The sequence below is a fragment of the Anguilla anguilla genome, chromosome 17 (assembly GCF_013347855.1).
Source record: "Anguilla anguilla isolate fAngAng1 chromosome 17, fAngAng1.pri, whole genome shotgun sequence".
NCBI classification, from domain to species: Eukaryota; Metazoa; Chordata; class Actinopteri; order Anguilliformes; family Anguillidae; genus Anguilla; species Anguilla anguilla.
Genome location: NC_049217.1, coordinates 4,399,421 through 4,450,099, shown reverse-complemented (window position 1 = coordinate 4,450,099; position 50,679 = coordinate 4,399,421). Strand labels below are relative to the sequence as shown.

The following is a 50,679-nucleotide window of genomic DNA, read 5'->3' as shown; positions in this document are numbered from 1 at the left end:
CAAGTAGTGCTATTCAATAAAGCAATGTTAATTGGGCGTGTGGTACCCTAGAGTAGCTGTTATCTTCAGTGTGCTTAATTCACATGGTAAACATGGTAGAACTGTTTGGTAGTGCAGCATTGGTAGAAATCTCAGACATCTCTACTCCATTAGCAGCATGGTACAGGTGTGTGAGATGCTTTAGGATCCACAGAATGGGTGGAGCTCACACGGTTTCCCTGTGACTCACTGGCCTGAATAAATTATGATGTCACAGAGCATTGACCAGTGAAATCGTTTGGTTAGTGTGAGACAGTGATTGACACCACCTGACCCATGGGGCTCTTTAAAACTCATTTTCCCATCACCACACCCAAAGGTTTGTAGTCCTCCAGCACTGGCAGATGTAAGTCACTGAAGACATAGGCCCCGGGTCGGCAAAGTGAACAGCCAGCAAGATCCCGGCAAACACAAGAATGTTTCAGCTGAAACTGTCATCCACATTCAGACATTGAACCCTTCTGCTGTGGAATGGTTGGACAGAAGGAGATCATAATAGGATTATGATGAGGTCATAATGAGATTGTGATGAAATCAGTGACCTGCTTATTGTGGTTATTTATGGCATGGAGCCTGCATAAATAAATGAAATTGTGAACTTTTTTCAGGCTACAGGACACAGTCACAATAAATGTAACAGCAGTGAAATCCCTTATTTATGTGTAAATATTCCTTTGGTGGAACATTGTGTTCTGTGTATTTAAAAAAATCATTCACATTAAAGGGAAGTACTGACAACATCTTTGTCATTATATGGTAGGTTTATTAGTCAAGAAAAAGAGCTCATAAAAATCCTGTATATATCATTCCATATTAGAATAAATCGTATTTTTAAATTATTTAACTAAGTACCACCCTTTAAGTATTTAACTGTAGCTTATAAAGTGTCTGAAGTTCATGTTTTTAATTTACATGTGAAAATGACATTGGGACATGCATATTGAATGTTCGAAGACAGACCCTTCCAAACAGATTTATACAGTCTCAATAAACCCGATTCTATTGAAAACGTTCAAAAGCTGTCTCTAGCATTAAATAAATACTATAATAAATAACATTCATCCATTGGAAAAAGAGGTACTAGCTGTCTTTGGTTTCTCGTGTAGAACCAGGGAAAGGCACCGTTGTTACATATTCATATTGAGCGGCAATATAATGTGATGACCACTAGATGGGAGCATTGGCTTCTTTAATTGACTTTGAAGCTTTTGTTTACAAAACTCCGCTCTGAAAGGTTTTCCAACTTCATTACAAAATCTGGTGTGGACCATGATCAGAAATATGATGTTCTTATAAACTTAAGTCTGTGATAGGCAATTGTAAACATTGATGGTAACACTAAGCCATGTGTAAGCTCATCACCGACAGGAATACAAAAATAACAAAATAAAACATTACAGCAATCAGTTGGAGAGGACACAATAAACCATTTTTCAGCACCCGGGAGAGACAACATCATCCTTAATTTAGATATGATCTTTAGGTGGAAGAAGGCCACTCATATGATATCTTTAATGTGGGCCTGAAAGAACAAATCTGAATCAAAAGTTATGCCAAGGGTTTTAACAACTGCTTTGGTGGAGATATATATTTAAAGAAAACTGTAGGAATTTATCCCGAAGAGAGTTTGGACCTACTATTAGTATCTCAGTACTATCAGAATTTGACAAGTGGAAATTAGGGGTCCCGTTATGGATGTACGTCCCCTCAAATTAAAGCAGACAGTCCGCACTTTAAGTTCATATTCATTGTTTAATGTAAAATCCAATGTGTTGGAGTAGAGAGCCAAAACAATAAAAATTGTGTCACTGTATATTATTTTCTCTATTATTTTCTCTTTTCTCAAGTTATACTTGAGTGTGACTTTATTTTTCTTAATGATGAACTAACTCCGTCATGTGCTTGCGGTCAGGAGATTAATATAAGACTGCTGCCACAACTGCTTTTTTTTTTTAGATTCTCACCACCACCTCCACCCCTCCTTGGTGATTTTTGTTAATGGTGAGCTACAGTACAGTATATACATGTCTATAACTATATCATATTCTAATTATGAACTCATTAAATACCGCATGCAACTGCATACAGGGTTTCCTGCCAAACAAAGGTATCACCTTGCTTATCCGTTTGTAATGTCAGAAATTTCCAGTCATTTTCTACTCTAAAAAAGGATAAATGGTGATATGAAATCGTAAAACACAGCTTCATATTACTGGTAAATAATATCAAAAGACGACAAGTACAAGTACTTCTGTGGGAGTTCTGCCCCCAGTTTGTCATAGCGACAGCACAGCAACAGGAAGAAGTCCCAAATGAGCAGGACACTCTGCTCAAGGAATAAAAAAGCAACAATATTTCTCTCTCTATGTCACGCTCTACTCTCAAAAGGATCACAAGAACCACAGAACACAACTTTTTTATCACGGGCATATAATAACAAAATTCAAAATGTCCGAATATTTCTCCATATGTTCAAAGACTCTCAAGCATGGCTTGGCAAGATGGCGGCGCAGTGAAATGTACCTTACTGAACCCGTGTTCAGCAATTGTCTACGATCATGAAATGCACTTTTTTTTGTACGTCGCTTTGGATAAAAGCGTCTGCCAAATGAATGTAATGTAATGTAAAATGGCTGCCCACTACAGGGATTGGATACACATCACTGTCAATCACTGAAAGCTACGACAAGGAACCTCGGGACAGTTTTCAGCAAGAAATTAAACAGCAAGCACTTTACAAACAAAGGTGATGTCTAAAAAGCTTTTTCAATGTTTACCCTTGTATGTTTTTGTATCTAGTTAAATTATTTCATTTGTTATTTTGAACAGAACTTTTCTATGATTGGTTTAACAGAGAAAGAGTTGGAAATATGGTAATTAATATTGAATATTGAAAAAAATGTAGTACTCTTATCTATAGGTCGATCAAAAGAACAGATTATTCAAAGTGAATGGTCCACCCCCTCGTGGGGTAGAGGAATATGTCTGCGCTCTTCATAAGTAGTTTATTAAAAATGAAACATTAATGCGGATGTTTTTGGGGATTTCTCCACAGGGTGTCCCTCCACAATCGAACCCCAGTGTGAGTACCGCACGCCGGACCCAGTCCATGCTGATCACCTCCACCTGTCCATCACCTGTGGTGCAGCCCCAGCAGGACCACACCCTCTGTGTCACCATTCCCGAAGTGTGGAACAGCAGCCACCAGCACTGGCTCTTCAGTACCCAGGTGCGTATGAAACCTTTAAGAGTGCTTTCTGAAGATGCAACTTTTCAACTGTTTGTGTTTGCCAGTTGTGAGGTGGCCTTTACAAAGCTAATTTATAAATCAGATATTGAAATTAAACTAATTGAATAATCTTAATGGAACATTACAGACATTTTCACTGTAAGAATTCAACTGCAATTAATGACTCTTGAGACTTTTGAATATATGCTAATTACATCCAGCACAACACCTTGCTGGATTGTCACTCAAAGAATAGCCACGTTAAGGCTTTTATTCTGCCTCAGTGCTCTCTGCTCTGTTCACAGGGAACACACACGCTTCCTGGGTGGATGATGCACCTGCATTTGTACTGTTGAGCCAAAAGGAACACGTTCACATCCGTGAGATCATTTGTTTTGTATTTTTGGAATAAACTTAGGTAACTCTTACAAGAATATATTTCAGGTCTTCATAGGAAAGTACTGTAGTTTAACTCTTAATTGTCTGGATTATTGGTTTGATCTTTTTTCCCCATAAGGAAAATGACTGAACTGCAACCATTACATTACATTACATTATAGGCATTTAGCAGACGCTCTTATCCAGAGCGACGTACAACAAGTGCATAGGTTCATGATGTAGAGGTGCAAAAGAAACACTAGAGTGAAGTAAGGATCGTAGTGCCAGAAGTGACCACATCGAATGCAACCACACGCTGCATTAAGGCTCTTATTCTGAAAAACAGAGCAGGCAGTGCCAGAGATATTTATACCAGACAGGATTGCCTTCGAGTGCCTCTGGGGTGTGAATTTGTTATTCAGTCATATACGTGGCGTTAAATATTTAGGAATTTCACTATGATGTGCTTGGACTGTTCTTCCTGAATCCCTGTGGATGACATGTTTTTATGTAATTATGAAAGAACATAGAGGAAAATGTAATATTGGATTGTTGCTTTGGCAATCTTTCATGCCTTCAAGACCATATCCTATGGCTTCTCTATCCTGTATATGAATTTACCGCCTACAGTCTAATCTACAGGTGCCTTAAGCTGTGTGTCGACTTCCTGCGGTGAACTGAAAGTATTGTATTGACAATGTCGATCCTCATGTGAGGTTTAAATCGCATTTCGGATCACAGAGCAGAAGATGAGTGCGCCGTGTCAGGTGTCTTGATCACAGCTTGAATGATCCAGTCCTGCGCCTCGATCCACATTTACTAAAGGGTTTTAGTCTTGTGCCTCGATCTGTATTTACTAAAGGAGTTCAGCACTGCACCTCGATCCACATTTGCTGAAGGGGTTCAGTCCTGTATCTCACATCTCTTACAACTGAGTGCAGTCTATACCATTCCTCCAGGACTGCATGCAGCCTATACAGTTCACCAGGGACTGTGGATTTCTTCACAGTATGAGAGGTTGACTGAACTCTTCAACCCCCACCACCATGTGCCAATGTCCATTTGGGTGTGCGCATAATTTTTGGTGTGCACATGCGAGTGTGCATGTGGGTGTGTGCACGGTTGTTGGTGTGCACATGGGAGTGTGCATGTGGGTGTGTGCACGGTTGCTGGTGTGCACATGGGAGTGTGCATGTGGGTGTGTGCACGGTTGTTGGTGTGCACATGGGAGTGTGCATGTGGGTGTGTGCATGGTTGCTGGTGTGCACATGGGAGTGTGCATGTGGGTGTGTGCACGGTTGTTGGTGTGCACATGGGAGTGTGCATGTGGGTGTGTGTATAGCTGTCGGTGTGCACATGGGAGTGTGCGTGTGGGTGTGTGCATGGTTGTTGGTGTGCACATAGGAGTGTGCATGTGCGTGTGTGCACAGTTGTTGGCGTGCACATGGGAGTGTGCATGTGGGTGTGTGCACGGTTGTTGGTGTGCACATGCGAGTGTGCATAGCTGTTGGTGTGCACATGGGAGTGTGCGTTTGGGTGTGTTGTGGTTGTTGCTGTGCACATGGGAGTGTGCCTGTGGGTGTGTGCATGGTTGTTGGTGTGCACATGGGAGTGTGCATGTGTATGTGCATGTGTGCATGGTTGTTGGTGTGCACATGGGAGTGTGCGTGTGGTTGTGTGCATGGTTGTTGACGTGCACATGCGAGTGTGCATAGCTGTTGGTGTGCACATGGGAGTGTGCATGTGGGTGTGTGCATGGTTGTTGATGTGCACATGGGAGTGTGCATGTGGGTGTGTGCATAATTGTTGGAGCGCACATGGGAGTGTGCATGTGGGTGTGTGCATGGTTGTTGGTGTGCACATGGGAGTGTGCATGTGGGTGTGTGCACAGTTGTTGGTGTGCACATGGGAGTGTGCAGGTGGTTGTGTGCATGGTTGTTGATGTGCACATGCGAGTGTGCATAGCTGTTGGTGTGCACATGGGAGTGTGCATGTGGGTGTGTGCACGGTTGTTGATGTGCACATGGGAGTGTGCATGTGGGTGTGTGCATAATTGTTGGAGCGCACATGGGAGTGTGCATGTGGGTGTGTGCATAATTGTTGGAGCGCACATGGGAGTGTGCATGTGGGTGTGTGCTTGGTTGTTGGTGTGCACATGGGAGTGTGCATGTGGGTGTGTGCACAGTTGCTGGTGTGCACATGGGAGTGTGCGCGTGGGTGTGTGCACGGTTGCTGGTGTGCACATGGGAGTGTGCATGTGGGTGTGTGTATAATTATTGGTGTGCACATGGGAGTGTGCATGTGGGTGCGTGCATGGTTGCTGGTGTGCACATGGGAGTGTGCATGTGGGTGTGTGCACGGTTGTTGGTGTGCACATGGGAGTGTGCATGTGGGGGTGTGCACGGTTGTTGGTGTGAAAGAATGAATTATAATCAATCATAAAGCATGACCAATTAAAAAAATGAGTGATTTTGAACTTCATTAGAAATAATGTTTACTGCAATTTATATTGGTGTTATCAGTACAATTTAATCAACAAAATGTGTATAATTTGAGAAAAAACCCGTTTGAAAATAAGACAATACTGCGATGACCATGGTGTCTTTTGAAAAGGCATGGGATGACAGTCAGTGTGGTTAGCTCTACCATGCTTTAAGGACTCTCGTAAGGTCATTAAAAAAAGCGATGCATGCTGGGTCAGCACTCATTTTGAAGCCAGAACTTTAATTTTGTCACGACTGAGGGAGTGTTGGAGGTTTAAACAGCCACTATCCGTCACTGAAATTTGGCTCACTCAGTTTTGGGACAACCTTTGTACAAGATGGCGACTCTCGTGAATGCCAAAATGAGCGTTAGTGTGCAGGCGGAGTGATTAGGAGGTGAATTGGGACCGGGCCTCAGACTGTATGAACACCAACGTCATGTGACACCGCTGACAAGCATTTTAGAACTGGCCTTTATTTTGACTGCCACCAGGGGCTCTGCCAAGTTGTTAATGGTAACGTAATTCCATTGGCAAGTGTGAATAATATAATCAAATAAACTGAATGCCGTATTGTCAATTTTTGTTTTCCAAAGAGAGATCTTGTCAGCAGCCTCTATTTCTGTTGGTTAAATTTCACATTGGATAGACTGTCCTACACTGGCCCACAATGGATGTTCTTTTCCAGCAGTTGGTCTGGTCATTTGCTAAAAACATTTCAGTTTTTACCCATATCAGAAAAAGAATAACTTGGGTAAACCTGATTTGTAGTTCAACAACCCTGCCAAATTTCCGAGCGGTATTACCAATAAGTATGGACAGAAAAGAAGGCTGTTGAATGTATTGAACGTAGTGAATCCAGCATCATCTATATTGGTGAGAAATGAACTGCTGAAGATTTGGTTTTTGTGGTTTCAAATTTCACAATAAAAAACAAATGTTTTTGTGGAGGAAGGATGAGATTGTTTTGGGGGAGGTGAGGGGCAAAGTGTGTTCTGAAAAGAGCTCATTGCTCCTGTGAAGGGGCTGGTGGGGGGGGGGGGGGGGGGGGGGCAGTGTGCCATGGGGGCCGATGGACAGACAGACAGACAGCCGTGCCGTGCTGCTGCTCTCTGTCCCTCAAACACGCAATCGATTGGGTACCGTTTGCAGTGGGTAAAGAAGAGCAGAAAGTTCTGGAAGTCATATGCCCCATTGAGGGCAGAGGAGTGCATTGCACTTCCTGCCTCTGCTTGTTTGTTTGTTTATGTACTTGGAGGTGAAACTTCTGTGGCCTTAAAGGGACAGTTTACTTTCTGGGATATTAAAGGCATCGCTCATTTTCTGGAGTTTTAAAGGTACGGTTCACTTTCTGGGGTATTAAATGCATATGTCACACACTTCAACACACCCCTGGGGTGCACAGAAGAGTTGGACCCAGGGAGATGTGGTAATTCCAGTTTCACCAGTGTTTATTGCGTAGTTGGCAGAGAGAGAGAGGTCACAAACACAAATAAACAAAAAGGGCTTCTTCCTTCACCCTTACGGGACCCGGATAAAAATAATAAACTAAAATAAGGAAGAGAATAAACAAACAAACCACGAGGAGGAAAGATTTAGCCAAGTAAGAGGGCCACCACACAAGCACACGTGTATTTTTAAAAACGCCGCCTGGCACTGCTCCGTCCACTGGACCGGATCAGGAGCTCCTTTTCTTGTGAGGTCGATCAAGGGACCCGCGAGGCTCGAAAAGTCCAGAATAAATCATTGGTAAAAATTTGCTAATCCCAAAAATGGCCTCACTTGCTTTTTAGACTTAAGTCGGGGACAAGCAGCTACAGCAGCTGTTTTTTCCACAAACAAGCTGACTCGTCCCCACCCCAATTGCATACTTCTGGGATTTGCCACAGTTTTTTTATTTAGTCATGGTCTTAATCTTTTGACTAAAAGGCGTTTAAAGATTTGGTCATATTTTAGTCATGCCTTTCATTAGTTTGTCATTTTGTCTTTATTAGTCAAGACAAAAATGACAAATCATATTTACTTAAAAACCAAGTATTTTAATCACATTTTAGTCCTAACTTAATTTTTTTACACATTTAATGACCTGCCTCCAGTAAATGCCATGACTATAAAATACTTTGTAGCATACAAAGTAAAAGACAATACATACGTTGTGACAATGCATGTCCCTTTTACATGTGCATACAGCAACGTCCAGCTGCAGTGTGAACGTCCCTGTCACAAAGCAGCTTTACTTTTTTTAAGACAATAAATTACACATTTGAACACGTTTTAAACCAGCAGTCAGTGGACCTGTTCTGTCGCTGCTGTTCTTGGGTTGTCATATGGTACGTGCGATAGGATTAGTCATGTGACCCATTACACTCTTTAACTCTTACCTTTCTCATTTGCCCTTTAGCTGCATTTTAAAATTTAAATTTAAAACAAAAATGAAATGCTAGAAGATACATACAAGTCAGGAACAAACACAAGGAACCAGCACCCGAGTCAAGCGGACAAAGAACTTAAATAGACAAGACACAGGTGAACTCAATACATAATCAAACGAGAGGGAAGGGAAAACGAGAGGCAGGTGGGGACGATGATGAAATAACGAGACAATAATGGAAAACAATAATACAATTAACACAAGGATGGAGAACGAACTGAAACACAAAACTTAAGTGCCGCCATCTGGCGGCCCAACAAGGAAAGACAGAGACAGAAACACAGAACCATGACAGTTCTGATAGATTAAAAAAAAAAATATATATATATAATAATATTTAATATATAACATATACATTTCTTAATATTATATAAAATATGAATGACAAAATCATAGCCTATACAGGACTGTGAGAAATAGGCCTAACGTGAAATTATTTGTTCGATACGTATGTGAGGGGGTCCTTGAAAAATCTTCGCCCATAAAAGGGGTCCTTGGTGAGAAAAGTTTTATAACCCCTGCATTAGAGTAAACAGGCCATTTGTAGATGCTGGAAGCTGAACTCTCAGAGGTCTCCGGAAGCTTCCGGAATCGGGCGGATCTCTACGGGGTTTCAGCCAGCTGAGCAATGTGCAGAGTTTGAGGTCCCAAACTGGGTCTAATGGAGAGCAGATGTTACAGGACCCGCGTTCGTCTGAACCCTCTGTCCCATTAAAGACCCAGAGTGCTCAGCGTTTCCCGCCTTTTTTTTTTTACCCCCGAGATGTCCTGGGAGCCAGAGCAATGCAGCCCCAATGATGGCAACGAAGTCTGAAGCTGCTTCCTGTATTATCTGAGGGCTCACTTGGTCTCCGTGGATCTTACGAGTGTGCCTCTGGAGACCAGGGCTCACATTGATTCAGAATAATAATTAATAATAACTAATATCTAACTAGTTAAATTTTGACAGCAGAATGTTCACCGAACCATGTCCACGAGAAAATACATAAAAATTATTTGCGCTCATCAGTCAAAATTGTGAAGTAGTCCTTGGGGGGCTTAACACCAGCCAGTAAGATCTGCCGCGGTGGACATTCTGGGGTGGATATCTGCTGCTTGCCATCTGAGGGGTCGGAACCTTGCATCTGGGCCTGGTGTTGTGTGGTGTTTGGTGTGTGCAGGAGTTGACGTTTTCGTCTTATAGCTCACCTAGTATTTTTATGTTTTCATCTTTTGGAATATTTGATCATAATAATCTTTTTTTTTGGACTTTGATCTTGGTCTGAGAGAAAGCTGTGGTTTGCTATTTTCTTTCATTCATTTCTTGTGTGACCGTGTCCGTATCTGAATCATTAGTTTTTTTGTAAGGTAGTTGAACCTCGTCTTTAGATTAGACGTGAATATCTGTTGCAATTTACACGAGTTTGACACCACTGCTCTAACTGGTTAAACCCACTGGATTCCGAAATGTATTATATTTGACATAATCCTCACTTTCCCAAAAAAATGTCGATTGAATCCAAACTAAAATTAAACATGAACTGCGCCCCCACCTCCCCAAAGCCAAACCGTCCTGAGCGCAGGCACCCCCTCCCTATCCTACCCGGCGGAGGAGGAATGGAAATGTATTTTCTTGCTGTTACGCAAAACTCTGCATCTGGAAACAGCGGAAAAATCGCTTATTTACATTCACCAGCATTTAGGCACGTGGGATTTTCCACTGACTTTATTAGGTATGAAACACTGACAGTTCAAAGAACTGAATCAGAACTTTCAACATTTGTTAAAAAAAACAAATAATAAAAAATGTCAATGGACATGTGAGGGTGATGTCAGTCTGTTGGATTTAAGCACGTTGTATTTTAATGCTTAACTCCTAGCCTCCGTTTGGATAAACAGGCAAGGACTGGGGTGGATTCTCTCCCATTGGTAAGTGGCATCGAATGGCAGTAGGAAACTTCATTAGCATTGTGCAGGGAATGCTCTCGACAGTTACATCTTAAATCTCCAACAGGGTCGTTAATTAAACATTCATTTTTAGAAGCCTAAATATTTTCCAAATATTTTTTGAAAATCTGAAAACCGCTACATTTATGGCAACTCCCCCCTACTCTAACACGCTGATGGTATCTCCTCTCATGATTGGCCACGTTGATCTTGTGCTGGAGAGAAGTTAACACCTGCTTTTCGAAGATAAAGAACAGACACAATTACCTTTGCCGCAACAGCCACCAGCCATGATAAATCACCTCTAGCAGGTCATATGCATACATTTCCATTCTCCTCTCCAATATTTTTGCGGTCTAGCATCAGAACGCCCTCAAATACATAGGCATTGTGTCCATGAAAGCCCCGCAAATCCTAAAAAAATATGGCCCTAAATCTGGCAACGGTTACGTATAACCCAGTGTGTTTATAACTACTTCTGGTCCAGTTCGCTGCAAGCCCCAAAGAGCTACAGATGTTTGTAAGAGCCCTGCTAGCTGTTTTTATACCGATGTTCACCTCTCAGTCATGTACATATGCTGCGTATGACCATCAGCTGTGTTCTCTGCCCAGCAAATGAACTGGTAACAGAGCCGGCTGACACGGACTGTGTGGTGTGGACGTGTGTGGGAGGAATATCTATGAGAACTCCCAAGAGAATTCATTGTACAGAATATTCAGTACACTAAGAGCTGCTTCAGAGCCTTTTAACAAGCCCGCCTGGAAAACTGTGAACTTGAAATCACGTGAAAGACTTCCTAAGCCCGAGAAAACAAGATTCCCTTTGAATTGGTAATTTTCTCAGCCAAGTACATGTTTCAAGAAGGGGTGAGTAGCTTTGGGGTCAAACTCATTCACCCTTTTGCTACAGCAGAGGTTCAGTATCACACTGTACATTTAATAATTTGTTTTCAAGAACAGGGAAGGTTCTGTTCTGATGGCATACTAATTCCTAACATTTTAAACACACTGAACATCATCCAACTGCATCAAACAAACTTTCTGGGTTGAGGAGTATCTCCTTATTAAGTTTATATCTAAATGTCTAATTATCTAATTAATCAGTTAAAATGATTAATATTGGTAATATTTCTAAGGATTCTTAGAACAACACAGCAAAAATGTCTGTGAAGTATTTTAGTCTTGTAATGAGACTTAAAATCTCATTTTCTTCTCTCAGTTAGAAAATTGTGTTGTGAAACGTTATTTGCCCCTTCATGATGTCCTCTATTTGTCACACTGAATCAGATCTTTGAACAAAATGTAATATTAGCCAGGAAAAATGAGGAAACCCAAAACGCATTTTTAAATTATAATTTCTTTATTTAATGAAAAAAGATTATCCATGGAATAAAATAATTGCCCCCTTAGTTACTCAATCAACCAGTTAACCAAATTTAATTAAATAAAATAAATTCTGCTGATTGAACACAGCCAGGCTTGATTGCAGCCAGCCCTGCTGAATCTGAACATCACTCATATTGAACTACCATTAGAGTGAAGCAGCCACCAAAGTTTCTACAAGCACACTATGCCACGATCAAAGTAAATTCCAGAAGAGGTGAGAAAAAATTGTTGAAATATATCCTTTTGGAAAGGGTTACAAAGCCATTTCTAAGGCTCTGAGACCGAACCACAGTAAGAGCCATTATCTCCAAATGGAGAACACTTGGAACAGTGGTGAATCTTCCCAGGAGTGGCCAGCCTGCCAAAAAGTTCTCCAAGGGCACAGCAACAACTCATCCAGGAAGTCACAAAACATACCAGAAGAACATTTTAAGAATTGTAGGGCCTCTCTGGCCTCAGCTAAGGTCAGTTTTCATGAAACAACAAGAAAGAAGCTAGACAAAAAAAGGAAACCACTGCTACCCAAAAGAAGCATCAATGCTCATCTTACATCTGTATAAAAAAACCACATGGATGACCCCCAAAACTTTTGGGATATGTTCTATGGTCAGATGAGTCAAAAGTGAAACTTTCTGGATGACACGGGTCGCCCTTATGTTATGCCTGGCATAAAGTAAATACAGCATTTCACAGTAAGAACATCACACAGTACCAACAGCCAAACATGGTGGTGTGCTGGTGTGGGAATGCTTTGCTGCCTCGGGACCTGAACGACCTGCTATTATTGAAGGAGCCATGAATTCTGCTCTGTACCAGAACATTCATAAGGAGAATGTCCAGGCATCTGTCTGTGAGCTGAAGCTAAAGAACAACTGGGTTACGCAGTGAAACAATGATCCAAATCACAAACGCAAGTCCACACCTGAATGGCTCAAAAGAAACAAAATTAAAGTTTTGGACTGGCCAGGTCAAAGTCCTGACTTGAACCCAGTAGAAATGCTGCGGCAGGACCTGAAACAAGCAGTTCATGCTCAAAAACGCACCAATTTTTCTCAAGTAAGCAGTTGTGCAATGCAGGGTGGGATAAAATTCCTCCACAGTGATGTGAAGGAATGATATCAGATCATAGGAAGAGTTTTGTTTCAGTTATTGCTGCAAAGGTGGTGAAACCAGTTATTAAGTTTAAGGGGGCAATTACTTTTTCACATGGGTGATATGTACAGGTATATGATTGTTCTTTTTCATTAAATAAATTAGATAATAATTTTCAGGTTAACTTTGTCTAATATTACATTTTGTATAAAGATCTGAGACTATTCAGTGTGACAAATTTGTAATAATTGAGGAAATCAGGAAGGGGGGAAATACTTTCTCACGTAATTGAATTAGCTTGTTTTAAGCTACTTTTTGCTTGTCAAGTGAAGCTGTCTTACGTCATTGGCAAATCTTGAAATGAGTCAAACAGTCTCACCTCAGTGGCAATCTTTTTGTCTTATTTGGCAAAAAAGTTATATAAATAAGATTCTGCATCTAAATATAAGGCTGAAATGCTTGTTAAATAAATGTAATGTAAAAATTGTTCATTTTATTTATTTATTTATTTTTTGCAGTGAATAGGGTAAAACTATGTAGTAGGAAAAGCATGGGTGATGATGTGCCCCATAACCCACAACCAAGCTTGAGGGGTCTCCCCCCAAACCCCTGGTTTGGTCACATGATAGGTGAGGGTGCACACTGGAGACGGGCGGAGCCGGAGGAACAGAATGCTGCAGTACAGAACATCATCCGGCCTGCCACTAATGACTTCACCAGCTGACACCCCTGAACTGCAGGCTGGGTTCACCCTAAACACAATGCGTTTCACCCTCAGCTCCGCTTACAGAGTTATAAGTGTTACGGTTTTCATTAAACAACACAGGCTTTTAGGTCTATTACATTCATGAAAATGTGCTTTGCATTACCTCCACCATCCCACTAAAGCTAAATGAACATTTAGTTACGTTCATTCAAAATGAAAATGTGATCTCAGTTGACCTTCATGGACAGATAAACATCAAATACAAATAATTTATTCTCTACATTTTTGGAAGCTTGTTTCCGACTTTGCAGACAGGCCCAACATGATTTAATCGAGTTCCTAAAAATAAACTTAAAGAAACAAAACAAAATAAAACTAATGAGCCCAAGACAGTGTATACATGGTAAATCTCACGAGTTTAAATGGCACCTACCTCAATACCAATATCAATGCTGAAGTCAGCGTAAGCTTCTGTAACAGCTGAACCACGTGTGTTTAGCACAGTTTGAATGTATGACTTTCAGTGAACTTCACCGCAGAGTACTATTTTGTGCAGTTTCTTTAGCAGTGATGCAGCCAACCGCTAAACACATTTAGCAGAGCTTGCGTCCTGTCATACGCTTTCAATACTAATATGTGTGACCAGGCACGCTTTACTAGAGATTTACTCATAAGGACTGGTGCGGATGAACTTATTGTGAACCACTCTGTTGATTTTTTGATTTTATTTTCTGTTTATAGGACATTTCTCTCGTAATGCCATTACAAAATGTTTTTATACATAATACACAAATCATTTTCATAAACATATGAAAGCGTTATCTAGTGATGACTCCAACACATGTTTCTTGGAAATAAATTTGCTATTTTATCATTTTAGCAGTATAAATTTAAGTAAGCTGTTCTGTCCTCCAAAATAATTTTACACAGGTTTATTTCAGTATTGATATGAGATGGTAATCCCACATGCTTACCAATGGTAGTAAAAAATAAATGTTTTAATCTTGAACACCAGTCTCGTTAAAGTATGACAATCGCACATTCTTACCCAGGTTAGTCATTTGTTTCGTATAATGTTAAACACCACTCTTATTAAAGTATGGTTATCACACGTTTGTGTTAGTGTTTGTACATCATATATGTATATGTTAAACACTGCTCTTGTTTAGTACGTTTGAAGAGTACATACCTAATGGTAACAGCCACAACAGCTAGACAGCTTTAGTCTTTAAAAATTACAAAACCTTACCGCACATCCTTGAGATATAATTGATAAATCATTTGCATGACATGCATTTCCCATAGATTATTTAGTTCTATATGCAAACGAGCAATGCAGTTTTGTAAAGATGTTTTAAATGAATTTATCTGCACTGTTACCTTCAAAAACCCAATTGAATGCGTCACAGGTCCGATGGCTGATCATTTAATCAACTGAGTCCAAATGGAAGAAGCATGGGAATACACTGCCTAACATTAGGGTGACAAGTGCAAGGGCAATAAGGATTTTTAGGGGCATTATGATGGTGAGACACAACTGCCCCCAAAAGCCCCTCATTTTCCCTGCGGTACTGCATTTGGGTACTGGCCTGGTATTTAAACAAAGGTGACAAATATGTCAAAGTTTTATAAATGTGCAAAGCAGGGGTTATAGCTATTATAGCTTCATGTAGTGTTTTTATTATCTACATAATAAGTAGTATTTTGTTATTAGTAATAGTATTTTATTATTTAGTAGTATTGGCAGTAGTAGGTCCTTTATAATAGTATCCATCCGTCACCTATACCTGCTTATCCTGGACAGGGTCACGGGGAGTGCTGGAGCCTATCCCAATGTGCATTGTACAGGCCATTACTAGGCTGTGAGGGTGGCTGTGTGACCTGCATTAGTTAATTCGTGCTGCTGCTAGTTAATGAGAAAGCAGATATGACAGCGATGTGCTTGCCTTGACAGTCACTCTGCAAAGCTAAGATTAGGCATGATGCTGGCATTTTGGCACAGATGTGTTATATCTGTAGGATTATTAACACGGACCCTTCTGGGGACCCATGAAAGCTGAGCGTTAGAAATTTTTTTAAATGTGTCATAGCTCTCTTCTAATGCAAAGCCATCTCTGTTCTGAAAGGCTGTGTAGGAAGCTGGGAAAGTCTGTGTTCTGATAGGCCGCTGTGTGTGAAGCTGAGAACGTATATGTTCTGATAGGCGACTACTGTACAAAGCTGAGAATGTCTCTGTTCTGACAGGCTACTGTGTATGAAGCTGGGAAAATCTTGTTTGAAGCTGAGAGCGTGAGTGTTGGTAGCGGGACTTTGAGGGCCAGTTGGATTTCAATTAAACTCACCTTGCCCCCAAGATCTCGCAACCCAAATCACAATCAAAACTAACCAACCTATGACTATGGTTTGAATTATCTTTGCGTTTCCAATGTAATGTTGCGAATTCATTCAACTAAATTAACTAATGTTATATATACTTAAGCAGAGTTTTACTGCCTAAAATGTGTCATATTTTCCCTATTATACGATATGGTTTTAATCCGTAGTCAAACTGTTCCTGCAAAAATGAAGCCGATGCTTAAGCAACTACAGACCCAGTAGTGTTTTTCAGTAAACACACCACACCACGTAATTATCATAAATATACAATACCCAACGCCTTATCTTATCGATGTTAATAATAATAATAATAATAATAATAATAATAATAATAATACTTTATTTATATAGTACCTTCCATACATAAAATGCAGCTCAAAGTGCTTCACATAAAAATGTTGAACTTTTTTGTGAAGGAACCATGCGCAAAACAAAAATCATATAGGCTATTCACTTTAAAACGGAAATTGCCTCGTAAGCATATATAGCCTATGGTAATTGAGATAATTACATTCATAAATATTGAGGCGCTGATTACACCGGGCCTTGCGCACGCAGCTGAGTGGGCAAAAAAAAACAGTTATCAAAAGATTCCTCGGGAGGCGTGTAGTTATGTAATTTTTATTTCAAATATAAATAGTTTACATTGATTCTCCTCGACATCAGTCTGCAATAAAGTCAATATAATTCTGTACATATTTTAAGACCACTGTTTGCTATGTCTGAGACTTAGAAAGTCTCTGTAGGGCGTTTAACCTGATTGAGTCGCAGACAGTGTTATGGTTATTCCCAGGAGAGTTCAGGTACGCTCGCTTTCAGACACAATCTGTCTGCATTCAGTCGGGAAGAGAAAGGGCAAAAAAGAAAACACACGGTGTTACTGGGCTAAAAGAAAACCGGCGTGAAACTATTTAAAAAATAATGGTGCCGTCTATCACTTGCGGTTTAATATATTTGAGCGTTGACGCGTAAATATTTTGCAATAATCACGTTGTATTCTGCAAGCAATATAGATATTCTCACGCCTGCTAGCCATTCTAACCATGTGAAACAGGCGATGTACGAGAGAACACGGTTCTAAAAAGACACTCAGCATCTTTCCAACTGATTAAAACTCACATTTAATAATTGTTGTGAACTTACCCTAATTATTCCAAGCATTCAGCAGCCGATGAGGCACGTATGCTTGGTTTTTTATGCCGTTGTTTCTTTAAGTAGGCTACGTGCGCCTAGTGGTGAGATGAGCCGTGTCTGGCGGTCCTGACTCGCTGCTTTTTATCACATTGCCAGCTCTTCAAACATTTCTTCATGTTCACACCATGCGGTAAGCACGGGCCATAAGAGGGAGATCCACATTTTATTTATAAATATCGGTATATACACTAAAGCTTTAAAAATATCCAAACATATATCAACACCAATCACACCACATCGGCTTATCGCTGAGTAGTCCCTTTAAGGTTTTGAGTCGGGAGGGTCCGTGTTAGCGCGTGTCCAACCGGAAAGCTACGTAGAGATTCACACACCACTGATCACTGAGCTCGTTTCTGTCGCTTTAAAAATGGAGAGAAAGTTTAGCGCATGTAGTACTGTATATGGAGTCCTGACCAGTTTTATTTTCCAAGAAATCACGTCCAAATATAGAATTCGTGGAGGGACATTTCTAGACATCAAAACGTTTTCTGTAATGAGGGTTTTGCTTGCCCCTCCGGCAAAGGGTGCTGTTGAAGTCGGAACTGAGCCTCCGTCAACCGTTATAGTTTTGCTGCTACGATAAAGGTAAATAGTCATATGTTAACAGCTGTCATACACTCAAATAGGGGAGCGTCGGTATAAATGTAACGCATCATGAACGGTCAATAACTTTTTCCACGCTGCTGCTACAGTTGCCATTTCACGTTTGTACACGTGCAATTCAGTCCTCTACTGCTGCCAAGAACTGAACGATATTATGGAAGACCAGGGGGGTAAAAAAAAACGCGAATTTGACGTCTGGAGTCACATGTTGTCAATGTGCTGTCAAACTATTGTTGTTTTTTTTCGCAAATCTTGTCCCACGTAAAATGCGTTTTCGTGACAGTCAAATGAGCGTCGCATGGTGAATTTCAAAACCAATAATGTTGAAATTGCTTCACCAAATCAGGTCAGACCAGACGACTTCATTAGAGATATTATCTGTTGCTAAACGATCGTGCCTATTAATCTGTATCTGTGTAATGAACATTCAGCACTGTTAGTTAGGGGAGAGCGGGGAAATAACTAACGGTTTTCGTATTTGGCTAAATTCTGAAAATATTTCTGAAAATAATACTAGTGATAGGTCAATACAAAGAACGTACAACCCTCGGCTATACTTGCACACCACAGTGAAATTTCTGGGACATACCATTCACTAGCAATTTGACCAAAAGTACCAAGAGTGAAATGTTACATTTAACCCCAAGGTTGGGGTAAAAACGAATGCAACGCAGGGTTCACCAAACGGTCTTAATAATGTTGAGTTAAATATATGTACGAAGAACCAGTCTGAGTTTAACAAATCTTATCAATTGGTTAATTAATAATTTACTGGCAACAGGCTAACAACCCCGTTCGGTGGAACCCCACCGGGCGGGTGTTTGTTCAATTGCCTTTCCAGCAATCCTTGCAAGCTAGCATGCTATATCACTATATATATATATTTACACACACACACACACACACACACACACACACACACAGGCCACTTTATTAGGTACACCTGTTCAACTGCTCGTTAACGCAAATATCTAATCAGCCAATCACGTGGCAGCAACTCAATGCATTTAGGCATGTAGACATGGTCAAGACGATCTGCCGAAGTTCAAACCAAGCATCAGAAGGGGGAAGAAAGGTGATTTAAGTGACTTTGAACGTGGAATGGTTGTTGGTGCCAGACGGGCTGTTTGAGTATTTCAGAAACTGCTGATCTACTGGGATTTTCACGCGCAATCATCTTTAGGGTTTACAGAGAATGGTCCGAAAAAGAGAAAATATCCAGTGAGCGGCAGTTCTCTGGGCGAAAATGCTTGTTGATGGCAGAGGTCAGAGGAGAATGGCCAGACTGGTTCGAGCCGATAGAAAGGCAACAGTAACTCAAATAACCACTCGTTACAACCGAGGTATGCAGAAGAGCATCTCTGAACGCACAACATGTCGAACCTTGAAGCAGATGGGCTAGTAAATGACTGTTTATGATTACATACATTTGCATTCCTTGACATACACACATAATACAGTAGCTGAAAAACACTCTGGTAACAAAAATTCACTTGCATATAGCCAAAAACGACTTTTGGCAATGTCTTATGAAATATTTATTGAACTCCGTTCGTTGGAGAAAAGAGATGGTAATTCTGTTTGTTTAACTTGAAATACGTCGTTCAAGCTTGATACATATACCTAAAAAGTCTGTGTTACATTTTACCCCGTGTTAGGTTTAGCCCCGCTCTCCCCTATTGTTTCGGTGAAGTTATGTTAAATTAGCTAATGTAAAAGCGACAGATATTAAGATTGCTGAGTGCTCTAGCCCTGCCGCACAATGTAAGATCCATTTCTAGTCCACTATCTGCAACAAATGTGATTTGCTGCCTCAATGAAGCGATTGAGTGCCTTCTCATCAGATAAGCCTGGAAAGCCATGCATGAATTATGACTTTATTTCTCCTGAACATTTCCTTTAAGCAAAATTATGCCACAAGCAAGCAATGTGATATACATGGTGTTTATGTTTGTTCACCTAGTCAGTATTTGTTGTATTAATTGTTTTCACAGATCCCCCCTCAATTATTTAGTTATTCTTATGTAGTTATTTTGTTTATGGATATATAGCCTACAGAATGAATGTATATGACTAAGCTAAATAATTTTTTATCTTCTGTTGTCGTTGTTATATATTTTTTAATATATATTGTTATGTCGGGATAGCAGGTATGCCATCCTGCCAAGTTACGGCATGGTGAGGCTGTATGCCCCATACATATACAGCACTTCAGAGTTGGACACTTTTTAGGGTACCCTACCGAAATAACTGAACTGACTTTCCGCCCTTAAAAACATTCATCTGTACCTTCTGACCCAAATACAAGAGACAGAATTCACAAACAATTTCACACGTCCACACAATAAAGCCCCAAACTTAGGGTATTTTGTGTTTTTTCAACCACACCTAGGATAGAACCACTTTCGGCATTTTCAATGAGTTTAATGTTAGCTACCTTGCCAAGAGGCAGCAGACCAAGTGTATTACGTCAGTACAGACGCCTATGAAATTAAGCACTAATATCTGCGTTGCAATTCGGTCCAGTAATTAACATTACCAGTCGTATAGAAACTGCTGCAAAATAATGACTTCTTCACGCCAAGTATATCAATTTTCTTCAAGTCAAACCGTTCACATTCACTGCTGTACTGATAAATGTTTTACCTAGGCTACTGTAGCTATCTTGCAATGCCACATTTCTAAATTAATGTTAGCTAGCCCTATAGATCCTCTACTGACATACAAACAATCAGTAGGACTGTCATGTACATCAGCCCATTAAAATCACTTCCATTTAAAAATATGACATACACTTTAATTTATTTGTCATTGTAAAGGAAAAATGATTGAATCCATGCCGACAGTGCCTTTGGAAAGTATTCAGACCCCTTCACTTTTTCTGAATACTCTCCGAAGGCAGTGTATGTGTTTCTTTCAGAATGTAGACTGTGTTTGCATGCATTCATGTATATGCATGCCTGTCATAACCTACATTTATATATGAATTACTGTTATCACTTACTCATAACAAACACAGTACAAAAAGAAACGATATCTGATGAAAAACACATTTTCAACATAAAAAAATGCCAAGTTACTCACACATACAAAGCACTGTCTAAAAGTCATTAATTCTAAGTGATTTTCATCAGATATGGTTATATACTTGTTTGCAATTTCCTGTCTAAACTAACGTCAGGTTGCTAACAAAAGTGTGGTATGAAAAACTGTTACTTCTTTCATTGTTTATGACATTCTGAGTCAAATGTAATGATTGCTTGTCTCCTGGATATTTACTGATTGCTTGTGTATCCATGTTATTAATGATTATGCTGTTATTCTAACTTAAATTTGTCAGTCTACCATTCGTTTTGATTAGCATTAGCTATAAACTACTGACTTAATGTCAGCTGATATGGTGGCTGTAGTAGTAAATGTTTGGCCATTCAATAATAAAAATCCACAATTATGAGCTGGCTGCTAAGTTGTTAATAGGCTTATTTGACAAGGGCGGACACGGTGGCATAGTGGTTAGCACTGTCACCTCACAGCAAGAAGGTCGTGGGTTTGAATCTCGGCTTGGGGCCTTTCTGTGCGGAGTTTGCATGTTCCCACCATGTTTGCGTGGGTTTACTCCGGGTACTCCGGTTTCCTCCCACACTCAAAGACATGCGTGTTAGGTGCGCTCCTGGAGGTACCCTTGACCACGGCACTTGCCTCAGAACTGGAGTTGGTCCCCGGGCGCTGCACAAGAGCGGCAGCTGCCCACTGCTCCTAAGTAACTAGGATGGGTCAAATGCAGAGGACAAATTACCCCACAGGGTTCAATAAAGTATATCAGGGGTGCCAGGGGTGCCAGGGGTGCTAGTGGATCAGGGAGAGAGCGCTTGACATTACCTAATTTAATATCACGGTACCTAAACAAATAATGTACAGTGCTGAATGCACATCAGGCAGATGCGCAATTTAATGGGAGTGATTGTTTAGCAATGGTATTTCTACGGATTTCATCTTTTGATTAAGAACTAAAATGCATCTGTATGTATATTGAGAATTGTTTATTTAACAAGCACGTAACCGTCCAGACCCACGGCGCAACTCACTTCCGCAGACACTTTTTAGCTGGCACCACCTGCGCATGCGTCCGACTAAACGTCCCTCAAAGGTCGTCCGTGAGTGAGTGAGTGACCACAATTTGCCATGCGTAGCCCACGGCGGCAGTCCTGCCTGCACGCCGTGGGAAAAAGAAGACAAGTTACTCCACCACACACCATCAATTGTAGGTGTCTGAATGCCACCTAGTGGACCGACAAGCGTTGAAACAAAATAACAGTTGAACTGATTAGTGAAAACAGTCGAACAAAACACCCACATCCAGAAAGTATTTAAAATGCAATCTACGATGAATTTAAAACTTATCATGAGCGCAATCGATCCTGATGCCTTAAGCTACGCACTGCACCGGTGAACTAGAGCAATTGTGAACAAGGTTGCAGTACGTTACCTTTCCCTGCTGAACATAATTATTTGGCCACCTGGTGTTGGCTACATGGCTACAACTCCGAACTCTTCTGGTGAAGACCAATGGCAGGTATTATTGTCTCATAAATAAATACATAGCACAAACATCCCATGAATAAAGTGAGATTGACAAATAGTTTTTGTAACTTACAAATAAAATAATTGGTTCACACATAAATCTGCAAATAAATGCAACTGGTCCGCAAAGAAATGTAGGTGGCTCACAAATAAATGTAACTATTTCACAAATAAAAATAATTGGTTCACAAATATGTTTTGCACATGCAAAGAAATCTCACTCAGAAAATGACTCGATGTGCATTTATTCATTACCTGGAATGCGTGTAATGGCTTTTCTATAAACCTTTTCCAGACAAAGGTATTGTATAATTTCCTTGGATTCATACTCAGTACTTCTGGCTATATATCCTAGCATCCAGTTGGCCTTTTTTTTTTTTTTTTACTGCTACAGCACAGTGCCTAGAACCTGGAAGGGTTTGATCAACTATTACTCTTTAAGTCTTTTTCAAATTGAGTGCATTCCAATTTTGTTCCTCTCATAAAATAGTTCTGCCTTATGTTTTTGTTTCCTATGTGTAGAACAGCGAGGGCAGTTCCCGTGGTTGCAGAAGAAGCAAGCTGTGTGAGTGGGTGTGTATGTGAGTGTGTGAATGGGTGTGTGTGAGTGGGTGTGAATGGGTGGGTGTGTGTAAGGGAGTGTGTGAATGAGTGTTCATGAATGTGAATGGGTGTGTGTGAGTGGGTGGGTGTGTGTAAGGGAGTGTGTGAATGAGTGTTTATGAATATGAGTGGGTATGTGTGTGAGTGTGTGAATGAGTGTGTGTGAGTGGGTGGGTGTGTGTAAGGGAGTGTGTGAATGAGTGTTTATGAATGTGAGTGGGTGTGTGTGGATGCGTATGTGAGTGCCTGTTTGTGTGGGTGTGTATGAATGTGTGCATGAGTGGGAGTGTGTGTGTGCATGAAAGTTGGTGTGAGTGGGTGTGTGTGCGGATGTGTACATGTGTGAGTGTGCGTTTCTGAGAGCAAGTGTACTTTCCCGGTTTTAGCTGGGTGGATCTTTGGTTTGGCTAATCATGTGCTATGAGTGTGGCATATAGCTAACCTGGGAAGCATCTCCATGAGCATGGGGAGTGGGTGAGTAGAGGGAATTACCCCTGTAGTAAGGGGGTTGGGGGTGGGGGTTGACTGCATGATTTAACTGTTTTAATTGTTTTAATGAGTTCTTAAAATGAGAACTTTTATTTACCTTGTCCTGGTGGTGTTTGTGGCAGCTGAACTCCTGTAAATGCAACATGAGTAGAGATCGGTTACCTCTCTGGGCTTTTCATCCAAATTAAATTTGGCATGTTCAGCAGGATCCGTGGAACGCCAGGGACAGGTGGGCACCATGTACCCTGTCTCTGGAAACGGTGGCTTGACAGTGCCATTGTTCATGCGCGACCCATGCGTTCTGAAATTTTCACGTGAAGATGGTACAAATAAGCGGGAGGACTGGTCGGCTCTAATGCGTTGAAATTCTCCGGAGTAGATAGCACAGGTAAGTATGAGAAATATTAGGCTCTAACACAGTGGCATTCTGTCGTGACGCTGGGCCTTCTTCTGTGAGCCTTGGATAGCTATGCCAGGAGAGAGATACTATTGGTGCAGGACTTTCAGCAAAACACTGTCGCCATCCTGTGGGCGGAACTGGAACTGCATGCTTGACTTTTCCCACTGTCACTAATCCAGAGCCGTTTTTCTTAGTGTGAGCTGGAGGTGAGACGAGACACTGGAGGTGTATCTCCCAGTTAGTCAGCGGGGTGTACACAAAGTGGAAAAAACTGAAAGATGTGTGTCTCTGTAACAACATTCTCGTAAGCCCACAAACTTGTGCAGTGATTGGCTTATTCTTGGTAAATACTGGTTCGAGATGCTCTGGCTCTCATGGGTCATTATTCATGGTGGCGATACAGCCCCTGACTGGTCAGTTCTTTGTCGAGACATGAGTGCTGATTGGTATAGCCAGCAATTCCAGGTAGATTCCTGGTAGCAGAAAATAATTTGATTGGGTTTCACTTCCAAGAATGACAGGGTATGTAGAAACGGCAGTCCACTAAATGCAGTTGTCACTCCTTGTTGGAGGCCTCCCGGTACTGCAGTGGTAGCACATTCGCCTCACAGCTAAAAGATCCTGCCGTCACAATTGTAAATGATGTGTAAATAGGAAAAACATCAAGCTTTTGACATGTTGAAAAACAATTATGCCCCTTTTTAACAGAGTTAAGATTTTTAGTGGTGTCTCAATCGTACACAGGGTGGTATTGGTAAGGTATTGTTCAGGTATTGTTGGTAAGGTATTGTTCAGTCTCCCATTTATAAATGCTGGAAAAGATTATCTACCATTGGCTACCAAATAGTGGTTGGAATGACAATGGTACAGCAAAGTTTACCAAAAAAAGTATTTGAGACAAGCTTTTAATGTTGTTACATTAGACTATGATTAGCCAATGATGATGAAAATAATTGTACTGATATTATTTCTGGTTTAAGACACTGCTCCAGTTGATGTATCTGTGAAGTGCAAACAAAATATTGTCGAAACAGGTTGTAGTCACCACTATCTTTGGTCAGAGGTTAATGTTACTGTTATGGTTACAATAAGATGTTATTAGGAGCCATTGCAAAATAAGGGAAATGGCCCTGGTTCCTGTACTTACAGTGTAGTCATTCTACTGAACTCACTATAATGTGTGCCATATTCACCCTTGTTGCTGAATTCAGTAGTCAATCCCTACAATTGGCAGTGTGAGGACAAAGACTTAAAGCCGTCTTGGAATTTTTAAAGTATAAAAAACATCTCTTTCAATGTCAGTTGCCCCTTTAGTAGGCACGGACGGGGTTCGAACCCGCGATCTTCGGTTTACGAGACCGACGCCTTACCACTTGGCCACCGCGCCTGCGCTGTTTCCGATGGCAGTACAGCATTATATTCGTAAATACTCCGGTTTTTTTGCGGATTTTTGCAGATTTTTCAGGATTTAACTTTAAACATTCAGCCGAAAACGATTTCTTCTGGATAAGCAGCAGGGAAATGCCTATCCAGCAATTAAACCGATACAAGCCTTCAGCAGGAATTATGGTTCGTAAGTTAATATGCACTGTCGTAAGGAAGCCGTGAGTTCATGTAATTCTTGGTAGTGAAATCCAGTCAAATCCCCGTTCGCTACCAATAATCTACAAAGAATTGTAATCTAATCAAAACAAAATATGTTATTAATTTAATTTGCATTAGCCACAAGGTAGCCTACATATTTATAACCTTTAAATGTATTTTCTCTGGCATTATAAATAGCTTGTTTTGTATGCGCTTATTTATTTATCCATTGTATTTCATTTCCTTGAATGATCCTTTAAACATGCTATCTGGATTGAACTCTGGAACTTTTCTATATATAACTAACTAATGAAATAACAGCTGACAATGTAAGAAAATAAAATGTCCTTGAAATAACCTATAGCTAGCTACATTCTTTTTTAAATCATTTTTATTATTATGCACCTGATTCGTTATTTTCATCAGTATCACCTGTCACTGTGTATATATGTTTTTTAAGGCCACTAAATGGGACGATTTATTTTAATATGCCAAAAAATGACATAAAAGCATCTGTGACCTATCACAATATTGTGCACCAACCATCCATCTTTGATCAATTAAAGGTACAGTGGATTTGTGGCATCCAGCGGTGAGGTTGCAACCAACATAAGCCTACTAATTTACTACATACTACATCCTACGTTAGTATGTACTATGTACAACAAGACAGTTAGTATAACAGCGTAGCCTACATGTTTTTTGTTGTGTCATGTGCAATGATTGTTTATCTGTACTTGTCTGTTCGAACGTGGTAATTGCTATTTACTAGAATTATCCAGTAGAGGGAGCTCTAATACAAGTGTGAACTGTAGCAGCTGACGCGCTACTTCTCTAATAAGACGTTTGTCACTCGTGCCTCATCCAGTATTCTCCACTGCAAAACTTGTCTGCACAGATGCGATTGCCGCAATAAAGGTATGTATATTTAGTTAAAGTTTTTAATGAAATGCGTTTATACGACCACTATGTTTATCAATCCTCATTATCAAGCGAGCTAGCTAGCTAACATATTTGGTTCACTTTAGCAAGCTAGCTGGCTAGCAAGCCTTTATGAAGTGGCAGTGAGCACATAAGCAGCGTAGGATCTACATTTCCAGAGGACATCGCTGTATTCTCAAATAAATAAAAAATAAAATGGTGATTTATTGTATCACACATTTGTTTTTTTTATCTGAGATAATGATATTAGCTACTGTATGATGCTGTGTAAATAGCCAACGCGTGATTGCAAGCGAGTGTGTCATCTAGTCACGCGTCATCGTAGCAAGCTAACCAGACAGTAAAAACGCAGATAAAACACTTATAACATGGATCGTTTTAAGCCATGTTATCTAGCTTTGTCGTGATAACATGAGAGAAGGATTGCTGTTGGAGAAGTGAATCAACCAACAGTTAGCGCGGGTAACCTGCAGGAAAGCGCATTGTAGTTTTTTTCACGTATTTCATCCAGTCAATTTAATTTCATCTAACGTTACACTTGATTCACTCTTTAGCTCTGCTAGATAATGTCTTACTCTTTGAGATTATGTAGTAGATATAAAATAATAAAATATAATTCATTTAACTTACTGAGAATATCTAAGAAATAATGAGGCTGTGTCAATAGCGAATGCGTTATTGCGAGCGAGTGTGTCATCTAGTCACTAGATAGTCTTACTCTTTGAGATCATGTAGTAGGAATAAAATAAGAAAATATAATTAATGTACTGAGAATAGATACTAAGAAATAATAATAACAAATTAATAAGAACAACAACAATAATAATAATAGATGGCTGGAAAAGAAAGGAGTAAAAGCAAGGTGTGGTGTTATTTTGATTTCACACACTTAAAGATGGTGTTAATATATATTTAATTTATTATCATCTTTTACTTTTTTTATCTAAAAAGTTCTTTGTGTGTTTATTTTTATTTGTTTGCTTATAAGTTAAATGTTCTTAAATATAGAAACTTTAATAAAATATATGTTTTTCAAATTGATTTGAAAATGTTGCACTTTTTGACAAAATATCGGTCAAAACATCGGTAATTGGTGGGCTAGGACTCTCCAAAATCGGGATCGGCATCGGACCCAAAAATCTGGCATCGGTCGGGCTTTATAAAATACCATTATAGCACGGCACAGAAATTGGTGGCAGGAGTGAAGGATACATGGGCAAAAATTCAGTTTAGATATAGAGTGTCACATGATAAAAGAAACATGAAACAATAGTATTCGGGACAAATATTTTCTTATTCTGGATTATCAGTGGTACGACAATATTTTAAAAAGTATGATGGCCTTTTGAGTGTGTGTTGTCCACATAAGAGATTACAGTATATTAATCAATTCAATAGAAATATGGGAGGAAAGGTTGTGTCTGCTCACTTACTATTAACTAGTTACTAATTCTCGACTACTTCCTATTAATAAGTTTAATTTGTAATATTCCCAACACCCAGGCATTCAAGGTGGTATGTAAAGTGTCTAAGCAAAAAGAATTAGCCAAAAGTGCGTCCAAGTCAGGTCTTCATGTCATTTCTGTATGGAATTGGAAAGATAAAATTATTATTTCTGAGTTATTTCTGTCTTCCTTGTTTATGTTATGGCTGTATGTTACTGCCTTTAGGAATAGGTATTTGTGGTCTTTTGTTGGGGGTTTCATACTACTTCATTCTATTTCACACCCTTACTTAACTTTTTTGTTTCCTGCACATCAAGAGGCCTGCATTACAAAGTTGGGTACTATTTTGTTAAATGAATAGCCTACCACTTGCAGTATAGAAAACCATGTGCACTACTGAATATTAATGTGGTCTTTTTATTATAAGGCTGCATTGGCTGCTACAAATGTTGTCAGAAGAAAAACTAAAGTGGTTATTACAGTACAAAGTGATGCATTAATAAGCAATAACTTTGGTCATATCTTAGTGACAGTTCAGCCAGCCTGTAATGAAAATGTAGGCTGTATCTCTTGTCCTGCGTAGATTTCTCAGTCCAGTAATCTGTGCTTGTATAGTTTTGTTTCTGGTCGTTATGGCTTGAATACACAATGAAGATTTTCAACCTCTGCGATATATACAATTTATTCATTGGAAGGCCTATTTTGCATCTTTTCTTTTATAGGCCACATAGTAGATTTTTTTAGAGCTTATTAGTTAATCATTATTAATTGATTAATGGGCACCAATGATCGATTAAAATAATTGCATGAAATTTGCATCCTCAGTCTGGAGTCCTAGATTTTTAGGTGTGCAATTTTGACTATGTTGCTGTTGTCTTTCAGCATGAGGACCAATTAAGTGTTAATGCCAGTAACCCAGGCCAACAATGGGTGGAAAAATCTGAACAAATCAATAAGAGAAAAAGCCCAGATGTTGAGTGTGCCAAAACCATCTGTCTGGTACATTATTGAGAGCACACTAGTGAGCTCAGTAATAGCAAACAACCTGGTAGACCACGGAAGACCACTGTAGTGGAAGACCAAAGAATACTTTTGATTGTGAAGAAAAACAACCTTTTTAACTGTTGAACAAATTAAGAATACTCTCCAGGATGTGTCAAAGACTACCATATAGAGAAGACTACATCAGCATAACCGCAGGGGTTCATTGCAAGATGCAAACCAGTGATACACCTCAAGAACAGAATAGCCAGGTTTGAGTTGGTAAAAAGGTGCATTAAGAAATTGTCAAATTTTTTTCAGATGGTAAGATGAAAAATGCAGGGCCAAGTTACATTAAATTATTTAGGAAACATTGGACAGCAGCATTGCTTTGGAATAGAGCTAGCCTAATTTCTGGGAGCTAAGATATTATTAGCCAATATTGTTTGTTGTAACTTGGCTTAATTTTGATATCATTACTTCTAATGGCAGGCCCAGATTTATCAGGTTTTAATTAAAGTTTTATAGACAGTGCTTTGTATGCATAAGTAACTTGGAATTTTTGTAAGTTGCATACATGTTTTTATAGAGATATCGTCTCTGGACTGTTTATTATGCATAACTAATAATAATAATATTAATAATAATAATAATAATAATAATAATAATAATAATAATAATAATGCATATATATGAACCATAAGCTACACATGCTGTACATAGCCTACAAGTTAACCTGTAGACTAACTGTTAGTCGGGGTTTGGGTATGTTGGATATCTACTTTTTAGACTACCACCTTTAAGAAACAGGCGATGTACACTGATCTGGCAAACTTGCTCTGTGTGAGTACAGTAATGTAATCCATTTCCTCACTGTCAATTGGTCCCCCTCCCCATTGCAAACACCAAAGGAATGCCTTTGGGGCAATTAGGGCCACACCAGAGGTCTCTCAAATGTACACAAAATGTCTTCAGATTTTCGCCCTTGAAAGTGTTATTACTTTATTGCCTATTTGGGGTCAGAGACCTTGCGTAGCTATACACAGCACAAAAATCCATATTCCTTTTAAGTTTGAATGCAGTCTGCAAATTGAATTGAAAACTTTCACTGAATGAAAACTTTAATGACTGTATAGATAAGGGTTTTGAGGCCTGACCTTCAGAATCTACATTTTCAGGATATTCCAGTTAAAAGTGGAAAACAATGTGGTATGATTATTTTTGTTACATGGAAAATATTTTATGCGAAGATGAAGAGTACAACTAGCTGTCTTTGAGAACTATTTGTCTACAGATTTATCATTTGTGCAGCTGGGTGAGCGTTAGGCTGAAGATCCTGGTTCAATCCTGGGTCTCAGCAATGGGAGGTGTTCTGACTTTTAATGAGTGGAGCTGAGCCCTCTGCTTGAGTTCACCGACTGCTCACCCTCCTGCTTTAGCTGATACCCATTTCACGGAGTGGAATCGAGTTCTAAGATTTGTAGTTTTTCCATTTAGGATTGTCGGTTCTTCGTGCGACCAAGTTCCTGATATGTGGACGTGCACTAAAAGCCATGTGTGGCAGTGTGGGAACATCACTGTCAATCATCATTTGTACTTCATTTTTGCTAAATATTTACTGGGGAGGGGCAACGTGAAAACTGACTGTCTAGATGGCTCTATTGACTTTTTGCTGAGGCATGACTCAATTGCAGATGAGAAAACAACCCAAATATGAACTGGTTTCCGTTCTCACTTGGGCTCCAATACTCGAAAAATGTATACTCCTTCCCTCCGCTACCAGCTCATATTCGTGCCCCAGAGGATGATCATTGAGTCCTTCCTATTTCCAAAGTCCCGATATCGGATGAGACTAGCGAAACGGCTTCAGACTGTGCTTCTCGTCACCTCATGGCAAAGGATACATCGATTTGTCCTACCGCGGAAGTCTTTTCACATTTCGGTCTGACACTATCGCGATCACGCCCACAGAGATTGAAAGACCATCCCACCGAATCGGACACTATCCAAACTTTAGAAAGCGGGGATGGCGGAGAACCTGACTATCCAAAGGATGGGTCTATTGCCACCAAACTTGATTTCAGATGCTACAGTGGGAAATAAAAGTTTCTCAGTGTGAACACTGACATTATATTAACAGTGAGAAACATCGACTTTGATGACGGAGAAGAAAATAAGCTGTCATTTTGTCTTCACACCTCTTCCCTCTCTCCTTTCCTTCCCGAGTCTCCCCCCTCCACACACTTCTGGGTAGGACATAGGTGGTAGGGGGGGAGCGGAGGAAAAAAGTAGATTATTGGTACACACCCAAAGAATAGTTCCAATTGCTAATTTCATCTGTCCTTGTGTCCACTGTCCTCGCTTGGCCCAGAGATCGAAAGAGGTCGGTCATCGTCAAGGACACTCCAACTCGTTAAATGCTCTTTGAAGGATCTAGGAGATCGGTAGCTCCCAAAGGATGCTTGAGCAAGGAATCCCGAGGGTATCCTTTGCGGAAGTATTTAGTTTGGAAAGAGTGTGAGATAAATGATCAACCTCTCCCTATTTGCTACATCTGTAATTGACGTGGCTTCAAACAGACGTTTGGCTGAACGAGGACATCCCCGGTTGGCTAGTACACGCTTCTATGATTCCGCTGTCCTTGTTCCTTCCGATGGGTGAAGCTTAGGAAAGGACACAAGGAGGTAAAGGTAAGCGATTGGAATGAGGTTTCCGGATTGTTCTTCGAATCAAAGTCTGTACTGAAGCCATCCATCTGTATGGCTCTTAGGGTTCTGGTTTCCAGGCCAAACACGTCTGCCTTTTGTCGGAACACGGGAAAATGACTGCAGGAGGACTTGTCCAGGCAAACATGGAGAATGCGGGCATCGATCCCGCTGCCTCTCGCATGCTAAGCGAGCGCTCTACCACTTGAGCTAATTCCCCATTGCACAAGCAAAGCCTAAGCCATCTCCAGAATCCGCGGTCTTGTCTGTCTTCAACAGCGATCCCTAGGTTCCACCGAATTACAAAAACGGGCAGGGGTAACGGTCAAAAAGCAAAAAAAACACATTCTCCCCGTCGGGGAATCGAACCCCGGTCTCCCGCGGCGGGAGCCGTGGATAGTTATGCTTAACTTCCCTTAACTTTTACCGTTCGTTCTCAACGGTAGTTCTTAACACTACGGATGTAATATATTTTTGGCCGCACGTATTTTTTCGCGGCGCTGTTCCGTCCCGGATGCAGGAAGACCGTTTTCGTCTCTGCCTTTACCTTTCCCCGTTCATTCTCAACGGTTGTTCTTAACGTTGCCGTCCTGAATGAATGAATGACAGCGTATAGACAAATAAATTCGAATATTAAATAAGGCGTTTTGCGGTTATTTTGTGGTACCTACGCTTCGGTAAGTCTTAATAAATTTATTACAAACAGGTTCCTGTTTTATATTGATGTCATCGAGGTATTCTGTCATTATTTCAGCTAAAAGACCAGTAGTTTCATTTTTCCTATTTGACTTCATTATTGGGTTTCACGTCCCGTTTGCTGGCTTGTCCGTGCATAATAACACTTTTAAGTGAGAATATCGCAGGTAAATGGGACATGTGTACATGTGCACGTTTGTGTCTCAGTACACCAGCTATTATTTCCATGGCCCTGCAATCATATTAGGGTTTAGTTTACAATATGTTTCATTTCCCCCTCACTATATTATTGCTGGTATCATCATCATTATTGGTATTGTCCCCTTTACATGTGCCTTGTGTAACACGTCACGGTCTAGACATACATTTTTTAAATTATTATTACTTATTACACTATTGCTGTCAAGGCAATAAGTAATGCCATCTCTAATTGTTCATTGTCAGTACTGTCATTCAGCCATCTTAACAAACGCTTTCCTATCTATATGTTTCTATACTTACCATTATTATTATTATTATTATTATTATTATTATTATTATTATCAGTCAGTTTTAACTATTCAATATAGAACAGGACACAGTACAAATATTGCTGCCTCCACCTTCAGACAATACAGAATTTGTGTAATGCAATTCATATTAACTACCCCTCCCACCCTATCCCCTGGATTGACAGCACACAAAAAAAGGGAGATCATTGGAAAATCATTATAATAACAATAATAATTTCATGTTGAGAATTTGATAATACTGGGTGATAGAGCTACACAAGGCTGTGTATCAAAATGGCAAAACATAAGGTCAAGGGCATAAAGAACCTACCATTTATACAGCATTATGATGTACAATTCCCATGAAAATATAAACCCTCCCCAAATTTTACTGTCCAGGTCTCTGTTTTCGAGTTAATGTTATTTCATTATAGCGAGAATTCTCTGGTCATCAACTGTATGGGTCCACCTTGGCCTACCAGGCCCTTTGTGATTACTGAGCTCACCAGTGCTCTCGTTCTTAATGATGTTCCAGGCGGTTGACTTTGGTAAGCTTAAGGTTTGGCCTATGTCTCTGACTGTTTTTTCATATATCCCAGCCTCATAATGGCTTCCTTCCATTGGCATACCTTATAATTGTACTGGGGAAGCAATTGAACACACCTGACTAATCAGAAACACACGTGAAACCATTTGTCCTGAACATTATGGCACCCTGAAAATATGTACGTACATCCCCAATTCTAAAAAAGTCGAGACGGTAAATTAAATGCAAATAAAACAGAAAGCAGTCATTTTTAAACTTTGACTTGAAAAATATTGCCCAAATTTAATAAGCGTAATTAAAAGAAATGGTAATGTTACGTAGTGGTAAACACTCGACTGTCCCAACTTTTTTGGAGCATGTTGCAGTCAACAGATTTGAAATGAGTGTATATTTTCAAAAAACAATTAAATTCACAAGGTAAAACATCAAATAATGTGCTGTTGTAGTGTTTTAAATATAGTACAGGGTAAATAAAATGTACAATATTTAACATTATCACACCTTTTTGTTTTTATTAGCATTTTCCATACTGTCTCGGCTTTTTTGGAATTGGGGTTGTATGTATGTATAGAGAGTGCTGTCATTTCTACAGGGTGAAATCAAAATGTATTAAAATAATCTTTCATAAGAGCTGAGAGCTGATAGCTGCACTTTAACCACATGTAAATTGTTTGATTACAAATCTAAAATTATGAGGTACAGAACCAAGTAAAGAAAATACGGCTTTGTCCCTAACGTTATGGAGCTCACTGTATATAAAAATATAATTTCTGCTTCAGAAGTGGCCCATGAAGTACTTGGCAAAAGCAGACCAATGCCAGTACTTCTCTTAACACCCAAGCTCCAGGAGCTCGAGCTTCAGGAAACCCAGCAGCCGCGGCAGCACGCGACTGCAGGGAGTCCGACTGCATGTGTGCCAGTTGTCACCTTGCAGCCTCGGTAAATCCGCCTGCTCCAGTCCCAGCCCCAATCCCATTTCATGCTTGTGCATATCAACCCTGCTAATACTGTTACGAACGAAAATACAAATATAGCTTTACATTTATACTTGGCTGTTGTTGTGTTTATGTGTTTATTAAGAATTGTAATATGTAATGTTGTAATCCTATTGGTACTGTTGCGATAATTGATCCGATGTAAATACTTTGATAACTTTATATGTATTGATTTGGCAGAAAAGATTTCCTGATCCTCTCCATAATAAAATGGAGGTGGAGAACAAATATCACGTTAATATCAAACCTAAAAAAAGAAGAAGCGTTATCCGAGACACTTCTGTGAAGAACAAATCAATTACGAACGACTACTCATTTGCCCGCGGGCGGATTCGAACCCTCGTTTCCGTGGGACGGCGTTACACCTATACACGGCTGGCCCCCGCGTGACAGGCGGGGATACTGGCCACTATACTAACGAGGACAAAGCACATTGGCACTGCCCATGGTGCCCGCGGGGCTGTACCCTGAAAATGCCAGTAAACACCGAAATGTTTGCTTCCACATTAAGGTGTCCTTTTTAGAAGGGAACATATGATGACATTCACACATGTTTTGTATGGGTTGTAGATACTTTTATGTTAGTGCAGCTTGTGAAATCTGTGAATTTGTTTGAAAAGAATTTTTAGATGTACGGTTTAGGCCAAAGGTTTACATACGCCTAGGCTAAAGATATTCAAACTCAGTTTTTCACAATTCTGCACATTTCATGTTACCGTACATCTCTTTTAGCAAGTCAATTAGGGCATCTACTTCATTCACATCAGCGGTAATTTTAAAACAATCGATTAGAGACAGATTTATTTTTGCTTTAATTCACTATATCAGAATTCCAATTGGTCAAAAGTTATACACCATACATCAAGTTGACTGTCTCTTTAAACAGTCTGGAAGTTTTCAGACATTGATGTAATGACTTTTTAGAAGCTTCCGATTGGCCAATTGTGATAATTAGGAGTTCATTGGGAGTTCATTGGCCCCTGTGGCTGTATTTAAGAGCCTACCTTTAGAGCCACTGCCTTTCTGCCCATGATACCTCGTCTTCGTGCCCCAGAGGCTGATCATTGTGTCCTTCCTATTTCCAATGTCCCGATATCGGATGAGACTAGCGAAACAGCTTCAGACTGTGCTTCTCGTCACCTCCCGGCAATGGATACATCGATTTGTCCTACCGCGAAAGTCTTTTCACATTTCGGTCTGACACTATCGCGATCACGCCCACAGAGATTGAAAGACCATCCCACCGAATCGGACACTATCCAAACTTTAGAAAGCGGGGATGGCGGAGAACCTGACTATCCAAAGGATGGGTCTATTGCCACCAAACTTGATTTCAGATGCTACAGTGGGAAATAAAAGTTTCTCAGTGTGAACACTGACATTATATTAACAGTGAGAAACATCGACTTTGATGACGGAGAAGAAAATAAGCTGTCATTTTGTCTTCACACCTCTTCCCTCTCTCCTTTCCTTCCCGAGTCTCCCCCCTCCACACACTTCTGGGTAGGACATAGGTGGTAGGGGGGGAGCGGAGGAAAAAAGTAGATTATTGGTACACACCCAAAGAATAGTTCCAATTGCTAATTTCATCTGTCCTTGTGTCCACTGTCCTCGCTTGGCCCAGAGATCGAAAGAGGTCGGTCATCGTCAAGGACACTCCAACTCGTTAAATGCTCTTTGAAGGATCTAGGAGATCGGTAGCTCCCAAAGGATGCTTGAGCAAGGAATCCCGAGGGTATCCTTTGCGGAAGTATTTAGTTTGGAAAGAGTGTGAGATAAATGATCAACCTCTCCCTATTTGCTACATCTGTAATTGACGTGGCTTCAAACAGACGTTTGGCTGAACGAGGACATCCCCGGTTGGCTAGTACACGCTTCTATGATTCCGCTGTCCTTGTTCCTTCCGATGGGTGAAGCTTAGGAAAGGACACAAGGAGGTAAAGGTAAGCGATTGGAATGAGGTTTCCGGATTGTTCTTCGAATCAAAGTCTGTACTGAAGCCATCCATCTGTATGGCTCTTAGGGTTCTGGTTTCCAGGCCAAACACGTCTGCCTTTTGTCGGAACACGGGAAAATGACTGCAGGAGGACTTGTCCAGGCAAACATGGAGAATGCGGGCATCGATCCCGCTGCCTCTCGCATGCTAAGCGAGCGCTCTACCACTTGAGCTAATTCCCCATTGCACAAGCAAAGCCTAAGCCATCTCCAGAATCCGCGGTCTTGTCTGTCTTCAACAGCGATCCCTAGGTTCCACCGAATTACAAAAACGGGCAGGGGTAACGGTCAAAAAGCAAAAAAAACACATTCTCCCCGTCGGGGAATCGAACCCCGGTCTCCCGCGTGACAGGCGGGGATACTGGCCACTATACTAACGAGGACAAAGCACATTGGCACTGCCCATGGTGCCCGCGGGGCTGTACCCTGAAAATGCCAGTAAACACCGAAATGTTTGCTTCCACATTAAGGTGTCCTTTTTAGAAGGGAACATATGATGACATTCACACATGTTTTGTATGGGTTGTAGATACTTTTACGTTAGTGCAGCTTGTGAAATCTGTGAATTTGTTTGAAAAGAATTTTTAGATGTACGGTTTAGGCCAAAAGTTTACATACGCCTAGGCTAAAGATATTCAAACTCAGTTTTTCACAATTCTGCACATTTCATGTTACCGTACATCTCTTTTAGCAAGTCAATTAGGGCATCTACTTCATTCACATCAGCGGTAATTTTAAAACAATCGATTAGAGACAGATTTATTTTTGCTTTAATTCACTATATCAGAATTCCAATTGGTCAAAAGTTATACACCATACATCAAGTTGACTGTCTCTTTAAACAGTCTGGAAGTTTTCAGACATTGATGTAATGACTTTTTAGAAGCTTCCGATTGGCCAATTGTGATAATTAGGAGTTCATTGGGAGTTCATTGGCCCCTGTGGCTGTATTTAAGAGCCTACCTTTAGAGCCACTGCCTTTCTGCCCATGATACCTCGTCTTCGTGCCCCAGAGGCTGATCATTGTGTCCTTCCTATTTCCAATGTCCCGATATCGGATGAGACTAGCGAAACAGCTTCAGACTGTGCTTCTCGTCACCTCCCGGCAATGGATACATCGATTTGTCCTACCGCGAAAGTCTTTTCACATTTCGGTCTGACACTATCGCGATCACGCCCACAGAGATTGAAAGACCATCCCACCGAATCGGACACTATCCAAACTTTAGAAAGCGGGGATGGCGGAGAACCTGACTATCCAAAGGATGGGTCTATTGCCACCAAACTTGATTTCAGATGCTACAGTGGGAAATAAAAGTTTCTCAGTGTGAACACTGACATTATATTAACAGTGAGAAACATCGACTTTGATGACGGAGAAGAAAATAAGCTGTCATTTTGTCTTCACACCTCTTCCCTCTCTCCTTTCCTTCCCGAGTCTCCCCCCTCCACACACTTCTGGGTAGGACATAGGTGGTAGGGGGGGAGCGGAGGAAAAAAGTAGATTATTGGTACACACCCAAAGAATAGTTCCAATTGCTAATTTCATCTGTCCTTGTGTCCACTGTCCTCGCTTGGCCCAGAGATCGAAAGAGGTCGGTCATCGTCAAGGACACTCCAACTCGTTAAATGCTCTTTGAAGGATCTAGGAGATCGGTAGCTCCCAAAGGATGCTTGAGCAAGGAATCCCGAGGGTATCCTTTGCGGAAGTATTTAGTTTGGAAAGAGTGTGAGATAAATGATCAACCTCTCCCTATTTGCTACATCTGTAATTGACGTGGCTTCAAACAGACGTTTGGCTGAACGAGGACATCCCCGGTTGGCTAGTACACGCTTCTATGATTCCGCTGTCCTTGTTCCTTCCGATGGGTGAAGCTTAGGAAAGGACACAAGGAGGTAAAGGTAAGCGATTGGAATGAGGTTTCCGGATTGTTCTTCGAATCAAAGTCTGTACTGAAGCCATCCATCTGTATGGCTCTTAGGGTTCTGGTTTCCAGGGCAAACACGTCTGCCTTTTGTCGGAACACGGGAAAATGACTGCAGGAGGACTTGTCCAGGCAAACATGGAGAATGCGGGCATCGATCCCGCTGCCTCTCGCATGCTAAGCGAGCGCTCTACCACTTGAGCTAATTCCCCATTGCACAAGCAAAGCCTAAGCCATCTCCAGAATCCGCGGTCTTGTCTGTCTTCAACAGCGATCCCTAGGTTCCACCGAATTACAAAAACGGGCAGGGGTAACGGTCAAAAAGCAAAAAAAACACATTCTCCCCGTCGGGGAATCGAACCCCGGTCTCCCGCGTGACAGGCGGGGATACTGGCCACTATACTAACGAGGACAAAGCACATTGGCACTGCCCATGGTGCCCGCGGGGCTGTACCCTGAAAATGCCAGTAAACACCGAAATGTTTGCTTCCACATTAAGGTGTCCTTTTTAGAAGGGAACATATGATGACATTCACACATGTTTTGTATGGGTTGTAGATACTTTTACGTTAGTGCAGCTTGTGAAATCTGTGAATTTGTTTGAAAAGAATTTTTAGATGTACGGTTTAGGCCAAAAGTTTACATACGCCTAGGCTAAAGATATTCAAACTCAGTTTTTCACAATTCTGCACATTTCATGTTACCGTACATCTCTTTTAGCAAGTCAATTAGGGCATCTACTTCATTCACATCAGCGGTAATTTTAAAACAATCGATTAGAGACAGATTTATTTTTGCTTTAATTCACTATATCAGAATTCCAATTGGTCAAAAGTTATACACCATACATCAAGTTGACTGTCTCTTTAAACAGTCTGGAAGATTTCAGACATTGATGTAATGACTTTTTAGAAGCTTCCGATTGGCCAATTGTGATAATTAGGAGTTCATTGGGAGTTCATTGGCCCCTGTGGCTGTATTTAAGAGCCTACCTTTAGAGCCACTGCCTTTCTGCCCATGATACCTCGTCTTCGTGCCCCAGAGGCTGATCATTGTGTCCTTCCTATTTCCAATGTCCCGATATCGGATGAGACTAGCGAAACAGCTTCAGACTGTGCTTCTCGTCACCTCCCGGCAATGGATACATCGATTTGTCCTACCGCGAAAGTCTTTTCACATTTCGGTCTGACACTATCGCGATCACGCCCACAGAGATTGAAAGACCATCCCACCGAATCGGACACTATCCAAACTTTAGAAAGCGGGGATGGCGGAGAACCTGACTATCCAAAGGATGGGTCTATTGCCACCAAACTTGATTTCAGATGCTACAGTGGGAAATAAAAGTTTCTCAGTGTGAACACTGACATTATATTAACAGTGAGAAACATCGACTTTGATGACGGAGAAGAAAATAAGCTGTCATTTTGTCTTCACACCTCTTCCCTCTCTCCTTTCCTTCCCGAGTCTCCCCCCTCCACACACTTCTGGGTAGGACATAGGTGGTAGGGGGGGAGCGGAGGAAAAAAGTAGATTATTGGTACACACCCAAAGAATAGTTCCAATTGCTAATTTCATCTGTCCTTGTGTCCACTGTCCTCGCTTGGCCCAGAGATCGAAAGAGGTCGGTCATCGTCAAGGACACTCCAACTCGTTAAATGCTCTTTGAAGGATCTAGGAGATCGGTAGCTCCCAAAGGATGCTTGAGCAAGGAATCCCGAGGGTATCCTTTGCGGAAGTATTTAGTTTGGAAAGAGTGTGAGATAAATGATCAACCTCTCCCTATTTGCTACATCTGTAATTGACGTGGCTTCAAACAGACGTTTGGCTGAACGAGGACATCCCCGGTTGGCTAGTACACGCTTCTATGATTCCGCTGTCCTTGTTCCTTCCGATGGGTGAAGCTTAGGAAAGGACACAAGGAGGTAAAGGTAAGCGATTGGAATGAGGTTTCCGGATTGTTCTTCGAATCAAAGTCTGTACTGAAGCCATCCATCTGTATGGCTCTTAGGGTTCTGGTTTCCAGGCCAAACACGTCTGCCTTTTGTCGGAACACGGGAAAATGACTGCAGGAGGACTTGTCCAGGCAAACATGGAGAATGCGGGCATCGATCCCGCTGCCTCTCGCATGCTAAGCGAGCGCTCTACCACTTGAGCTAATTCCCCATTGCACAAGCAAAGCCTAAGCCATCTCCAGAATCCGCGGTCTTGTCTGTCTTCAACAGCGATCCCTAGGTTCCACCGAATTACAAAAACGGGCAGGGGTAACGGTCAAAAAGCAAAAAAAACACATTCTCCCCGTCGGGGAATCGAACCCCGGTCTCCCGCGTGACAGGCGGGGATACTGGCCACTATACTAACGAGGACAAAGCACATTGGCACTGCCCATGGTGCCCGCGGGGCTGTACCCTGAAAATGCCAGTAAACACCGAAATGTTTGCTTCCACATTAAGGTGTCCTTTTTAGAAGGGAACATATGATGACATTCACACATGTTTTGTATGGGTTGTAGATACTTTTACGTTAGTGCAGCTTGTGAAATCTGTGAATTTGTTTGAAAAGAATTTTTAGATGTACGGTTTAGGCCAAAAGTTTACATACGCCTAGGCTAAAGATATTCAAACTCAGTTTTTCACAATTCTGCACATTTCATGTTACCGTACATCTCTTTTAGCAAGTCAATTAGGGCATCTACTTCATTCACATCAGCGGTAATTTTAAAACAATCGATTAGAGACAGATTTATTTTTGCTTTAATTCACTATATCAGAATTCCAATTGGTCAAAAGTTATACACCATACATCAAGTTGACTGTCTCTTTAAACAGTCTGGAAGTTTTCAGACATTGATGTAATGACTTTTTAGAAGCTTCCGATTGGCCAATTGTGATAATTAGGAGTTCATTGGGAGTTCATTGGCCCCTGTGGCTGTATTTAAGAGCCTACCTTTAGAGCCACTGCCTTTCTGCCCATGATACCTCGTCTTCGTGCCCCAGAGGCTGATCATTGTGTCCTTCCTATTTCCAATGTCCCGATATCGGATGAGACTAGCGAAACAGCTTCAGACTGTGCTTCTCGTCACCTCCCGGCAATGGATACATCGATTTGTCCTACCGCGAAAGTCTTTTCACATTTCGGTCTGACACTATCGCGATCACGCCCACAGAGATTGAAAGACCATCCCACCGAATCGGACACTATCCAAACTTTAGAAAGCGGGGATGGCGGAGAACCTGACTATCCAAAGGATGGGTCTATTGCCACCAAACTTGATTTCAGATGCTACAGTGGGAAATAAAAGTTTCTCAGTGTGAACACTGACATTATATTAACAGTGAGAAACATCGACTTTGATGACGGAGAAGAAAATAAGCTGTCATTTTGTCTTCACACCTCTTCCCTCTCTCCTTTCCTTCCCGAGTCTCCCCCCTCCACACACTTCTGGGTAGGACATAGGTGGTAGGGGGGGAGCGGAGGAAAAAAGTAGATTATTGGTACACACCCAAAGAATAGTTCCAATTGCTAATTTCATCTGTCCTTGTGTCCACTGTCCTCGCTTGGCCCAGAGATCGAAAGAGGTCGGTCATCGTCAAGGACACTCCAACTCGTTAAATGCTCTTTGAAGGATCTAGGAGATCGGTAGCTCCCAAAGGATGCTTGAGCAAGGAATCCCGAGGGTATCCTTTGCGGAAGTATTTAGTTTGGAAAGAGTGTGAGATAAATGATCAACCTCTCCCTATTTGCTACATCTGTAATTGACGTGGCTTCAAACAGACGTTTGGCTGAACGAGGACATCCCCGGTTGGCTAGTACACGCTTCTATGATTCCGCTGTCCTTGTTCCTTCCGATGGGTGAAGCTTAGGAAAGGACACAAGGAGGTAAAGGTAAGCGATTGGAATGAGGTTTCCGGATTGTTCTTCGAATCAAAGTCTGTACTGAAGCCATCCATCTGTATGGCTCTTAGGGTTCTGGTTTCCAGGGCAAACACGTCTGCCTTTTGTCGGAACACGGGAAAATGACTGCAGGAGGACTTGTCCAGGCAAACATGGAGAATGCGGGCATCGATCCCGCTGCCTCTCGCATGCTAAGCGAGCGCTCTACCACTTGAGCTAATTCCCCATTGCACAAGCAAAGCCTAAGCCATCTCCAGAATCCGCGGTCTTGTCTGTCTTCAACAGCGATCCCTAGGTTCCACCGAATTACAAAAACGGGCAGGGGTAACGGTCAAAAAGCAAAAAAAACACATTCTCCCCGTCGGGGAATCGAACCCCGGTCTCCCGCGTGACAGGCGGGGATACTGGCCACTATACTAACGAGGACAAAGCACATTGGCACTGCCCATGGTGCCCGCGGGGCTGTACCCTGAAAATGCCAGTAAACACCGAAATGTTTGCTTCCACATTAAGGTGTCCTTTTTAGAAGGGAACATATGATGACATTCACACATGTTTTGTATGGGTTGTAGATACTTTTACGTTAGTGCAGCTTGTGAAATCTGTGAATTTGTTTGAAAAGAATTTTTAGATGTACGGTTTAGGCCAAAAGTTTACATACGCCTAGGCTAAAGATATTCAAACTCAGTTTTTCACAATTCTGCACATTTCATGTTACCGTACATCTCTTTTAGCAAGTCAATTAGGGCATCTACTTCATTCACATCAGCGGTAATTTTAAAACAATCGATTAGAGACAGATTTATTTTTGCTTTAATTCACTATATCAGAATTCCAATTGGTCAAAAGTTATACACCATACATCAAGTTGACTGTCTCTTTAAACAGTCTGGAAGATTTCAGACATTGATGTAATGACTTTTTAGAAGCTTCCGATTGGCCAATTGTGATAATTAGGAGTTCATTGGGAGTTCATTGGCCCCTGTGGCTGTATTTAAGAGCCTACCTTTAGAGCCACTGCCTTTCTGCCCATGATACCTCGTCTTCGTGCCCCAGAGGCTGATCATTGTGTCCTTCCTATTTCCAATGTCCCGATATCGGATGAGACTAGCGAAACAGCTTCAGACTGTGCTTCTCGTCACCTCCCGGCAATGGATACATCGATTTGTCCTACCGCGAAAGTCTTTTCACATTTCGGTCTGACACTATCGCGATCACGCCCACAGAGATTGAAAGACCATCCCACCGAATCGGACACTATCCAAACTTTAGAAAGCGGGGATGGCGGAGAACCTGACTATCCAAAGGATGGGTCTATTGCCACCAAACTTGATTTCAGATGCTACAGTGGGAAATAAAAGTTTCTCAGTGTGAACACTGACATTATATTAACAGTGAGAAACATCGACTTTGATGACGGAGAAGAAAATAAGCTGTCATTTTGTCTTCACACCTCTTCCCTCTCTCCTTTCCTTCCCGAGTCTCCCCCCTCCACACACTTCTGGGTAGGACATAGGTGGTAGGGGGGGAGCGGAGGAAAAAAGTAGATTATTGGTACACACCCAAAGAATAGTTCCAATTGCTAATTTCATCTGTCCTTGTGTCCACTGTCCTCGCTTGGCCCAGAGATCGAAAGAGGTCGGTCATCGTCAAGGACACTCCAACTCGTTAAATGCTCTTTGAAGGATCTAGGAGATCGGTAGCTCCCAAAGGATGCTTGAGCAAGGAATCCCGAGGGTATCCTTTGCGGAAGTATTTAGTTTGGAAAGAGTGTGAGATAAATGATCAACCTCTCCCTATTTGCTACATCTGTAATTGACGTGGCTTCAAACAGACGTTTGGCTGAACGAGGACATCCCCGGTTGGCTAGTACACGCTTCTATGATTCCGCTGTCCTTGTTCCTTCCGATGGGTGAAGCTTAGGAAAGGACACAAGGAGGTAAAGGTAAGCGATTGGAATGAGGTTTCCGGATTGTTCTTCGAATCAAAGTCTGTACTGAAGCCATCCATCTGTATGGCTCTTAGGGTTCTGGTTTCCAGGCCAAACACGTCTGCCTTTTGTCGGAACACGGGAAAATGACTGCAGGAGGACTTGTCCAGGCAAACATGGAGAATGCGGGCATCGATCCCGCTGCCTCTCGCATGCTAAGCGAGCGCTCTACCACTTGAGCTAATTCCCCATTGCACAAGCAAAGCCTAAGCCATCTCCAGAATCCGCGGTCTTGTCTGTCTTCAACAGCGATCCCTAGGTTCCACCGAATTACAAAAACGGGCAGGGGTAACGGTCAAAAAGCAAAAAAAACACATTCTCCCCGTCGGGGAATCGAACCCCGGTCTCCCGCGTGACAGGCGGGGATACTGGCCACTATACTAACGAGGACAAAGCACATTGGCACTGCCCATGGTGCCCGCGGGGCTGTACCCTGAAAATGCCAGTAAACACCGAAATGTTTGCTTCCACATTAAGGTGTCCTTTTTAGAAGGGAACATATGATGACATTCACACATGTTTTGTATGGGTTGTAGATACTTTTACGTTAGTGCAGCTTGTGAAATCTGTGAATTTGTTTGAAAAGAATTTTTAGATGTACGGTTTAGGCCAAAAGTTTACATACGCCTAGGCTAAAGATATTCAAACTCAGTTTTTCACAATTCTGCACATTTCATGTTACCGTACATCTCTTTTAGCAAGTCAATTAGGGCATCTACTTCATTCACATCAGCGGTAATTTTAAAACAATCGATTAGAGACAGATTTATTTTTGCTTTAATTCACTATATCAGAATTCCAATTGGTCAAAAGTTATACACCATACATCAAGTTGACTGTCTCTTTAAACAGTCTGGAAGTTTTCAGACATTGATGTAATGACTTTTTAGAAGCTTCCGATTGGCCAATTGTGATAATTAGGAGTTCATTGGGAGTTCATTGGCCCCTGTGGCTGTATTTAAGAGCCTACCTTTAGAGCCACTGCCTTTCTGCCCATGATACCTCGTCTTCGTGCCCCAGAGGCTGATCATTGTGTCCTTCCTATTTCCAATGTCCCGATATCGGATGAGACTAGCGAACCAGCTTCAGACTGTGCTTCTCGTCACCTCCCGGCAATGGATACATCGATTTGTCCTACCGCGAAAGTCTTTTCACATTTCGGTCTGACACTATCGCGATCACGCCCACAGAGATTGAAAGACCATCCCACCGAATCGGACACTATCCAAACTTTAGAAAGCGGGGATGGCGGAGAACCTGACTATCCAAAGGATGGGTCTATTGCCACCAAACTTGATTTCAGATGCTACAGTGGGAAATAAAAGTTTCTCAGTGTGAACACTGACATTATATTAACAGTGAGAAACATCGACTTTGATGACGGAGAAGAAAATAAGCTGTCATTTTGTCTTCACACCTCTTCCCTCTCTCCTTTCCTTCCCGAGTCTCCCCCCTCCACACACTTCTGGGTAGGACATAGGTGGTAGGGGGGGAGCGGAGGAAAAAAGTAGATTATTGGTACACACCCAAAGAATAGTTCCAATTGCTAATTTCATCTGTCCTTGTGTCCACTGTCCTCGCTTGGCCCAGAGATCGAAAGAGGTCGGTCATCGTCAAGGACACTCCAACTCGTTAAATGCTCTTTGAAGGATCTAGGAGATCGGTAGCTCCCAAAGGATGCTTGAGCAAGGAATCCCGAGGGTATCCTTTGCGGAAGTATTTAGTTTGGAAAGAGTGTGAGATAAATGATCAACCTCTCCCTATTTGCTACATCTGTAATTGACGTGGCTTCAAACAGACGTTTGGCTGAACGAGGACATCCCCGGTTGGCTAGTACACGCTTCTATGATTCCGCTGTCCTTGTTCCTTCCGATGGGTGAAGCTTAGGAAAGGACACAAGGAGGTAAAGGTAAGCGATTGGAATGAGGTTTCCGGATTGTTCTTCGAATCAAAGTCTGTACTGAAGCCATCCATCTGTATGGCTCTTAGGGTTCTGGTTTCCAGGCCAAACACGTCTGCCTTTTGTCGGAACACGGGAAAATGACTGCAGGAGGACTTGTCCAGGCAAACATGGAGAATGCGGGCATCGATCCCGCTGCCTCTCGCATGCTAAGCGAGCGCTCTACCACTTGAGCTAATTCCCCATTGCACAAGCAAAGCCTAAGCCATCTCCAGAATCCGCGGTCTTGTCTGTCTTCAACAGCGATCCCTAGGTTCCACCGAATTACAAAAACGGGCAGGGGTAACGGTCAAAGAGCAAAAAAAACACATTCTCCCCGTCGGGGAATCGAACCCCGGTCTCCCGCGTGACAGGCGGGGATACTGGCCACTATACTAACGAGGACAAAGCACATTGGCACTGCCCATGGTGCCCGCGGGGCTGTACCCTGAAAATGCCAGTAAACACCGAAATGTTTGCTTCCACATTAAGGTGTCCTTTTTAGAAGGGAACATATGATGACATTCACACATGTTTTGTATGGGTTGTAGATACTTTTACGTTAGTGCAGCTTGTGAAATCTGTGAATTTGTTTGAAAAGAATTTTTAGATGTACGGTTTAGGCCAAAAGTTTACATACGCCTAGGCTAAAGATATTCAAACTCAGTTTTTCACAATTCTGCACATTTCATGTTACCGTACATCTCTTTTAGCAAGTCAATTAGGGCATCTACTTCATTCACATCAGCGGTAATTTTAAAACAATCGATTAAAGACAGATTTATTTTTGCTTTAATTCACTATATCAGAATTCCAATTGGTCAAAAGTTATACACCATACATCAAGTTGACTGTCTCTTTAAACAGTCTGGAAGATTTCAGACATTGATGTAATGACTTTTTAGAAGCTTCCGATTGGCTAATTGTGATAATTAGGAGTTCATTGGGAGTTCATTGGCCCCTGTGGCTGTATTTAAGAGCCTACCTTTAGAGCCACTGCCTTTCTGCCCATGATACCTCGTCTTCGTGCCCCAGAGGCTGATCATTGTGTCCTTCCTATTTCCAATGTCCCGATATCGGATGAGACTAGCGAAACAGCTTCAGACTGTGCTTCTCGTCACCTCCCGGCAATGGATACATCGATTTGTCCTACCGCGAAAGTCTTTTCACATTTCGGTCTGACACTATCGCGATCACGCCCACAGAGATTGAAAGACCATCCCACCGAATCGGACACTATCCAAACTTTAGAAAGCGGGGATGGCGGAGAACCTGACTATCCAAAGGATGGGTCTATTGCCACCAAACTTGATAGAACCTTTTTAGAAGGGAACATATGATGACATTCACACATGTTTTGTATGGGTTGTATACTCTTTTACATTACTGCAGCTTGTGAGATCTGTGAATTTGTTTGAAAACAATTGTTAGATGCACGGTTTAGGCCAAAGGTTTACATACACCTAGGCTAAAGATATTCAAAATTTTATGACAGCGTACTCCAAAGGGTGGAAGCGGCTAAGGTGATAAAATAAGTTTGTTGTATTCCCGCTCTTGCTCGGGACGGTTTTCCTGCACAGTTTACACACAACGGTGTTATGATATGTTGCTTATGATGTTGATCGCTGTTATGTTTGACGCATGTCAGGATTCACCGTTTAAAAACTGTGTTTTTATGCTACTGTACCCTGCCTTGTCAAACTTTAATTAATTAAACTATGAAACTATATTGGTCTGACTTAAAAATAATAATAATAAAAAAAAAACTGCCATACTGGCGAGCTGACCTGTCCTTTTTTTTATCAACAATTTCCTCACCGCCTGCACTCAATTTCTCACTCCACGCTGTTTCTGTTGTTGTGTCACATGTCGATGGTGCAACTGAACATACACCTGTTAAATGACTGGCTGTTTGCATGTCACTCAAGGGATATGATAGGCTGTTTATGAGCCAGGGAGGGAACACGCCTGGGGTTTGTTCATGCAAACGAACATTGTGTATTTATGTGCTTTCCTGGCGGTTTGCATTTAATGCATTTAAGTGAAACTATCGAACATTCTATCGAACAATTTTCTTATTGTTATTGATGAAGTGTCTATCGCGGTACATATGGCTATCGTTTTATCACCCAGGCCTACTTGGAAGGTGTTTTGTGCACCAGCTGGTGGACCCCTTGATTGGGCGCAGCTGGTGGACCCCTTGATTGGCTGGGGAGCTGCAATTTTATATGAATATTTCAAATTTGGCATTTCAATAACTTTTTGAACATATTACAGATGACAAATTATTTCAATTTCAATAACTCCAAGACAAAAGGACGAAGAAATTGTAAACCACTTTTAAATTGTTCACAAACAATGGACACAGGTGGCACTGCCTTTGCTTTGGCCATTTTTATCTCATGCAATTGTATATGAATATTTCAAAGTTAAGAATTTAAATAGCTTTTTGAACAAATTACAGATGACAAATTCTTTCAATTTCAATAGCTCCTAGAGAATAGGACCTAGGACCTTCAAACCACTTTTAAATTGTTCACTACAGTGTGTTCACTATGTTTTCTTCACTACAGTGTAAGAACTGCAGCTATCCAACTAGCTAAACTCTTGTTTGCAAAATGATGAGTTGAGGCATAGTAAGCTTTACTTGCTGTTTACTGTGGCTCTATACACCATCTTACACAGACAGAGTGAAAACTATAACAAAGACAGAATACAAACAATCACCATTTTATTGGCAACATGTGTTTTCGCCAATGCAAATAGATGTAAATAAAACGTTTGTAATTACAAACACATCAAATGCTTTTTCATGTAAATAACATTCTTAACATTAACTTATAAGTGCAAACTATGAAACTATTTACTTACGGCATTGCCTCTGTGGCATTTACAGTGTGGATTAGAGTGGATCCAGAAAGGCATAGTTGTATTTTATTTAAGTATAATGCAAGTATTTTTTGAAGTACTTAGGTGAGCTTGAGTTATCAAGCGATGTGCTTAGTTTATAGCCTTTTATGGTGTACTGTTGCCAGCTTGTGGTGAACTCATGCCTGTAACAATGAGCAGAACTTCGCTGTCCATGTATTTATGTATTGGGCCTGTGGCAAAGCTTCAGTCGAAGTCGTGGGTTTAAGTGTTGCGACTTCGTATTGAAAGAAAAGATACCGTGTTTTTGTTTCGGGTAGTGTCGTGAATCACGCTTTGAACCCAGCACGTTTTTATTCTGCATGCAAGGTGTGTGCATGGACGTTTCTTTGTTTTGTATTGTGAAGGAGCACTATGTATTGCATTTGTGAAAACTTCATATAGTATAAACATGTGTTTTGCATAGTGATGTGATCATGTGTATGAACGTAATAGAAAACTACGCAGTATCAAGCCCCTCCCTTCTAGTTCAAAAAATACAATGAAATAAATTAATATTTAAATATTTACGTATTTCCGTCGGCAGCACCCCCTGCTCAAAACAGCTTCCCAACAATGTCCAGCACTCCTTCCTCGTTAGGTAACATCAATGACAACAGGCGCACATCAAAGACTCAAACCTCACAAAGTACATCATGTACCAAAACAAATTTTAAAGAAATACTAATCAGTAATCTGTAGTATTTTCCACTTAAATTTAATCAGAAATGATCATGCCCCTGTACCACCCCACAGGGTTGCAGTTCTCGGTGTCTATGCATTTCAACCCCTATTCATTGTGGACATTGACATCCAACACCTCATCCAAAATTATGGGCATTAATATGGAGTTGGTCCATGCTGAAACAGGAAAGGTCCTTCCCCAAGCTGTTGCCGCAAAGTTGGAAGTACAGAATCATCTAGAATGTCATTGCATTAAGATTTGCTTCACTGGAACTAAGGGAACTAGTCCAAACCATGAAAAACAGCCCCAGACCAACGTTTGCCAGGTTTTTTCGCCTGGGTGTGGCGTCGTCCACATCAGTCGCCTCTTCCGTCTTCAGGTCAACAGGCAACCTAGAATATGACTTTATGATTTTATGGCTTTTTAAAAAATCAAACAGTGGTTGTTTCCAATTGCAGTGGTTTATATTTTGGAACAGTTTTTGACATTCTGTGTCATGTGGTGTTCCATTGTCCCACAACATTCCCCGCCTGACTGATTAGCTGTAATGCTGACACATACAGTGGCATGTTGACCGTACTGAAGTAGAAGTTTGGGTTCCACTGGTAACCCTGGTTCTATGAATAAGGTCAACATGCCAATTGGCAAGGTCATGCGGGGAGTTCCACTGCCTTCTGTCAGCAAAAGAGGAATTGGGAGCGGATCAGTGGCAATACTTATTGCGTGATGACATGTCCGTGGTGGACCACCTATTCAGTGGCATGTTGACCTTATTCATAGAACCAAGTTTACCTACATACCCCTACTATTTCCTTGAAAACAAACCGTACTGTGAATATACTTAACATTGTATAAGCCTTTACAGGCTGGCCCCAGTTTGGCGTAAATAAATTGTGCGTTGATAAATTTGAACGTGACTAATAAAACCTTGCGCATAAAATGTTACATTAATTTATTTATTTATCAAGCAGAATTCTATTTGGAGCAAGGTTGACTACAGAGGATAGCATGTCAATAAAAGAAAGCACTAAGGTAAAAAAAAA

General features: G+C 41.2%; 14 non-coding genes across 14 annotated transcripts; all 14 read right to left on the bottom strand.

Annotated features, from left to right (window-relative positions):
- Positions 1-25,230: 25,230 nt before the first annotated feature.
- Positions 25,231-25,302, bottom strand: trnat-cgu. The gene has a single exon. It is a non-coding gene; the product is annotated as a tRNA-Thr (tRNA).
- Positions 25,303-31,719: 6,417 nt separating this feature from the next.
- On the bottom strand, positions 31,720-31,792 carry trnaa-agc. The gene has a single exon. It is a non-coding gene; the product is annotated as a tRNA-Ala (tRNA).
- A 4,614-nt stretch (positions 31,793-36,406) lies between these two features.
- trnaa-agc lies at positions 36,407-36,479 on the bottom strand. Its single transcript has one exon. It is a non-coding gene; the product is annotated as a tRNA-Ala (tRNA).
- Positions 36,480-36,607: 128 nt separating this feature from the next.
- Positions 36,608-36,679, bottom strand: trnad-guc. Its single transcript has one exon. It is a non-coding gene; the product is annotated as a tRNA-Asp (tRNA).
- A 1,681-nt stretch (positions 36,680-38,360) lies between these two features.
- Positions 38,361-38,433, bottom strand: trnaa-agc. The gene has a single exon. It is a non-coding gene; the product is annotated as a tRNA-Ala (tRNA).
- Positions 38,434-38,561: 128 nt separating this feature from the next.
- On the bottom strand, positions 38,562-38,633 carry trnad-guc. Its single transcript has one exon. It is a non-coding gene; the product is annotated as a tRNA-Asp (tRNA).
- A 1,681-nt stretch (positions 38,634-40,314) lies between these two features.
- trnaa-agc lies at positions 40,315-40,387 on the bottom strand. Its single transcript has one exon. It is a non-coding gene; the product is annotated as a tRNA-Ala (tRNA).
- Positions 40,388-40,515: 128 nt separating this feature from the next.
- Positions 40,516-40,587, bottom strand: trnad-guc. The gene has a single exon. It is a non-coding gene; the product is annotated as a tRNA-Asp (tRNA).
- Positions 40,588-42,268: 1,681 nt separating this feature from the next.
- Positions 42,269-42,341, bottom strand: trnaa-agc. The gene has a single exon. It is a non-coding gene; the product is annotated as a tRNA-Ala (tRNA).
- A 128-nt stretch (positions 42,342-42,469) lies between these two features.
- On the bottom strand, positions 42,470-42,541 carry trnad-guc. The gene has a single exon. It is a non-coding gene; the product is annotated as a tRNA-Asp (tRNA).
- Positions 42,542-44,222: 1,681 nt separating this feature from the next.
- On the bottom strand, positions 44,223-44,295 carry trnaa-agc. Its single transcript has one exon. It is a non-coding gene; the product is annotated as a tRNA-Ala (tRNA).
- A 128-nt stretch (positions 44,296-44,423) lies between these two features.
- trnad-guc lies at positions 44,424-44,495 on the bottom strand. The gene has a single exon. It is a non-coding gene; the product is annotated as a tRNA-Asp (tRNA).
- Positions 44,496-46,176: 1,681 nt separating this feature from the next.
- Positions 46,177-46,249, bottom strand: trnaa-agc. The gene has a single exon. It is a non-coding gene; the product is annotated as a tRNA-Ala (tRNA).
- Positions 46,250-46,377: 128 nt separating this feature from the next.
- On the bottom strand, positions 46,378-46,449 carry trnad-guc. Its single transcript has one exon. It is a non-coding gene; the product is annotated as a tRNA-Asp (tRNA).
- Between the last annotated feature and the right edge of the window lie 4,230 nt (positions 46,450-50,679).